This window comes from Salvelinus alpinus, chromosome 15, assembly GCF_045679555.1.
Source record: "Salvelinus alpinus chromosome 15, SLU_Salpinus.1, whole genome shotgun sequence".
In the NCBI taxonomy this organism is placed as follows: domain Eukaryota; kingdom Metazoa; phylum Chordata; class Actinopteri; order Salmoniformes; family Salmonidae; genus Salvelinus; species Salvelinus alpinus.
Genome location: NC_092100.1, coordinates 1253597 through 1325685, shown reverse-complemented (window position 1 = coordinate 1325685; position 72089 = coordinate 1253597). Strand labels below are relative to the sequence as shown.

Below are 72089 nucleotides of genomic sequence, written 5' to 3'. Positions count from 1 at the left end.
CCCCCTGTATATAGTCTCCACATTGACTCTGTACCGGTACCCCCTGTATATAGCCTCCACATTGACTCTGTATCGGTACCTCCTGTATATAGCCTCCACATTGACTCTGTACCGGTACCCCCTGTATATAGCCTCCACATTGACTCTGTACCGGTACCCCCTGTATATATCCTCCACATTGACTCTGTACCGGTACCCCCTGTATATAGCCTCCACATTGACTCTGTATCGGTACCCCCTGTATATAGCCTCCACATTGACTCTGTACCGGTACCCCCTGTATATAGCCTCCACATTGACTCTGTACCGGTACCCCCTGTATATAGCCTCCACATTGACTCTGTACCGGTACCCCCTGTATATAGTCTCCACATTGACTCTGTACCGGTACCCCCTGTATATAGCCTCCACATTGACTCTGTATCGGTACCCCCTGTACAGTGAGGGAAAAAAGTATTTGATCCCCTGCTGATTTTGTTCGTTTGCCCACTGACATTGAAATGATCAGTCTGTAATTTTAATGGTAGGTTTATTTGAACAGTGAGAGACAGAATATCAACAAAAAAATCCAGAAAAACGCATGTCAAAAATTTTATAAATTGATTTGCATTTTAATGAGGGAAATAAGTATTTGACCCCTCTGCAAAACATGACTTAGTACTTGGTGGCAAAACCCTTGTTGGCAATCACAGAGGTCAGATGTTTCTTGTAGTTGGCCACCAGGTTTGCACACATCTCAGGAGGGATTTTGTCCCACTCCTCTTTGCAGATCTTCTTCAAGTCATTAAGGTTTCGAGGCTGACGTTTGGCAACTCGAACCTTCAGCTCCCTCCACAGATTTTCTATGGGATTAAGGTCTGGAGACTGGCTAGGCCACTCCAGGACCTTAATGTGCTTTTTCTTGAGCCACTCCTTTGCTGCCTTGGCCGTGTGTTTTGGGTCATTGTCATGCTGGAATACCCATCCACGACCCATTTTCAATACCCTGGCTGAGGGAAGGAGGTTTTCACCCAAGATTTGACGGTACATGGCCCCGTCCATCGTCCCTTTGATGCGGTGAAGTTGTACCTGTACCCCTTAGCAGAAAAACACCGCCAAAGCATAATGTTTCCACCTCCATGTTTGACGGTGGGGATGGTTTCTTGGGGTCATAGGCAGCATTCCTCCTCCTCCAAACACGACAAGTTGAGTTGATGCCAAAGAACTCCATTTTGGTCTCGTCTGACCACAACACGTTCACCCAGTTGTCCTCTGAATCATTCAGATGTTCATTAGCAAACTTCAGACGGGCATGTATATGTGCTTTCTTGAGCAGGGGGACCTTGCGGGCGCTGCAGGATTTCAGTCCTTCACGGCGTAGTGTGTTACCAATTGTTTTCTTGGTGACTATGGTCCCAGCTGCCTTGATATCATTGACAAGATCCTCCTGTGTAGTTCTGGGCTGATTCCTCACCATTCTCATGATCATTGCAACTCCACGAGGTGAGATCTTGCATGGAGCCCTAGGCCAAGGGAGATTGACAGTTATTTTGTGTTTCTTCCATTTGCGAATAATCGCACCAACTGTTGTCACCTTCTCACCAAGCTGCTTGGCAGTGGTCTTGTAGCCCATTCCAGCCTTGTGTAGATCTACAATCTTGTCCCTGACATCCTTGGAGAGCTCTTTGGTCTTGGCCATGGTGGAGAGTTTGGAATCTGATTGATTGATTGCTTCTGTGGACAGGTGTCTTTTATACAGGTAAGAAACTGAGATTAGGAGCACTCCCTTTAAGAGTGTGCTCCTAATCTCAGCTCGTTACCTGTATGAAAGACACCTGGGAGCCAGAAATCTTTCTGATTGAGAGGGGGTCAAATACTTATTTCCCTCATTAAAATGCAAATCAATTTATAACATTTTTGACATGCGTTTTTCTGGATATTTTTGTTGTTATTCTGTCTCTCACTGTTCAAATAAACCTACCATTAAAATTATAGACTGATCATTTCTTTGTCAGTGGGCAAACGTACAAAATCAGCAGGGGATCAAATACTTTTTTCCCTCACTGTATATAGCCTCCACATTGACTCTGTACCGGTACCCCCTGTATATAGTCTCCACATTGACTCTGTACCGGTACACCCTGTATATAGCCTCCACATTGACTCTGTACCGGTACCCCCTGTATATAGCCTACACATTGACTCTGTACCCCCTGTATATAGCCTACACATTGACTCTGTACCGGTACCCCCTGTATATAGCCTACACATTGACTCTGTACCCCCTGTATATAGCCTACACATTGACAATACAGGGGGTTTCTTCCGGGATGGCTACAAGGCCCTCCCCCACCCTCCCTTGGGCAAATCAGATCACACATCCATTCTGCTCCTCCACACCTACAGGCAGAAACTTAAAACAGGAACACACCATGATTTACTATCTATACACACCCACCATGATATACTGTCCATACACACCATGATATACTGTCTATACACACCATGATATACTGTTTATACACACTAGAGGTCGACCGATTTAATCGGAATGGCCGATTAATTATGGCCGATTTCAAGTTTTCATAACAATCGGAAATCATTATTTTTGGACGCCGATTTAGATTTTTTTTTTTTACACCTTTATTTAATTAACTTGGCAAGTCAGTTAAGAACACATTCTTATTTTCAATGACGGCCTAGGAACGGTGGGTTAACTGCCTTGTTCAGGGGCAGAACGACAGATTTTGACCTTGTCAGCTCAGGGATTCAATCTTGCAACCTTACAGTTAACTAGTCCAACGCTCTAACCACCTGATTACATTGCACTCCACGAGGAGCCTGCCTGTTACGCGAATGCAGTAAGAAGCCAAGGTAAGTTGCTAGCTAGCATTAAACTTATCTTATAAAAAACAATCAATCAATCATAATCACTAGTTATAACTACACATGGTTGATGATATTACTAGTTTATCTAGCGTGTCCTGCATTGCATATAATCGATGCAGTGGCATTCACGAAAAAGGACTGTCGTTGCTCCAACCTGTACCTAACCATAAACATCAATGCCTTTATTAAAATCAATACACACAAGTATATATTTTTAAACCTGCATATTTAGCTAAAAGAAATCCAGGTTAGCGGGCAATATTAACCAGGTGAAATTGTGTGACTTCTCTTGCGTTCATTGCACGCAGAGTCAGGGTATATGCAACAGTTTGGGCCGCCTGGCTCGTTGTGAACTAATTTGCCAGAATTTTACATAATTATGACATAACATTGAAGGTTGTACAATGTAACAGGAATATTTAGACTGATGGATGCCACCTGTTAGATAAAATACGGAACGGTTCCATATTTCACTGAAAGAATAAACTTCTTGTTTTCGAGATGATAGTTTCCGGATTTGACCATATTAATGACCTAAAGCTCGTATTTCTGTGTGTTATTATGTTATAATTAAGTGATTTGATAGAGCAGTCTGACTGAGCGATGGTAGGCAGCAGCAGGCTCGTAAGCATTCATTCAAACAGCACTTTCGTGCGTTTTTCCAGCAGCTCTTCACTGTGCTTCAAGCATTGAGCTGTTTATGACTTCAAGCCTATCAACTCCCGAGATTAGGCTGGTGTAACCGATGTGAAATGGCTAGCTAGTTAGCAGGGTGCGCGCTAATAGCGTTTCAAACGTCACTCGCTCTGAGACTTGGAGTAGTTGTTCCCCTTGCTCTGCATGAGGTAACGCTGCTTCGAGGGTGGCTGTTGTCGATGTGTTCCTGGTTTGAACCCAGGTAGCGGCGAGAAGAGGGACGGAAGCTATACTGTTACACTGGCAATACTATAGTGCCTATAAGAACATCCAATAGTCAAAGGTATATGAAATACAAATCGTATAGAGAGAAATAGTCCTATAATTCCTATAATAACTACAACCTAAAACTTCTTACCTGGGAATATTGAAGACTCGTGTTAAAAGGAACCACCAGCTTTCATATGTTCTCATGTTCTGAGCAAGGAACTTAAACGTTAGCTTTCTTACATGGCACATATTGCACTTTTACTTTCTTCTCCAACACTTTGTTTTTGCATTATTTAAACCAAATTGAACAGGTTTCATTATTTATTTGAGGCTAAATTGATTTTATTGATGTATTATATTAAGTTAAAATAAGTGTTCATTCAGTATTGTTGTAATTGTCATTATTACAAATAAAATTAAATAAAATCGGTCGATTAATCGGTATCGGCTTTTTTTTGGTTCTCCAATAATCGGTATCGGCGTTGAAAAATCATAATCGGTCGACCTCTAATACACACCATGATATACTGTCCATACACACCATTATATATTGTCCATACACACCATGATATACTGTCCATACTGTCTATACACACCATGATATACTGTCCATAAACACCATTATATATACTGTCTGTACACACCATGATATATCCTGTCCACACACACCATGATATACTGTCTATACAAACCATGATATACTGTCTATACACACTATTATATACTGACCATACTGCCTATACACACCATTATATACTGTCCATACACACCATTATATACTGTCTATACACACCATTATACAGTGGGGCAAAAATGTATTTAGTCAGCCACCAATTGTGCAAGTTCTCCCACTTAAAAAGATGAGAGGCCTGTAATTTTCATCATAGGTACACTTCAACTATGACAGACAAAATGAGAAAAAAAATCCAGAAAATCACATTGTAGGATTTTTTATGAATTTATTTGCAAATTATGGTGGAAAATAAGTATTTGGTCACCTACAAACAAGCAAGATTTCTGGCTCTCACAGACCTGTAACTTCTTCTTTAAGAGGCTCCTCTGTCCTCCACTCGTTGCCTGTATTACTGGCACCTGTTTGAACTTGTTATCAGTATAAAAGACACCTGTCCACAACCTCAAACAGTCACACTCCAAACTCCACTATGGCCAAGACCAAAGAGCTGTCAAAGGACACCAGAAACAATATTGTAGACCTGCACCAGGCTGGGAAGACTGAATCTGCAATAGGTAAGCAGCTTGGTTTGAAGAAATCAACTGTGGGAGCAATTATTAGGAAATGGAAGACATACAAGACCACTGATAATCTCCCTCGATCTGGGGCTCCACGCAAGATCTCACCCCGTGGGATCAAAATGATCACAAGAACGGTGAGCAAAAATCCCAGAACCACACAGGGGGACCTAGTGAATGACCTGCAGAGAGCTGGGACCAAAGTAACAAAGCCTACCATCAGTAACACACTACGCCGCCAGGGACTCAAATCCTGCAGTGCCAGACGTGTCCCCCTGCTTAAGCCAGTACATGTCCAGGCCCGTCTGAAGTTTGCTAGAGAGCATTTGGATGATCCAGAAGAAGATTGGGAGAATGTCATACGGTCAGATGAAACCAAAATATAACTTTTTGGTAAAAACTCAACTCGTCGTGTTTGGAGGACAAAGAATGCTGAGTTGCATCCAAAGAACACCATACCTACTGTGAAGCATGGGGGTGGAAACATCATGCTTTGGGGCTGTTTTTCTGCAAAGGGACCAGGACGACTGATCCGTGTAAAGGAAAGAATGAATGGGGCCATGTATCGTGAGATTTTGAGTGAAAACCTCCTTCCATCAGCAAGGGCATTGAAGATGAAACGTGGCTGGGTCTTTCAGCATGACAATGATCCCAAACACACCGCCCAGGCAATGAAGGAGTGGCTTCGTAAGAAGCATTTCAAGGTCCTGGAGTGGCCTAGCCAGTCTCCAGATCTCAACCCCATAGAAAATCTTTGGAGGGAGTTGAAAGTCCGTGTTGCCCAGCAACAGCCCCAAAACATCACTGCTCTAGAGGAGATCTGCATGGAGGAATGGGCCAAAATACCAGCAACAGTGTGTGAAAACCTTGTGAAGACTTACAGAAACAGTTTGACCTCTGTCATTGCCAACAAAGGGTATATAACATAGTATTGAGATAAACTTTTGTTATTGACCAAATACTTATTTTCCACCATAATTTGCAAATAAATTCATTAAAAATCCTACAATGTGATTTTCTGGATTTTTTTTTCTCATTTTGTCTGTCATAGTTGAAGTGTACCTATGATGAAAATTACAGGCCTCTCTCATCTTTTTAAGTGGGAGAACTTGCACAATTGGTGGCTGACTAAATACTTGTTTGCCCCACTGTATACTGTCCATACACACCATTATATACTGTCTATACACACCATTATATACTGTCTATACACACCATTATATACTGTCTATACACACCATTATATACTGTCCATACTGTCTATACACACTGGGTGAATCTAGTTGCCTACCCCTGGTTGGCCACCAGAAAGTAGTTCTGTGTTTTCACTGTATGCCATCAACGACTACTGTTGACCAGAGCCCTATTCCCTATATAGTGCACTACTTTAGACCAGAGCCCTATTCCCTATATAGTGCACTACTTTAGAATAGCATCTTATGGGCCCTGGTCAAAAAGTAGTGTGGGAATAGGCTGCTGTCCCCAGATATGAGAGGTTACTAATCTGTCTACATTTTACATCAAACTAAAACACAGCCTTTGCCCGTTCACATTTCTACTAGGAACCTTGTTGCACAACTGTTTGCCTTGTCAAGTGTGGTGATGAACAACATGAGTCCTCTATTGTCCAAATGGCTTCCTATGTAGTGCACTAAATTGACCAAAGCCCTGTGGAGATTGGAAGTCATTTGGATGAAGTCTCCATGATCAATGAGGGAGGGATCGTAAATCTCAGTTTGAGTAAGACTATTCGCATGCGTCATGGATTTTCTTACTGGAGCCGGGCAAGGTTGCTGTTTCGGGATAAAACTGGTGACTAACGCAAGTCAGTTAGGTTTGAATCAGCTGCTTTCATGCTGCCGGTCAATACACCCTGAGGCAGCAGTAACCCCTGGATTAACTCTTCCCATAGTCCTAATTCATATAGGGCACTGCATGTGACCAGGGCCTGCTAGTAGTGCAGTATATATGGAATAGGGCACTGCATGTGACCAGGGCCTGCTAGTAGTGCAGTATATATGGAATAGGGCACTGCATTTGACCAGGGCCTGCTAGTAGTGCAGTATATATGGAATAGGGCACTGCATGTGACCAGGGCCTGCTAGTAGTGCAGTATATATGGAATAGGGCACTACATTTGACCAGGGCCTGCTAGTAGTGCAGTATATATGGAATAGGGCACTACATTTGACCAGGGCCTGGTAGTAGTGCAGTATATATGGAATAGGGCACTACATTTGACCAGGGCCTGCTAGTAGTGCAGTATATATGGAATAGGGTGCCATTTGGGATGCAGGCAAGGACCCAAGTGTTGAGAAATAGAAGCGTCACAATTCCACCTCAAGACACTTGCCCTCAGCTCAGATCAGAAAGAACTAGGTAGATGTAAGCCATACGAAGATGGTTCCACCTAGCCCTGCCACAGGCAAACTGCAGCTTCCCACAGATTACTTTCACCTGTACACTATTTTCAGACTCGAGCTCTGCAGGTAAGTCAACCCATTACATTTAGCCTTGGAAAAGGGGAACTAGTGAGGTGGAATACAATAATTCAAAAATATTCCCTGCTTTGAGTGCTTTCTCACAGCTCTTTAAAAAATAAAGCTTTGTCTATTATATAGAGTAGGCCTAAATGTTCCCTCTGCCAATGGGCCCAATATTTTCATGACCTTGTTAAAAGCTTTTATCACTGAGAATAAAGGAACTAGGTGACAGACTATGTAAAGCCATAGGGGTCAGAGGCTATAAACGGGTGAGGTATATCTACCTCAGCCTACAATCTGAGAGACAAGGCAAGGAGGGCCTTCTACGCCATCAAAAAGAACATCAAAATTTGACATCCCAATTAGGATCTGGCTCAAAAATACTTGAATCAGTTATAGAACCCATGTCCCCTTTATGGTTGTGAGTTCTGGGGTGCGTTCACCAACCAAGAAACTCACAAAATAGGACAAACACCAAATTGCAGAATTCTGCAACATCCTCTGTGTAAAACACCAAATAATGCATGCAGAGCTGAATTGGGATGATACCCGCTAATTATAAAATCCAGAAAATAGTCGTTATATTCTACAACCACCTAAAAGGAAGTGATTCCCAAACCTTCCATAACAAAGCCATAACCTACAGAAAGATGAACCTGGAGAAGAGTCCCCTCAGCCAGCTGATTCTGGGGTTCTGTTCACAGGATCAGAAAACCAGTCAGTATCTGGTGTGACCACCATTTGCCTCGTACAGCGTGACACATCTCCTTCACATAGAGTTGATCAGGCTGTTAATTGTGGCCTGTGGAATGTTGTCCCACTCCTCTTCAATGGCTGTGCGAAGTTTCTGGATATTGGCGGGAACTGGAACACACTGTCGTACATGTCGATCCAGAGCATCCCAAACATGCTCAATGGGTGACATGTCTGGTGAGTGTGCACGGCTCCATGTCACAAGGATTTGTACACATAACCTGTTTTTGCTTTGTCTTTATGGGGTATTGTGTGTAGATTGATCAGGAAAAAAACTATTTAATCAATTTTAGAATAAAGCCAAAATGTGGATAAAGTCAAGAGGTCTGAATACGTTTCAAATGCATGTTGAACCTAATACTCCAGGTTCTGTTTTAGGACCACTATTGTTTTCACTCTACATTCTACCTCTTGGTGATGTCATTCGTAAACACAATGTCAACTTTCACTGCTATGCGGATGACATACAGCTGTACACTTCGACGAAACATGGTGAAGCCCCGAAATTGCCCTCCCTGGAAGCCTGTGTTTCAGACATAAGGAAGTGGATGGCGGCAAAGGTTTTCTTTTAAACTCGGACAAAACAGATATGCTAGTTCTAGGTCCGAAGAAAATAAGAGATTAAACTTTTTTACCCCTTTTTTCTCCCCAATTTCGTGGTATCCAATTGGTAGTAGTTATAGTCTTGTCTCATCGCTGCAACTTCGGTATGGACTCGGGAGAGGCGAAGGTCGAGAGCCATGCTTTCTCCGAAACACGACCCAACCAAGCCGCATTGCTTCTTGACACAACGCACATCAAACCAGGAAGCCAGCCGCACCAATGTGTCGGAGGAAACACCATACACCTGGCGTGCACTGCGCCCGGCCCGCCACAGGAGTCGCTAGTGCGCAATGAGACAAGGGTATCCCTGCCGGCCAAACCCTCCCTAACCCGGACGACGCTGGGCCAATTGTGCGTCGCCCCATGGACCCCATCGCCCCATGGACCTCCCCGTCGCGGCCCTGCGACAGAGCCTGGACTCGAACCCAGCGGCTGCTAGAATCTTGACGAAACTCCCAAAATGTATATTTCTCCAGTGCTAGCCTCTCTACACTGGCTTCCTGCTAGGGCTGATTTCAAGGTTCTACTGCTAACCTATAAAGCATTACACTTGCTCCTACCTACACTCCATGACCAAAAGTATGGACACCTGCCCCTAGAACAGCTCATTCCAAACTATGCTGCAATAGTCCATGTGCCAGAGTCAGTCTGTCCTATGTTGTGAAAGTCTTATCTGGTGTCCTGTGTGAACTTCTCTCTCAGCCCTAGGACCATGCCTCAGGACTACCTGGCCTGATGACTCCTGGCTGTCCCCGTCCCCGTCCCCAGTCCACCTGGTCGTGCTACTGATACAGTTTCTGCTGTTCTGCCTGCGGCTTTTGAACCCTGACCTGTTGACCAGACATGCTACCTTGTACCAGACACTCTGTCTCTCTCCCACCCCTCCTCCCAGACACACTTTCTAATTGATATTGACTTGGTATAGTTTAGAATTTACATGGTATAGTTTATATCGACTTGGTATAGTTAACTTGCTACAGTTGATATGGACTTGGTCTAGATGATATGGACTATGTTCCAGACTCAATTAGAAAAGGGGGCCGTCTTAAACAGCTAAACCAAAGGGAACGTTTTGGGATTTACAAACTACAGGCCACTAAGTACCCTGGTTTAAATGAAGATATGGATTTACAAACTACAGGCCACTAAGTACCCTGGTTTAAATGGAGATATGGATTTACAAACTACAGGCCACTAAGTACCCTGGTTTAAATGAAGATATGGATTTACAAACTACAGGCCACTAAATACCCTGGTTTAAATGGAGATATGGATTTACAAACTACAGGCCACTAAGTACCCTGGTTTAAATGAAGATATGGATTTACAAACTACAGGCCACTAAATACCCTGGTTTAAATGGAGATATGGATTTACAAACTACAGGCCACTAAGTACCCTGGTTTAAATGGAGATATGGATTTACAAACTACAGGCCACTAAGTACCCTGGTTTAAATGAAGATATGGATTTACAAACTACAGGCCACTAAGTACCCTGGTTTAAATGGAGATATGGATTTACAAACTACAGGCCACTAAGTACCCTGGTTTAAATGGAGATATGGATTTACAAACTACAGGCCACTAAGAACCCTGGTTTAAATGGAGATATGGATTTACAAACTACAGGCCACTAAGTACCCTGGTTTAAATGAAGATATGGATTTACAAACTACAGGCCACTAAATACCCTGGTTTAAATGGAGATATGGATTTACAAACTACAGGCCACTAAATACCCTGGTTTAAATGGAGATATGGATTTACAAACTACAGGCCACTAAGTACCCTGGTTTAAATGGAGATATGGATTTACAAACTACAGGCCACTAAATACCCTGGTTTAAATGGAGATATGGATTTACAAACTACAGGCCACTAAATACCCTGGTTTAAATGGAGATATGGATTTACAAACTACAGGCCACTAAGTACCCTGGTTTAAATGGAGATATGGATTTACAAACTACAGGCCACTAAATACCCTGGTTTAAATGGAGATATGGATTTACAAACTACAGGCCACTAAGTACCCTGGTTTAAATGGAGATATGGATTTACAAACTACAGGCCACTAAATACCCTGGTTTAAATGGAGATATGGATTTACAAACTACAGGCCACTAAATACCCTGGTTTAAATGGAGATATGGATCTCTCTCCTTTACTGTAGGAGAGGTCCCTTTGCTGTCATCTAGTGGACATTTTTCTCTATTGCCCTCAGCTATGTTTAGACCTTTGTCCTTGTTTGCTGTGTTCAAGTGTACTATGGAATAGAGGTCGACCGATTAATCGGAATGGCCGATTAATTAGGGCCGATTTCAAGTTTTCCATACACAATCGGTAATCTGCATTTTTGGACACCGATCATGGCCGATTACATTGCACTTCACGAGGAGACTGCGTGGCAGACTGAACAGCTGTTATGCGAGTGCAGCAAGGAGCCAAGGTAAGGTGCTAGCTAGCATTAAACGTATCTTATAAAAGAAACAATCAATCTTAACATAATCACTAGTTAACTACACATGGTTGATGATATTACTAGTTTATCTAGCTTGTCCTGCGTTGCATATAATTGATGCGGAGCCTTATAATTTATCATTGAATCACAGCCTATTTCGACAAACAGGTGGTGATTTAACAAGCACATTCACAAAAAAAAGCACTGTCGTTGAACCAATGTGTACCTAACCATAAACATCAACGCCTTTCTTTAAAATCAATACACAAGTATATATTTTTAAACCTGCATATTTAGTTAATATTGCCTGCTAACATGAATTTCTTTTAACTAGGGAAATTGTGTAACTTCTCTTGCGTTTTGTGCAAAAGAGTCAGGGTATATGCAGCAGTTTGGGCCGCCTGGCTCGTTGCGAACACTATATATTCCTAACAAAAACAGCCAACTTCGTCAAACAGGTGATGATTTAACAAAAGCGCATATGCGAAAAAAGCAAAATCGTTGCACAAATATACCTAACCATAAACACCAATGCCTTTCTTAAAATCAATACACAGAAGTATATATTTTTAAACCTGCATATTTAGTTAAAAGAAATTCATGTTAGCAGGCAATATTAGACTAGGGAAATTGTGTCACTTCTCTTGCGTTCATTGCACGCAGAGTCAGGGTATATGCAACAGTTTGGGCCGCCTGGCTCGTTGCGAACTAATTTGCCGGAATTTTACGTAATTATGACATAACATTGAAGGTTGTACAATGTAACAAGAATATTTAGACTTATGGATGCCACCTGTTAGATAAAATACGGAACGGTTCCATATTTTACTGAAGGAATAAACGTCTTGTTTTCGAGATGATAGTTTCCGGATTTGACCATATTAATGACCTAAGGCTCATATTTCTGTGTGTTATTATGTTATAATTAAGTCTAGGATTTGATAGAGCAGTCTGACTGAGCGATGGTAGGCACCAGCATGCTCGTAAGCATTCATTCAAACAGCACTTTCCTGCGTTTTGCCAGCAGCTCTTCGCAAGCACAGCGCTGTTTATGACTTCAAGCCTATCAACTCCCGAGATTAGGCTGGTGTAACCGATGTGAAATGGCTAGCTAGTTAGCGGGGTGCGCGCTAATAGCGTTTCAAACGTCACTCGCTCTGAGACTTGGAGTAGTTGTTCCCCTTGCTCTGCAAGGGCTGCGGCTTTTGTGGAGCGATGGATAACGCTGCTTCGAGGGTGGCTGTTGTCGATGAGTTCCTGGTTCGAGCCCAGGTAGCGGCGAGAAGAGGGATGGAAGCTATACTGTTACACTGGCAATACTAAAGTGCCTATTAGAACATCCAATAGTCAAAAGGTATATGAAATACAAATGGTATAGAGAGAAATAGTCCTAGGAATTATACAACTACTACAACCTAAAACTTCTTACCTGGGAATATTGAAGACTCGTGTTAAAAGGAACCACCAGCTTTCATATGTTCTGAGCAAGGAACTTAAACATGAGCTTTTTTACATGGCACATATTGCACTTTTACTTTCTCCAACACTTTGTTTTTGCATTATTTAAACCAAATTGAACATGTTTCATTATTTATTCTAGGCTAAATTGATTTTATTTATGTATTATATTAAGTTAAAATAAGTGTTCATTCAGTATTGTTGTAATTGTCATTATTACAAATAAAAAATAAATCAAATTATTATTATTGTTAATTTCGATTTATTTATTTATATATATTTTTAAAATCGGCCGATTAATCGGTATCAGCTTTTTTTGGGTCCTCCAATAATCGGTATCGGTGTTGAAAAATCATAATCGGTCGACCTCTACTATGGAATGGAGGTCGGCCTCTACTATGGAATGGAGGTCGGCCTCTACTATGGAATGGAGGTCGACCTCTACTATGGAATGGAGGTCGACCTCTACTATGGGAATGGAGGTCGACCTCTACTATGGAATGGAGGTCGACCTCTACTATGGAATGGAGGTCGGCCTCTACTATGGAATGGAGGTCTGCCTCTACTATGGAATGGAGGTCGACCTCTACTATGGAATGGAGGTCGACCTCTACTATGGAATGGAGGTCGACCTCTACTATGGAATGGAGGTCGACCTCTACTATGGAATGGAGGTCGACCTCTACTATGGAATGGAGGTCGACCTCTACTATGGAATGGAGGTCGGCCTCTACTATGGAATGGAGGTCTGCCTCTACTATGGAATGGAGGTCTGCCTCTACTATGGAATGGAGGTCTGCCTCTACTATGGAATGGAGGTCTGCCTCTACTATGGAATGGAGGTCTGCCTCTACTATGGAATGGAGGTCTGCCTCTACTATGGAATGGAGGTCTGCCTCTACTATGGAATGGAGGTCTGCCTCTACTATGGAATGGAGGTCTGCCTCTACTATGGAATGGAGGTCGGCCTCTACTATGGAATAGATGTCTCTCCTAGTCTTAGCTCTTTGCCCTGTCATATTCAAGGTTAGAACTTCCTTTCTAGTGATTCTGATGCTTCTAGCTTTGAGATGAGTTTTTGATGACATATCTACAGTATTTAATGTGTATAGTATTGCTTACTAGGTGTAAAACCCATATCTACAGTATTTAATGTGTATAGTATTGCTTACTAGGTGTTGTCCAAAGAATTCTGTAACCACTCCCTCTTCAAATCAGGGCTGATTGGAAAAAGCTGTTCAAAAGAGGACATTGTATTATCATATCTTTGTACTCCCTGACGAAGGCCATGCAGCCGAAACGAGTCAGAGGTTGTAAACTTTGTTTCCATTGAACATACCATACAAATAAAGGCATTTTAATTAATTATATTAAGAGTACCTTGGTCCTCCTTTTTGATGGTCTGGTTTCTGTTGACATGTGTGGCGGTAATTCAGGACAGGACATGTGTGGCGGTAATTCAGGACAGGACATGTGTGGCGGTAATTCAGGACAGGACATGTGTGGCGGTAGTTCAGGACAGGACATGTGTGGCGGTAATTCAGGACAGGACATGTGTGGCGGTAGTTCAGGACAGGACATGTGTGGCGGTAATTCAGGACAGGACATGTGTGGCGGTAATTCAGGACAGGACATGTGTGGCGGTAATTCAGGACAGGACATGTGTGGCGGTAATTCAGGACAGGACATGTGTGGTGGTAATTCAACCAAAAGGACAGAGACTATTCTTCAAAACAACTTTATTATAAGATTTGCAAAAATGAAGCACTCGATAACAAGCACTGAATCGGTGCATCGTTAGGAAAGCCCAACGAACAGAGTTGTCTCTCTCCACTTACAGAAAAGTACAACCTATTAGCAGATGGTTGGAAACAGGGACGGAACATGTAAAAGCTGATTTAGCTGGTCACCCCTACCTACATGTACAACTTACCTCTAACCTATACCGCCATACACTGACTCGGTACCCATATATATATGACCAGCTAAATCAGCTTTTACATGTTCCGTCCCTGTTTCCAACCATCTGCTAAACAGTGGAACCATCTGCTAAACTGTGGAATATATATATATATATATAGCACCGTTATTGTGTTAATATTTACCAAATAACATAAGTAAAAAGTTTCTTAACTCTTCTTGAACTGCACTGTTGGTTCAGGGCTTGTAAGTAAGCATTTCACAGTAAGGTCTACACTTGTTGTATTCAGCGCATGTGACTAATAAAGTTTGATTTGTTCATATTAAGGTAGCAGACGTTGCCACCATTGTCTGTTCCTTTCTGCATGTTTCCACATATCTAAGTTCCTGTCGATTGTGAAAACAGGATTTCACATACTGCGGTCGCACCCAAACAGCTCTTAAACAGCTCTCATCTGACTTATGACTGTGTCACACAAGACAAGCCTGTATCAGTGAAATCAGTCAAATAGGTCTAGGTCAACAGCAGAGTAACAACAGGACTATGTCAACAGCAGAGTGACAACAGGACTAGGTCAACAACAGAGTGACAACAGCATAGTGGGTCTAATTAAACACTACAGTATGCAATGAATATTTCATTACCACCACACGTTATAGTTTACACCGACCTGGTGGTCTAGTTTACACCGACCTGGTGGTCTAGTTTACACCGACCTGGTCTAGTTTACACTGTTGGAACCGTCCGTCTTTCTGTTGGAAAGTTCATCTGAACTTCTCTTTGCGTCCCTGGAGTCTTTCGGGGTTAGAATGGACACTTCAGAGTCCCATTCAGAAATGTTCTTATAGAATAGATGTTTCGGCGGTTGTCGGTCTTCGCATTCAGTCAACATAAATTCTAGCTGCAGACTAGTAATTAGTATCGAAGATTTGCTCTTGTTCTGTCGGTATCGATAGTCTCAGAGTTGAACCATTTCCACCAGTGTAGCCAATGCTCCACGTGGTTTGGTTAGTAATTCAACAACCGAGGAATACATGGTCTCTACTCAAACCTTAGTCCTCTCGGTAATCGAGGTACGCTTGGTCTGAAGTGGGCTTCTCCAGGCAGGGTTTGTATTCGGACAGCAGAAAAGGCTGTCCAATGATGCCAGATCAATGTCTGTGCTCATGGGGGCGGGCCAATGACTTAGTGAAACTTTTAACAGAAATACAATTCTCACATTAACGGTTTAAAATCACATTACACAATTTCACAAATAGTTTCATCTTTACTCATTCATTTTATACAATAATTAGATGCAAGCCTCAGAATGGAGGCTCCTGTATAAATGTCTCTCATGAGGTCACAAACATTAGACAAAATGGACCGGTCGTAGCTGGATTCTCCACCGACCGTTTCCACATTCTCTAAAACATGAACATTGTTCAGTTCTCAAGTTCTGTGATGTAGAAGACGTTCCTTTGTTCTACTGTGAACGCTCTCTATACTGCATGAGGGAGAGTCTCCTCCAGGAATTTACGACCTGAGATTTCAGAGCCTGGGTGTAGGGGGAAGAGAGAAGTGGTGAGAGAGAAAGTTGGTGCTTGCTATATCCAAAGAGGGCCACGTCATGACAACGTTATCCAAACAGGCTGTTGCATGGAAACCTTTAGCCTATCGTATGTACTTCACACAAAGTTGCCATAAATTCAAAGCACATGCATAATTGGCACTGCTTGACTGCACACAAGACCCGAGTGCAGTTTAGAGTTCTCATCAGAAATGAAAATTAGATCTCGGTACGAAACCAGCCCGGTGACCTGAAGCCCGGTGACCTGAAGCCCGGTGACCTGAAGCCCGGTGACCTGAAGCCCGGTGACCTGAAGCCCTGGTCCGACATGAAATGACCCCGAACTGAAAAAAAGAGATTGAGAACAACGCGGCGGTGGCGAGCAGCAGCGGAGTGAGGAGACGAGGAAACAACCATTGGTCCCAGCAGCAGCGGAGTGAGGAGACGAGGAAACAACCATTGGTCCCAGCAGCAGAGGAGTGAGGAGACGAGGAAACAGTCATTGGTCCCAGCAGCAGAGGAGTGAGGAGACGAGGAAACAGCCATTGGTCCCAGCAGCAGAGGAGTGAGGAGACGAGGAAACAGCCATTGGTCCCAGCAGCAGCGGAGTGAGGAGACGAGGAAACAGCCATTGGTCCCAGCAGCAGCGGAGTGAGGAGACGAGGAAACAGCCATTGGTCCCAGCAGCAGAGGAGTGAGGAGACGAGGAAACAGCTATCGGTCATAGAAAAAGCGCAGAGAGAAAAACTCACCTTAGTTCTGATCAACTGAAGGATGAACATATTGGAATAAAGTAGGCTAATGCAAATGAAGGCATGTCTCAAATTCTTGCTTAAACTGAAACTCTCAAAGTCATATCCAACCGTTATACTAATTTAGAGCAGTAGTAGTGTGTGGTCACCTAGGTGATAATTCCAGCACCTTGATTGGGACAGCGCCATAGCGCTGCTTTCAGACAAGCCTGGGGGATTCGTCTAGATACATTTTCAGTGAATCTCCGTTTCGATATTTGGTAACAATTAAGATAGGGAAAGATTAGCTGCTGGGAAATCTGCTGATGTAAAAAGGGCTTTATAAATCGATTTGGTGATTGATAGCTAAACTGAAACCCAAAAATCCTGACTCGCATGACAATTCCTAACTTTATTCAAAGTACGTCTTTGTCCAAATACCTCCAGTAGGAAGGAGGACTGGGCTGTGACTGGTTATAGTGGAGGCCAGTAGGAAGGAGGAGGACTGGGCTGTGACTGGTTATAGTGGAGGCCAGTAGGAAGGAGGAGGACTGGGCTGTGACTGGTTATAGTGGAGGCCAGTAGGAAGGAGGAGGACTGGGCTGTGACTGGTTATAGTGGAGGCCAGTAGGAAGGAGGACGACTGGGCTGTGACTGGTTATTTCTCTCTATATGAGATGAACACCAGGTCAGGACCACCTGGCAGTACTCCCGGAAGGACAGACAGTAGAGATCAGTCTTGTACAGTCCTTTACAATCTGAAAACCATGTGAAGTACCGTATATTTAGTTGGGCTAAATTGGGACGCATTTCATCTCATGTTTGAATTGTTCCACAGGGGTGCAGCAGAACAGGCTATTTTAATATTACTGAAAACAGACATCAGTGATCTGAAACTCATCAGAATAACAAATAGGATAGATTATTATCTATCAGATAGTGGACTCCACCCCCCCAGTCAGACCAACCCCCACCAGTCAGACCGTCCCCCACCAGTCAGACCGTCCCCCACCAGTCAGACCGTCCCCCACCAGTCAGACCGTCCCCCACCAGTCAGACCGTCCCCCACCAGTCAGACCGTCCCCCACCAGTCAGACCATCCCCCACCAGTCAGACCACCCCTCAGACCACCCCTCACCAGTCAGACACCCCTACCAGTCAGACACCCCTACCAGTCAGACACCCCTCACCAGTCAGACACCCCTCACCAGTCAGACACCCCTACCAGTCAGACACCCCTACCAGTCAGACACCCCTACCAGTCAGACACCCCTCACCAGTCAGACACCCCTACCAGTCAGACAGCCCTACCAGTCAGACACCCCTCACCAGTCAGACCATCCCTCACCAGTCAGACCATCCCTTACCAGTCAGACACCCCTACCAGTCAGACACCCCTCACCAGTCACACCATCCCCTACCAGTCAAACCATCCCTCACCAGTCAGACACCCCTACCAGTCAGACACCCCTACCAGTCAGACACCCCTCACCAGTCAGACCATCCCCCAACCCCACCAGTCAAACCATCCCTCACCAGTCAGACCATCCCCCACCCCCACCAGTCCATCCCCACCAGTCAAACCATCCCTCACCAGTCAGACACCCCTACCAGTCAGACACCCCTCACCAGTCAGACCATCCCCCACCCCCACCAGTCAGACCATCCCTCACCAGTCAAACCGTCCCCCACCAGTCAGACCGTCCCCCACCAGTCAGACCATCCCCCACCAGTCAGACCATCCCCCACCAGTCAAACCATCCCCCACCAGTCAAACCATCCCCCACCAGTCAAACCATCCCCCACCAGTCAGACACCCCCCACCAGTCAGACACCCCTCACCAGTCAGACACCCCTCACCAGTCAGACACCCCTCACCAGTCAGACACCCCTCACCAGTCAGACACCCCTACCAGTCAGACACCCCTCACCAGTCAGACACCCCTCACCAGTCAGACACCCCTCACCAGTCAGACACCCCTCACCAGTCAGACACCCCTACCAGTCAGACACCCCTACCAGTCAGACCATCCCCCTCACCAGTCAGACACCCCTACCAGTCAGACACCCCTCACCAGTCAGACACCCCTCACCAGTCAGACACCCCTACCAGTCAGACACCCCTACCAGTCAGACACCCCTCACCAGTCAGACACCCCTCACCAGTCAGACCATCCCCCACCCCCACCAGTCAAACCATCCCTCACCAGTCAGACACCCCTCACCAGTCAGACACCCCTCACCAGTCAGACCATCCCCCACCCTCACCAGTCAGACCATCCCCCACCAGTCAAACCATCCCTCACCAGTCAGACACCCCTACCAGTCAGACACCCCTACCAGTCAGACACCCCTCACCAGTCAGACCATCCCCCAACCCCACCAGTCAAACCATCCCTCACCAGTCAGACACCCCTACCAGTCAGACACCCCTCACCAGTCAGACACCCCTCACCAGTCAGACCATCCCCCACCCCCACCAGTCAGACCATCCCTCACCCCCACCAGTCAGACCATCCCTCACCCCCACCAGTCCATCCCCACCAGTCAAACCATCCCTCACCAGTCAGACACCCCTACCAGTCAGACACCCCTCACCAGTCAGACCATCCCCCACCCCCACCAGTCAGACCATCCCTCACCAGTCAGACCGTCCCCCACCAGTCAGACCGTCCCCCACCAGTCAGACCGTCCCCCACCAGTCAGACCGTCCCCCACCAGTCAGACCGTCCCCCACCAGTCAGACCATCCCCCACCAGTCAGACCATCCCCCACCAGTCAAACCATCCCCCACCAGTCAAACCATCCCCCACCAGTCAAACCATCCCCCACCAGTCAAACCATCCCCCACCAGTCAAACCATCCCCCACCAGTCAAACCATCCCCCACCAGTCAAACCATCCCCCACCAGTCAAACCATCCCCCACCAGTCAGACACCCCCACCAGTCAGACACCCCTCACCAGTCAGACACCCCTCACCAGTCAGACACCCCTCACCAGTCAGACACCCCTCACCAGTCAGACACCCCTACCAGTCAGACACCCCTACCAGTCAGACACCCCTCACCAGTCAGACACCCCTCACCAGTCAGACACCCCTACCAGTCAGACCATCCCCCTCACCAGTCAGACACCCCTCACCAGTCAGACACCCCTCACCAGTCAGACACCCCTACCAGTCAGACACCCCTACCAGTCAGACACCCCTCACCAGTCAGACCATCCCTCACCAGTCAGACCATCCCTCACCAGTCAGACCATCCCTCACCAGTCAGACCATCCCTCACCAGTCAGACCATCCCTCACCAGTCAGACACCCCTACCAGTCAGACACCCCTCACCAGTCAGACCATCCCCCACCCCCACCAGTCAAACCATCCCTCACCAGTCAGACACCCCTCACCAGTCAGACACCCCTCACCAGTCAGACCATCCCCCACCCTCACCAGTCAGACCATCCCCCACCCCCACCAGTCAGACCATCCCTCACCAGTCAAACCATCCCTCACCAGTCAGACACCCCCATCAGTCAGACCATCCCCCACCAGTCAGACCATCCCTCACCAGTCAGACCATCCCTCACCAGTCAGACCATCCCTCACCAGTCAGACCATCCCTCACCAGTCAGACACCCCTACCAGTCAGACACCCCTACCAGTCAGACACCCCTCACCAGTCAGACACCCCTCACCAGTCAGACACCCCTCACCAGTCAGACACCCCTCACCAGTCAGACACCCCTCACCAGTCAGACCATCCCCCACCCCCACCAGTCAGACCATCCCTCACCAGTCAAACCATCCCTCACCAGTCAGACACCCCCACCAGTCAGACCATCCCTCACCAGTCAGACCATCCCCCACCCCCACCAGTCAAACCATCCCTCACCAGTCAGACACCCCTACCAGTCAGACACCCCTCACCAGTCAGACACCCCTCACCAGTCAGACACCCCTACCAGTCAGACACCCCCACCAGTCAGACACCAGAGCACCAGGTTCCATAACCCTGCTGCTCTTCTGTTCCAGGGGTAAAAAATGTCACCAAATTTCCAGTTTGATTAAATATACTATTTATTCCCTAGTAAAAAGGATACAAAATCATACCAATACACAGTCAGTGAATTCCATACATATCAAAAACATGGTGAATGATTCTCTTAAAGAGACACTCCCTCTGTCCAACTCTGGAAATAGAGACGAAGGGAAGAACTGGCTGTTCAACGACAGTTTCCTCATCTGAAATGATGTGAAAGGACAGGTAGCAGCTCAAGAGATCGCAAGAAATGGAGAGGGAGTGTGAGTAGATTCACCTATTATGTAGATGTTAACCTAGATAGGGATGCTGAGTAGAGAGCGACCGATAGGATGAAAAATCGACATTTGAAGCATATTTATTGGACAATTGGTATTTTGGATGGCAATTTACGAGACTTCAGAGTGGAAAAATGACACTTGAATTTCTCCGCTGTAAAACAAACCCCCATCATTCAGGCTCTAATCATTTCTAGCCAGAGCAGAGAAGATAAAAAGACACGTAGTTTAATCAGAAGACAGTCCGAGGGCGTTCCGTTCACACCGAGCATGGAGGGAGAACAAAAATCCATTAAAGACATGTGGCTTAGAGTCCCACTGAGGTGATGATCTAGGTCAGGACGCCTGTCATGCATCAGTCCTGTGCTCCTGTCCCAGGGTCCCTGTGTACAATAGTTAGACGGCCCAGCCATTGTAGAGGCTCTGCCCCGTGACCAGAGAGCTGCTCGCTCTGACAGAGCCGGGGGCAAAGGTCATGGCTGTCACCTCTGTACTGAGGTCCTACTGGACCCCCCCAGACTCTGCTTTACCCTACCCTGCCTCGACCTCTGACCTTTAGCCTCTGGCTCTGAGTCACTGAGTTCCAGGTCAGGACAGTATCCGTCCGTCTCCTGGTAGGGTGGTGATCTGGTACCACAGAGTCCCTGGGGGATTCTGGGAGCTGGTTTGGCCCAGGGTCGGTCCTGGGCTGATCTGGGGCCTTCACCCCCCTGGGACACCTTGTCCCCCCGCAGGTCCTCCGTGGTCCGCACCAAGCTGACCGTCGCCTCCTTGAACGACCGGCTGAAGTGCTCCATGGTGGAATCACTGAAGCTGACTGATTGGCTGGCCTTGACCCCTGAACCCTCGCTGGTTTCCTGTTCGCTGGGGGTCTGACAAGAGCTGTCCTTCTGGGCCACGCCGTTGGATCTAGGAACGGGCCCTGTCCGCTCTTGGTCCAGTTTTCCGTTTCCATTGGAAGGGTGGGCATGTAGGGCGGCGTGGAGCGCCAACGGTTTAGCCATCAGAGGCTTGCCGGTCTGGGCCGAGCCCCTGGCCGCACGGTTAGTCAGTGTTGGCCCAGTGGCATTAGTCTCCTCCCTACGTGACTGACCTGAAGCAGACAGCAGACTGCCATTGGAGCGCTCCTCTCTCCTGCCTCGCCCATGGAGCTGAGGCTTCCCTCCCCCCTTACCCCCTCCCTTCCCTAGCCCTTTCCCTCCCCCACTGCGTTGGTGAACATTCCCGCTGTTATCTGGACAGAGGGGGCCGTTGCCTGACTTGGAGCCGGTCTTCCCGTTACCCAGCGACACTTTGGGCATCTTCAGCTTCAGGGTGATTCTGGGAGGCGGCCGGAACAACATGCTGTCCACCGGCAGACCTGGGGAGACAAACACCATGAGGGCCAATCAGAAGTATGGGTTAGTCCCCATCTCCTCCCACACCACCATGAGGGCCAATCAGAAGTATGGGTTAGTCCCCATCTCCTCCCACACCACCATGAGGGCCAATCAGAATGATGGGTTAGTCCCCTTCTCCTCCCACACCACCATGAGGGCCAATCAGAATGATGGGTTAGTCCCTATCTCCTCCCACACCACCATGAGGGCCAATCAGAAGTATGGGTTAGTCCCCATCTCCTCCCACACCACCATGAGGGCCAATCAGAAGTATGGGTTAGTCCCCATCTCCTCCCACACCACCATGAGGGCCAATCAGAATGATGGGTTAGTCCCCATCTCCTCCCACACCACCATGAGGGCCAATCAGAATGATGGGTTAGTCCCCATCTCCTCCCACACCACCATGAGGGCCAATCAGAATGATGGGTTAGTCCCCATCTCCTCCCATAGAAACGTTTAAAGGGGGGCTGAACTTCTGATTTGGCCTCGTTTTGTGGCTTGGTCATTAAGAAATGCAGTGGCCATGACTGACGCCATACAAGAGTCGCTTTGAGTAGCCTAGCTCTGGGGCTAGTTAGGGGCCGTCAATAAATTACACAATGGGAAGATATTTTCATGTTGCACATCTTTTAGTTGTCTCGTTAATATGATATTTTACAATTTATAGTTGGTTTGAGGTTAAGTCATTGAAATTTGGAGCTGTTGACATTTTATAATATTGTCCCATGTACTTTAAATTTACTGATGGTCCCTAACTAACCCTATAGGGATATCGCTCCCGAGTGGCGCAGTGGTCTAAAGGCACTGCATATCAGTGAAAGAGGCGTCCCTACAGTCCCTGGTTCGAATCCAGGCTGTATCACATCCGGCCGTGATTGGGTGTCCCATAGGGTGGCTCTCAATTGGCCCAGCGTCGTCCAGGTTTGACCGGGGTAGGCCGTCATTGTAAATTAGAATTTGTTCTTAACTGACTTGCCTAGTTAAAAAAATATAATTTCTAAATGCATAAATGAGTATGAAATCCTGGCATTTAAAGCATACCAATTTCACATACTATAAAACGTTATTTTTTCACATATCCAAAATGCCTATTATTTAGAATGCAAGTACGGGTATTCGGATACGGCCACACACAAATCTTACCGTCGGAGATCTCCTGGCTGAGCAGTTTGACGTGGAGGTTGAAGATCTGCTCCTGGGCTTTGCTCTGAGACAGTTTCAGCTTCTCCCTCCGACTCACCATGTAACACAGGTTCCTCACCTGTAGGGGACACAACACGCCCGTCAGGTGAGCTAACAAACACTCACCCTAAGCCACCCAGCAATTTGTCTCCATCTGGTGGCTGTTCTATAGTTTCCATCTCCCCTGGGATATATGAATTGATTTAGAGGTCAAGCTACCAATCTATTTTACTTGTCATGAATATTTTTTTTGGAGGGTTGGATCCTTGTAGAATAATTTTTTACATTTGACTACTTGTGTGGATTTAGTAAAACTTGTGATGGAAACAATTCTTCATACGCATATTTTAGCTTAAATTTGAGCGAATATCGTTTTCTCCCCTCAAGAGATTTGAGCTCTTCTGATTTGCACTCATTCCCCACCCCCAATATTCCCGCTTTTTGAAGCACTTTTATATACCCTAACCTCTTTGGCCCCCAGGCCTGACCCCTAACCTCTTTGGACCCCCCAAGCCTGACCCCTAACCTCTTTGGCCCCCAGGCCTGACCCCTAACCTCTTTGGACCCCCCAAGCCTGACCCCTAACCTCTTTGGCCCCCAGGCCTGACCCCTAACCTCTTTGGACCCCCCAAGCCTGACCCCTAACCTCTTTGGCCCCCAGGCCTGACCCCTAACCTCTTTGGACCCCCCAAGCCTGACCCCTAACCTCTTTGGCCCCCAGGCCTGACCCCTAACCTCTTTGGACCCCCCAAGCCTGACCCCTAACCTCTTTGGCCCCCAGGCCTGACCCCTAACCTCTTTGGCCCCCAAGCCTGACCCCTAACCTCTTTGGCCCCCAAGCCTGACCCCTAACCTCTTTGGCCCCCAGGCCTGACCCCTAACCTCTTTGGCCCCCAGGCCTGACCCCTAACCTCTTTGGCCCCCAGGCCTGACCCCTAACCTCTTTGGCCCCCAAGCCTGACCTCTAACCTCTTTGGCCCCCAAGCCTGACCCCTAACCTCTTTGGCCCCCAGGCCTGACCCCTAACCTCTTTGGCCCCCAAGCCTGACCCCTAAACTCTTTGGACCCCCCAAGCCTGACCCCTAAACTCTTCGGCCCCCAGGCCTGACCCCTAACCATTCCAGAGACCTGAGCCTCTGTCACCCTCCCCCCCACTGACAACCCCCCTCCCTACTGTAACCCTCCCTCCCCGTTACGGCGGCAGGTAGCCCACTCTCATCCCTTGCTTAACTTATTACATTCTGAAGGGATGGTTATGATGTGTATGGGTCCATAACCCAGGGACAACAAGGTGGCAGATTCGTCCTGTAAGACCCTGGGTTAGAACTGGCAACCCCTGGCTACCTGCCATCTCATATAAGCACCCAACTCAGATCATGATATGACAGAGCTCAGAGAACTAGACTGAACAAAAAGAGAAACATGCAACAATCGTACAGTTCATACAGTGCATTGGGAAAGTATTCAGACCCCTTTTCTTTTTACACATTTTGTTACATAACAGCCTTATTCTAAAATCGATTAAACACAATGTTTTCCCCTTGTTTTTGTTTTTTCAGACCCTTTACTCACTACTTTTTTTAAGGACCTTTGGCAGCGATTACAGACCCGAGTCTTCAAAAACAGGTCTTCTTGGTTATGACGCTACAAGCTTGGCACACCTGTATTTGGGAAGATCCTCTCGAGCTCTGTCAGGTAGGATGGGGAGTGTTGCTGCACAGTGATTTTCAGGTCTCACCAGAGATGTTCGATAGGGTTCAAGTCTGGGCTCTGACTGGGCAACTCAAGGATATTCAGAGACTTGCCCCGAAGTTACTCCTGCGTTGTCTTGGCTGTGTGCTTAGGGTCGTTGCCCTGTTGGAAGGTGAACCTTCGCCCCAGTCTGAGGTCCTGAGCGCTCTGGAGCAGGTTTTCATCAAGGATCTCTCTGTACTTTGCTCCGTTCATCTTTCCCTCGATCCTGACTAGTCTCCCAGTCCCTGCCGCTGAAAAACATCCCCACAGCATGATGCTGCCACCACCACGTTTCACAGTAGGGAAGGTGCCAGGTTTCCTCCAGACGTGACACTTGGCATTCAGGCCAAATAGTTCAATCTTGGTTTCAAACCAGAGAATCTTGTTTCTCATGGTCAGAGTCCTTTAGGTCCCTTTTGGCAAACTCCAAGTTGGCTGTCGTGCCTTTTACTGAACAGTGGCTTCCGTCTGACCAGTCTACCATAGAGGCCTGATTAGTTGAGACAACTAGAGATGGTTGTCCTTCTGGAAGGTTCTCTCATCTCCACAGAGGAACTCTAGAGCTCTGTCAGAGAGTATGTTGGGGTTCTAGCTCACCTCCCTGACCAAGGCTCTTCTCCCCCAATTTCTCAGTTTGGCCAGAAGAGAGTCTTGGTGCTTCCAAACGTCTATTTAAGAATGGAGGTCACTGTGTTCTTGGGAACCTTCAATGCTGCAGAAATGTTTTGGTACCCTTACCCAGATCTGTGCCTCGACACAACCCTGTCTCGGAGCTCTACAGACAATTCCTTCCACCTCATGGCTTGGTTTTTGCTCTGACATTCACTGTCAACTGTAGGACCTTATATAGACAGGTTTGTGACTTTCCAAATCATGTCCAATCAAGTGAATTTACCACAGGTGGAGTCCAATCAAGTTGTAGAAACATCTCAAGGATGATTAATGGAAACAGGATGCACCTGAGCTCAATTTTGAGTCTCATAGCAAAGGGTCTGAATACTTATTTAAATATCGTTTCTGTTTAAAAAAAAAAAAAATGTACACAAATTTCTAAAAACCTGTTTTCGCGTTGTCATTATGGGGTATTGAGTGTAGATGGATGAGGATAAAAAAAAAAAAAGAAATTGAATAAAGTCTGTAACGTAACAAAATGTGGAAAAGGGGGAAGGGGTCTGAATACTTTAGAATGCCCTGTATGTGGATATCAGTCAACTGAAATAAGGCTCTGATCTATGGATCTCACATGACTGGGTAGGGGGGGCGCAGCCATGGGTGGGCCTGGGAAGGCATAGGCCCACCCACTGGGGAGCCAGGCCCAGGCCCAGCCAATCAGAATTAGTTTTTCCATCACAAAAGGGCTTTATTACAGACAGAAACATCAGCCTCAACAGTGAAGAGGCGACTCAGGGATGCTGGCCTTCTAGGCAGAGTTGCAAAGAAAAAGCCATATCTCAGAAATTCAAAAATTAAAGATTAAGATGTGCAAAAGAACAGATACACTGGACAGAGGAACTCTGCCTAGAAGCCAGTATCCCAGAGTCACTGTTCACTGTTAACGTTGAGACTGGTGTTTTGCGGGTACTATTTAACGAAGCTGTCAGTTGAGGACTTGTGAGGCATCTGTTTCTCAAACTAGACACTAATGTACTTGTCCTCTTGCTCAGTTGTGCACCGGGGCCTCCCACTCCTCTTTCTATTCTGGTTAGAGCCAGTTTGCGCTGTTCTGTGAAGGGAGTAGTACACAGCATTGTACGAGATTTCAGGTTCTTGGCAATTTCTCGCATGGAATAGCCTTAATTTCTCAGAACAAGAATAGACTGACGAGTTTCAGGAGAAAGTTCTTTGTTTCTGGCCATTTTGAGTCTGTAATCGAACCCACAAATGCTGATGCTCCAGATACTCAACTAGTCTAAAGAAGGCCAGTTTTATTGCTTCTTTAAATCAGAACAACAGTTTTCAGCTGTGCTAACACAATTGCAAAAGGGTTTTCTAATGATCAATTAGCCTTTTTATAATGATTAACTTGGATTAGCTAACACAACGTGCCATTGGAACACAGGAGTGATGGTTGCTGATAATGGGCCTCTGTACACCTATGTAGATATTCCATTAAAAAAATCAGCCGTTTCCAGTTACAATAGTCATTTACAACATTAACAATGTCTACACTGTATTTCTGATCAATTTGATGTTATTTAAATGGACAAACAATTTGCTTTTCTTTCAAAAACAAGGACATTTCTAAGTGACCCCAAACTTTAGAACGGTAGTGTACACAATCCATGTCTCAATTGTCTCAAGGTTTATAAATCCTTCTTTAACCCGTCTCCTCCCCTTCATCTACACTGATTGAAGTGGATTTAAACAGGTGACATCATTAAGGGATCACAGCTTTCACCTGGATTCACCTGGTCAGTCTATGTCATGGAAAGAGCAGGTGTTCTTTATGCTTTGTATAATCAGTGTATATCTATATTAAATAGAATATAAGTAACACTAACCCTCTCTAAGTCCTGTCGGAGGTGCATGAACATCCTCATTCGTGTGTGGATGCTGTCTTCATGAGGCAACAGCAGCAGGTTCTCCTCCTCCTCACCAGGGGGCAGCAGAGCACGGTTGAAGTTGCTCTTCCTCTTCAGTTTCCAGTACTGGTAGATGAAGTCCAGCAGGCTGGGAGGGAGGCCCAGGTTCAGGGCCAGCTCCTCCGGGTGAATCAGAGTGGAAAACTCCTCCTCCAGTTCTAGTAACCTCTGGGCCCTCAGGCCCCCCCTCTCTGGGTCTACGGGGGGTTTGGGCCGGGCCGGACTGAGACCGGAGCCTGGCTCCCCTGCCTTGGGCTGCTTGCTGTGGGCTGGCTGACAGGGGCTGAGGCCGGGGGCTGGTGGGTCGGAGGAGGCCTGGTTCTTGGGCTTGCTGTGCTTCAGGCAGTAGGACCTGAACTTCACCTCGTCTCCTTCATCCAGGATGGTCTTCATCTCAAGGCTGTGCTCGAAGGCACACGTCACATGGAACGGGATGGTGCAGTTCTTCACTGAGCACTGAGAGGGAGGGAGGACATGGTATGGGTTCGTTAACTCAGGGGTTGTCAAAGTAAGGTCCGCGGAGGTACTGCAGGAGGTCCAGATTTCAAAATTAAACTTTTTATTTTTATTTTTTACATGTAATAAAAAAAAAATGAATATTACTAACAAATGAAACTCATTTTGGCCGAGGTAACCGGTTAGAGGTTGTGATACAATGTCATTATTCAACTATAATGTCTGTTCTTACTCCAGAGCAACATGGGCCTGGGAGGCTCACGCAGATATTGATATCCACCCCACCAATTATACATTGTTCAACTCAATACTTCTCGTATTACACCCCCCCCCTCCAAAAAACATAAATGCACTGTAATTTAAGCTTTAAACTGCAAAGGTCTCTCTGCCTCATGGCAAAATGTGTAGAATTGCAGGAAACGTGCTTGAAAAAGGCTAAATGTCCTCTCTGACGCGAGGAGACGGGTCTATCAAACGTTCCTTCCCAGGGCCCGAGCCTTGGTTCGGACGGCCATGCACAGTCATACTGACACTCCTGATGTTAATTCTATCTCACTGCAGTTGTGTTCTCATTATGAGGGGGGTCCCTGATTCATTTACTATCACAGAAGGGGTCTCTAAACGTTTGAGAACCCCTGAGTTAATACACACTTCACAAGCCAATACAAAAGATAAACCACACTATACTACAAACTAAGACACTACGAATGTGAACAACAAACCAAGAGACTTGTGATATCTAGTCACCTAAATTTGTTCAGAAACCCACAGTCCAATCACCATGCTCACCTGTATGCAGGCTCCAGTCTTCAGTTTACAGAGGCTGCAGATGAGAGACCAGCGGGAGGGGGGGATGTGAGACACCTTGGTGATGGGCTCCATCCTCTCTGGACACGCTATGCTCACCTAGAGATATACAGGACCGTAGCGTCAGTCAGCTAGAGATACACAGGACCGTACCGTCAGTCAGCTAGAGATACACCGTACCGTCAGTCAGCTAGAGATACACAGGACCGGACCGTCAGTCAGCTAGAGATACACAGGACCGTACCGTCAGTCAGCTAGAGATACACAGGACCGTACCGTCAGTCAGCTAGAGATACACAGGACCGTCAGTCAGCTAGAGATACACAGGACCGTACCGTCAGTCAGCTAGAGATACACCGTACCGTCAGTCAGCTAGAGATACACCGTACCGTCAGTCAGCTAGAGATACACAGGACCGTCAGTCAGCTAGAGATACACAGGACCGTACCGTCAGTCAGCTAGAGATACACAGGACCGTACCGTCAGTCACCTAGAGATACACAGGACCGTACCGTCAGTCAGCTAGAGATACACAGGACCGTACCGTCAGTCACCTAGAGATACACAGGACCGGACCGTCAGTCAGCTAGAGATACACAGGACCGTACCGTCAGTCAGCTAGAGATACACAGGACCGTACCGTCAGTCAGCTAGAGATACACAGGACCGTCAGTCAGCTAGAGATACACAGGACCGTACCGTCAGTCAGCTAGAGATACACCGTACCGTCAGTCAGCTAGAGATACACCGTACCGTCAGTCAGCTAGAGATACACAGGACCGTCAGTCAGCTAGAGATACACAGGACCGTACCGTCAGTCACCTAGAGATACACCGTACCGTCAGTCAGCTAGAGATACACCGTACCGTCAGTCAGCTAGAGATACACCGTACCGTCAGTCAGCTAGAGATACACAGGACCGTCAGTCAGCTAGAGATACACAGGACCGTACCGTCAGTCAGCTAGAGATACACAGGACCGTACCGTCAGTCAGCTAGAGATACACAGGACCGTACCGTCAGTCAGCTAGAGATACACAGGACCGTACCGTCAGTCAGCTAGAGATACACCGGACCGTACCGTCAGTCACCTAGAGATACACAGGACCGGACCGTCAGTCAGCTAGAGATACACAGGACCGTACCGTCAGTCAGCTAGAGATACACAGGACCGTACCGTCAGTCAGCTAGAGATACACAGGACCGTCAGTCAGCTAGAGATACACAGGACCGTACCGTCAGTCAGCTAGAGATACACCGTACCGTCAGTCAGCTAGAGATACACCGTACCGTCAGTCAGCTAGAGATACACAGGACCGTCAGTCAGCTAGAGATACACAGGACCGTACCGTCAGTCACCTAGAGATACACCGTACCGTCAGTCAGCTAGAGATACACCGTACCGTCAGTCAGCTAGAGATACACCGTACCGTCAGTCAGCTAGAGATACACAGGACCGTCAGTCAGCTAGAGATACACAGGACCGTACCGTCAGTCAGCTAGAGATACACAGGACCGTACCGTCAGTCAGCTAGAGATACACAGGACCGTACCGTCAGTCAGCTAGAGATACACAGGACCGTACCGTCAGTCAGCTAGAGATACACAGGACCGTACCGTCAGTCAGCTAGAGATACACCGGACCGTACCGTCAGTCAGCTAGAGATACACAGGACCGGACCGTCAGTCAGCTAGAGATACACAGGACCGTACCGTCAGTCAGCTAGAGATACACAGGACCGGACCGTCAGTCAGCTAGAGATACACAGGACCGTACCGTCAGTCAGCTAGAGATACACAGGACCGTACCGTCAGTCAGCTAGAGATACACAGGACCGTACCGTCAGTCAGCTAGAGATACACAGGACCGTCAGTCAGCTAGAGATACACAGGACCGTACCGTCAGTCAGCTAGAGATACACCGTACCGTCAGTCAGCTAGAGATACACCGTACCGTCAGTCAGCTAGAGATACACAGGACCGTACCGTCAGTCAGCTAGAGATACACCGTACCGTCAGTCAGCTAGAGATACACCGTACCGTCAGTCAGCTAGAGATACACCGTACCGTCAGTCAGCTAGAGATACACAGGACCGGACCGTCAGTCAGCTAGAGATACACAGGACCGTACCGTCAGTCAGCTAGAGATACACAGGACCGTACCGTCAGTCAGCTAGAGATACACAGGACCGTCCGTCAGTCAGCTAGAGATCACGGACCGTACCGTCAGTCAGCTAGAGATACACCGTACCGTCAGTCAGCTAGAGATACACCGTACCGTCAGTCAGCTAGAGATACACAGGACCGTCAGTCAGCTAGAGATACACAGGACCGTCAGTCAGCTAGAGATACACAGGACCGTACCGTCAGTCAGCTAGAGATACACCGGACCGTACCGTCAGTCAGCTAGAGATACACCGGACCGTACCGTCAGTCAGCTAGAGATACACCGGACCGTACCGTCAGTCAGCTAGAGATACACCGTACCGTCAGTCAGCTAGAGATACACAGGACCGGACCGTCAGTCAGCTAGAGATACACAGGACCGTACCGTCAGTCAGCTAGAGATACACAGGACCGTACCGTCAGTCAGCTAGAGATACACCGGACCGTACCGTCAGTCAGCTAGAGATACACCGGACCGTACCGTCAGTCAGCTAGAGATACACAGGACCGTCAGTCAGCTAGAGATATACAGGACCGTCAGTCAGCTTTACTGTTTAACACCACATTCTGACAGACAGATGAATGCATAAAAAGGTGTTGATTTTTTACCTCAGGGATCCACAGGGCACAGCTGACGTGTGCCCACTTGGTGCCCGCCCTCGTAGCCTTCATCGCCCCTCCCTTGATGGGGCACAGCTGGCACTGGGGGTCGATGCCCAGGACACACGTCCTGCACAGCCAGTTACCATCTGGTACCTTCACTATACCATAACACGCCTGGGCAGGAGAGACAGTAGGTTAACAGGCAGACAGGGAGAGGAGACCTGAGGATGGGGAATCACTAAAACAATACAGATATACACTACGGGTGGGGAGGAACAGCACGTCAGAAATCAGCTCAAAGTCATTGAAGAATCCATAGACTTCCAATTTTCCCAGAAGTGGTAAACACTAAAACACGAAGAGTTATCTATCCAAAACCGAGATGTAAGTGTCATGGCGCTGGGTAGGTTTATGACAGTCATAAATACCTCTGCCCCCTTTTTTCCTCTCTCTACTGATGTGACTATTGAAAATCCCTTGGTTAACAGAGATTCTGGGAACATCAGAGGGTGGGGGGAAATTAACCATATTTTGGTAATCCAACCAGTTGAACATATGCATTGGTACTTAATGAATATGATGTCAGTTCGGTTGTCATCTGAGACATTCGCATCAATGATAGGATGACAAACTGTACAGTGGAAAGTCTACACATTATAGTTATCAGATTCACATGGAATTGTTGTGCAAATGTTTGAATATGAAATTATTTGTGAGGGGATGAAATGTGATTTTAGCTTCTAAAAATGTGAGAATTGGGTTTTCATGAGTGAATTAGGCCCGACTCAGTGGCCCGCCCACGTGAAGAGACATTGGTTATAAACTATGAAACACGCCCTCCTCTCCCTTCCTATATAAAGCCTTGACGACAATGTAACTTCCTGTTCCGGGTACATTAGGATGACGATCCGATGTCAGAAGGATTCAGATAATAACTACAGAACGAAGCCAACCTCAGCGTGAGCTTTGGTTGCGAATGGTATGAACTTTGAACTCTTATTCGCTACAGAAGTGATACCTCCTAGCCGTTGAGTTAGCAATAGCAGCTGCAAACGTGGGCTAGGAAAGGACGGACAGAGTATCCCGTCTACCACACAACGGCGTTACTACAACGTATCCAATTTACCACCAGAGACATTCTGAAGACAAGCAGACTAAGGACATGGATTACTTCCGGGTTGGAGCGAGCGGTCGCATTCGAAATGGATTACTTCCGGTACTTCCGGGTTGGAGCGAGCGGTCGCATTCGCACTTTGGTCCGCAGGTAGTATAACTTTTCATTACATTTCATTATAGTACAACGGTTTGATTTGTCTAATCTTAGCAATTTCTTCTTAGCTAGCTACATAGCCGTCTTTGTATCAAAGATAATTGCGTAATTATCGTATTCCGTCGTCCTAACGTAGTCTACACTGCTATCTGCCCAGCAGCTAGCCAGCTAGCAAACGTCTACCGAATAGCAGCACTGTAGAAACTATTACACTCAACTGAACGACTTGATTAGTGTAGTGTTAGCTAGCTACATAGTTGTCTTTGCTGTCTTCGTATCCAAGATAATTGTGTAGTTTAGAGTGTGTAGTTTTAGAGTGATTATCTTAATTTACCGAGGTTAGCTAGCCAGCTATTTGTCGTCCTTAACGTAGGAGACACTGCTAGCTAGCCAACAGCTAGCCAACGTCTACCGAATAGAACTTCCGCACTCAACAACCCGGTCGCATTCCGCTTCGCTCCACAGGTAGTATCACATTTTCATTTCATTTCATTACAGTACAACGGTTTGATTTGTTTGATCGTAGCTAGCTACATAGCTAGCTACATAGCCGTCTTTGTATCAAAGATAATTGTGTAGTCTAGAGCGATTTTCTAGGTTAGCTAGCCAGCTATTGTCGTTCTTTTAACGCAACGTAACGTAATCAACACTGCTAGCTAGCCAGCTAGCCCCCGAATAGTGTAGTGTTAGCTAGCTACATAGTTGTCTTTGCTGTCTTCGTATCCAAGATAATTGTGTAGTTTAGAGTGTGTAGTTTTAGAGTGATTATCTTAATTTACCGAGGTTAGCTAGCCAGCTATTTGTCGTCCTTAACGTAGGAGACACTGCTAGCTAGCCAACAGCTAGCCAACGTCTACCGAATAGAACTTCCGCACTCAACAACCCGGTCGCATTCCGCTTCGCTCCACAGGTAGTATCACATTTATTTCATTACAGTACAACGGTTTGATTTGTTTGATCGTAGCTAGCTACATAGCTAGCTACATAGCCGTCTTTGTATCAAAGATAATTGTGTAGTCTAGAGCGATTTTCTAGGTTAGCTAGCCAGCTATTGTCGTTCTTTTAACGCAACGTAACGTAATCAACACTGCTAGCTAGCCAGCTAGCCCCCGAATAGCAGCACTGTAGAAACTATTACACTCAACGGAACGACTTGATTAGTGTAGTGTCAACAACGCAGCCACTGCCAGCTAGCCTACAAAGTCAACAACGCAGCCACTGCCAGCTAGCCTACTTCAACAGTACTGTATCATTTTAATCATTTTAGTCAATAAGATTCTTGCTACGTAAGCTTAACTTTCTGAACATTCGAGACGTGTTGTCCACTTGTCATTCCAATCTCCTTTGCATTAGCGTAGCCTCTTCTGTAGCCTGTCAACTATGTGTCTGTCTATCCCTGTTCTCTCCTCTCTGCACAGACCATACAAACGCTCCACACCGCGTGGCCGCGGCCACCCTAATCTGGTGGTCCCAGCGCGCACGACCCACGTGGAGTTCCAGGTCTCCGGTAGCCTCTGGAACTGCCGATCTGCGGCCAACAAGGCAGAGTTCATCTCAGCCTATGCCTCCCTCCAGTCCCTCGACTTCTTGGCACTGACGGAAACATGGATCACCACAGATAACACTGCTACTCCTACTGCTCTCTCTTCGTCCGCCCACGTGTTCTCGCACACCCCGAGAGCAGCTGGTCAGCGGGGTGGTGGCACCGGGATCCTCATCTCTCCCAAGTGGTCATTCTCTCTTTCTCCCCTTACCCATCTGTCTATCGCCTCCTTTGAATTCCATGCTGTCACAGTTACCAGCCCTTTCAAGCTTAACATCCTTATCATTTATCGCCCTCCAGGTTCCTTCGGAGAGTTCATCAATGAGCTTGATGCCTTGATAAGCTCCTTTCCTGAGGACGGCTCACCTCTCACAGTTCTGGGCGACTTTAACCTCCCCACGTCTACCTTTGACTCATTCCTCTCTGCCTCCTTCTTTCCACTCCTCTCCTCTTTTGACCTCACCCTCTCACCTCCCCCCCTACTCACAAGGCAGGCAATACGCTTGACCTCATCTTTACTAGATGCTGTTCTTCCACTAACCTCATTGCAACTCCCCTCCAAGTCTCCGACCACTACCTTGTATCCTTTTCCCTCTCGCTCTCATCCAACACTTCCCACACTGCCCCTACTCGGATGGTATCGCGCCGTCCCAACCTTCGCTCTCTCTCCCCCGCTACTCTCTCCTCTTCCATCCTATCATCTCTTCCCTCTGCTCAAACCTTCTCCAACCTATCTCCTGATTCTGCCTCCTCAACCCTCCTCTCCTCCCTTTCTGCATCCTTTGACTCTCTCTGTCCCCTATCCTCCAGGCCGGCTCGGCCCTCCCCTCCCGCTCCGTGGCTCGACGACTCATTGCGAGCTCACAGAACAGGGCTCCGGGCAGCCGAGCGGAAATGGAGGAAAACTCGCCTCCCTGCGGACCTGGCATCCTTTCACTCCCTCCTCTCTACATTTTCCTCTTCTGTCTCTGCTGCTAAAGCCACTTTCTACCACTCTAAATTCCAAGCATCTGCCTCTAACCCTAGGAAGCTCTTTGCCACCTTCTCCTCCCTCCTGAATCCTCCTCCCCCTCCTCCCTCTCTGCAGATGACTTCGTCAACCATTTTGAAAAGAAGGTCGACGACATCCGATCCTCGTTTGCTAAGTCAAACGACACCGCTGGTTCTGCTCACACTGCCCTACCCTGTGCTTTGACCTCTTTCTCCCCTCTCTCTCCAGATGAAATCTCGCGTCTTGTGACGGCCGGCCGCCCAACAACCTGCCCGCTTGACCCTATCCCCTCCTCTCTTCTCCAGACCATTTCCGGAGACCTTCTCCCTTACCTCACCTCGCTCATCAACTCATCCCTGACCGCTGGCTACGTCCCTTCCGTCTTCAAGAGAGCGAGAGTTGCACCCCTTCTGAAAAAACCTACACTCGATCCCTCCGATGTCAACAACTACAGACCAGTATCCCTTCTTTCTTTTCTCTCCAAAACTCTTGAACGTGCCGTCCTTGGCCAGCTCTCCCGCTATCTCTCTCAGAATGACCTTCTTGATCCAAATCAGTCAGGTTTCAAGACTAGTCATTCAACTGAGACTGCTCTTCTCTGTATCACGGAGGCGCTCCGCACTGCTAAAGCTAACTCTCTCTCCTCTGCTCTCATCCTTCTAGACCTATCGGCTGCCTTCGATACTGTGAACCATCAGATCCTCCTCTCCACCCTCTCCGAGTTGGGCATCTCCGGCGCGGCCCACGCTTGGATTGCGTCCTACCTGACAGGTCGCTCCTACCAGGTGGCGTGGAGAGAATCTGTCTCCTCACCACGTGCTCTCACCACTGGTGTCCCCCAGGGCTCTGTTCTAGGCCCTCTCCTATTCTCGCTATACACCAAGTCACTTGGCTCTGTCATAACCTCACATGGTCTCTCCTATCATTGCTATGCAGATGACACACAACTAATCTTCTCCTTTCCCCCTTCTGATGACCAGGTGGCGAATCGCATCTCTGCATGTCTGGCAGACATATCAGTGTGGATGACGGATCACCACCTCAAGCTGAACCTCGGCAAGACGGAGCTGCTCTTCCTCCCGGGGAAGGACTGCCCGTTCCATGATCTCGCCATCACGGTTGACAACTCCATTGTGTCCTCCTCCCAGAGCGCTAAGAACCTTGGCGTGATCCTGGACAACACCCTGTCGTTCTCAACTAACATCAAGGCGGTGGCCCGTTCCTGTAGGTTCATGCTCTACAACATCCGCAGAGTACGACCCTGCCTCACACAGGAAGCGGCGCAGGTCCTAATCCAGGCACTTGTCATCTCCCGTCTGGATTACTGCAACTCGCTGTTGGCTGGGCTCCCTGCCTGTGCCATTAAACCCCTACAACTCATCCAGAACGCCGCAGCCCGTCTGGTGTTCAACCTTCCCAAGTTCTCTCACGTCACCCCGCTCCTCCGCTCTCTCCACTGGCTTCCAGTTGAAGCTCGCATCCGCTACAAGACCATGGTGCTTGCCTACGGAGCTGTGAGGGGAACGGCACCTCAGTACCTCCAGGCTCTGATCAGGCCCTACACCCAAACAAGGGCACTGCGTTCATCCACCTCTGGCCTGCTCGCCTCCCTACCACTGAGGAAGTACAGTTCCCGCTCAGCCCAGTCAAAACTGTTCGCTGCTCTGGCCCCCCAATGGTGGAACAAACTCCCTCACGACGCCAGGACAGCGGAGTCAATCACCACCTTCCGGAGACACCTGAAACCCCACCTCTTTAAGGAATACCTAGGATAGGATAAAGTAATCCTTCTAACCCCCCCCCCCCTTAAAAGATTTAGATGCACTATTGTAAAGTGGCTGTTCCACTGGATGTCATAAGGTGAATGCACCAATTTGTAAGTCGCTCTGGATAAGAGCGTCTGCTAAATGACTTAAATGTAAATGTAAAATGATTACTGGAACCATGTCCTGTGGTCTGATGAGACCAAGATAAACGTATTTGGTTCAGATGGTGTCAAGCGTGTGTGGCGGCAACCAGGTGAGGAGTACAAAGACAAGTGTGTCTTGCCTACAGTCAAGCATGGTGGTGGGAGTGTCATGGTCTGGGGCTGCATGAGTGCTGCCGGCACTGGGGAGCTACAGTTCATTGAGGGAACCATGAATGCCAACATGTACTGTGACATACTGAAGCAGAGCATGATCCCCTCCCTCCGGAGACTGGGCCACAGGGCAGTATTCCAACATGATAACGACCCCAAACACACCTCCAAGACGACCACTGCCTTGCTAAGGAAGCTGAGGGTAAAGGTGATGGACTGGCCAAGCATCTGTGGGGCATCCTCAAACGGAAGGTGGAGGAGTGCAAGGTCTCTAACATCCACCAGCTCCGTGATGTCGTCATGGAGGAGTGGAAGAGGACTCCAGTGGAAACCTGTGAAGCTCTGGTGAACTCCATGCCCAAGAGGGTTAAGGCAGTGCTGGAAAATGATGGCGGCCACACAAAATATTGACACTTAGGGCCCAATTTGGAAATTTTCACTTAGGGGTGTACTCACTTTTGTTGCCAGCGGTTTAGACATTAATGGCTGTGTGTTGAGTTATTTTGAGGGGACAGCGAATTTACACTGTTATACAAGCTGTACACGCACTACTTTACATTGTAGCAAAGTGTCATTTCTTCAGTGTTGTCACATGAAAAGATATACTCAAATATTTACAAAAATGTGAGGGGTGTACTCACTTTTGTGATATACTGTATATATATATTTTTAAACATGATTAGCTCAATCAGGAAGTATTAATTAGAGAAAGGATTTTATAGAATAGCATGTCATATCATTTAATCCGGCACTGCCAAAGACACGACATAAGGAAAAAACACTTCTCCAATTTTTTTGGCCCTATAACAAAGAACAAACAGCAAAAACATAGACATGATCAAATACAAATCTTAGAAGAATCAACTATTAAAGGCCTGTGGTGTTGATGGTATCCTTAATGAAATGATCAAATATACAGACCACAAATTCCAATTGGCTTAAATACTAAAACTCTTTAACATCATCCTCAGCTCTGGCATCGTCCCCAATATTTGGAACCAAGGACTGATCACCCCAATCCACAAAAGTGGAGACAAATTTGACCCCAATAACTACCGTGGGATATGCGTCAACAGGAACCTTGGGAAAATCCTCTGCATTATCATTAACAGCAGACTAGTTCATGTCCTCAGTGAAAACAATGTACTGAGCAAATGTCAAATCAAAGAAACAAACCAAAACAAAGGCAAAGTCTTCTCATGCATTGCTGATCTCAAAAAAGCTTTTGACTCAATTTGGCCTGAGGGTCTGCTAAACAAATTGATGAAAAGTGGTGTTGTGGGGAAAAACTTACGACATTATAAAATCTATGTACAAACAAGTGTGCGGTTAAAATTGGGAAAACTCAAATTTCTTTCCACAGGGCTGTGGGGTGAGACAGATGCAGCTCAAGCCCCACCCTCTTCAACATATATCAACGATTTTGGCGAGGGCACCCGACCTGCAGCCCCCGGCCTCACCCGACTCTAACTGCAGCCCCCGGCCTCACCCGACCCGACCCGCAGCCCCCGGCCTCACCCGACCCGCAGCCCCCGGCCTCACCCGACCCGACCCGCAGCCCCCGGCCTCACCCGACCCGACCCGCAGCCCCCGGCCTCACCCGACCCGCAGCCCCCGGCCTCACCCGGCCCGCAGCCCCCGGCCTCACCCGACCCGCAGCCCCCTGCCCCACCCGACCCGCAGCCCCCGGCCTCACCCGACCCGCAGCCCCCGGCCTCACCCGACCCGACCCGCAGCCCCCGGCCTCACCCGACCCGCAGCCCCCGGCCTCACCCGACCCGCAGCCCCCGGCCTCACCCGACCTGCAGCCCCCGGCCTCACCCGACCCGACCTGCAGCCCCCGGCCTCACCCGACCCGACCTGCAGCCCCCGGCCTCACCCGACCTGCAGCCCCCGGCCTCACCCGACTCTAACTGCAGCCCCCGGCCTCACCCGACCCGACCTGCAGCCCCCGGCCTCACCCGACCTGCAGCCCCCGGCCTCACCCGACCTGCAGCCCCCGGCCTCACCCGACCTGCAGCCCCCGGCCTCACCCGACCTGCAGCCCCCGGCCTCACCCTACTAGAATCTGAAGTCAAATGTCTACTGTTTGCTGATGATCTGGTGCTTCTGTCCCCAACCAAGGAGGGCCTACAGCAGCACCTAGATCTTCTGCACAGATTCTGTCAGACCTGGGACCTGACAGTAAATCCTAGTAAGACACAAATAATGGTGTTCCAAAAAAGGGTAGCTGCCAAGACAACAAATACAAATTCCATCTCGTCACCGTTGCCCTAGAGCACACAAAAAAATAATACCTACCTCGGCCTAAACATCAGCGCCCACAGGTAACTTCCACAAAGCTGTGAACGATCTGAGAGACAAGGCAAGAAGGGCCTACTATGCCATAAAAAGGAACAAAATTTCGACATACCAATTAGGATCTGGCTAAAAAAATACTTGAATCAGTTATAGAACCCATTGCCTTTATGTTTGTGAAGTCTGGGGTCCGCTCACCAACCAAAATTGAGATTCTGCAAAAATATCCTCTGTGTACAACGTAAAACACAAAATAATGCATGCAGAGCAGAATTAGGCCGATACCCGCTAGAGCTGTTAAATTCTACAACCACCTAAAAAGGAAGCGACTCCCAACCCTTCCATAAAGCCAACACCAACAGAGAGATGAACCTGGAGAAGAGTCCCCTAAGCAAGCTGGTCCTGGGGCTCTGAACACAAACAGACCCCCAGGACAGAAACACAATTAGACCCAATCAAATCATGAGAAAACAAAAGATAATTACTTGACATATTGGAAATAATCAACAAAAAAACAGAGCAAACCAGAATGCTATTTGGCCCTAAACAGAGAGTACAGTGGCAGAATACCTGACCACTGAATGACCCAAACTTAAGGAAAGCTTTGACTATGTACAGACTCAGTGAGCATAGCCTTGCTATTAAGAAAGGTCACCATAGCCTGTCTTCTCTTGAGAGCCAGATCTGCCAATGTGCCCACTGCCCACAAGATGAGGTGGAAACTGAGCACACTTCCTAACCTCCTGCCACATGTATGACCATAGAGACACATATTTCCCTCTGATTACACAGACCCACAAAGAATTTGAAAACAAACCGAATTTGATAAACTCCCATATCTACTGGGTGAAATACCACAGTGTGACATCACAGCAGCAAGATGTGTGACCTGTTGCCACAAGAAAAGGTCAACCAGTGAAGAACAAACACCATTGTAAATACAACCCATATTTATGTTTCCTTTTGTACTTTAACTATTTGCACATCGTTACAACACTGTATATACAAATATGACATTTATAATGTCTCTTATTTTGGATCTTGTGTGAGTGTAATGTCTACTGTTAATTTTTTTATAGTTTATTATCTATTTCACTTGCTGTGGCAATGTAAACATAAGTTTCCCATGCCAATAAAGCCCTTGAATTGACAGTGGGTTAACACAGTGGGTTAACACAGTGGGTTAACACAGTGGGTTAACACAGTGGGTTAACAGTGGGTTAACAGTGGGTTAACAGTGGGTTAGATAGAAGGGTTCAACTGAGGGATGAGAGATTGTCATCATTCTAAAGCCAGAGAACTGGGTACGTGTGGAAAAAAGTATTTCCATTTAATTAGCACGTATCAAGAGCGCTTTATAACCAGTGCATTTAACTAACGTATCTAAAACAACCACATTGCTCTCATTGCACGTAAAGCCTTCTTCAAAATAGCCGCTATGCGACAAAATCAGTGCTTGTAGGTTCCTACCTGGTGAACACAGATGTTACATTTGTCACAGAAGACCATGTCGTTGCCCTCCTCGCTGTCGGGGGAGCGACACACGTCACAGATGACGTCCTCGTCGTACTCGATGCCCAGCCCTTCTACCGTGCCGATGGCGTGGTTCATGTTGTCATGGCACTGACGCTCCAATGCCTCCATGGTGCGCTCCAGCGTCAACTCGTCTACAGGCCCCTCCCCTGGGAGACAGAATAATACACCAATCAAAACACAGCTCCTCTACAGGCCCCCCCCCTGGGAGACAGAATAATACACCAATCAAAACACAGCTCCTCTACAGGTCCCTCCCTTGGGAATACACCCAGTCAGATCACTGTTGCTAGAGCTCCAAACCTCCCTCTTTTCTCTAAGGCCATACAGTGCATTCGGAAAGTATTCAGACCACTTGACTTTTTCCACATTTTGTTACATTACAGCCTTATATAGACAGGCCTTATTCTAAATGTATTAACTGTTTTCAGTCAATCTACACACAATAGCCCATAATGACATCACAATAGCCCATAATGACATCACAATAGCCCATAATCACAAAGCCAAAACAGATTATTAGAAAGTTTTACAAATGTATTAAAAATAAAAAAACAAATGACTTATTTACATAAGTATTCAGACCATTTGATGAGACTCAAAACAGAGCTCAGGTGCATCCTGTTTCCATTGATCATCCTTGAGATGTTTCTACAACTTGGTGTCCACCTGTGGTAAATGCAATTAAATGGACATGATTGGTGACCTAAAAACTGGGACATGCTTAAACCACCTGACCAGGTCCTAAAGCAATGGGACTCCCTAACTCTTTCTCAGATTATCACCAATCCCACAAGGTATGACTCCAAACACCCAGAAAAGGCTACTCTCCTCAACGTTATCCTTACAAATAATCCTGATAGGTATCAGTCTGGTGTTTTCTGTAATGACCTTAGTGATCACTGTGTTACAGCCTGTGTTTGTAATGGCTGCTCAGTGAAATGACCTGTCCTGATTTGTCATAGATGCTTGCTAAAAAACTAACGAGAAAGCCTTCCTTCATGAACTGGTCTGTGTAAAATGGTATAGAATCAGCGTGATCCCCTCTGTTGAAGACGCTTGGACCTTCTTTTTTGATATTTTCAGTGGTTTTGTGAACAAACACGCCCTCAAAGAAAATGAGAATTATAAACCGGTTCAGCCCCTGGTTCGACCGTGATCTTGCAGAGTTACTCCACCTCAAGAATTGCATACTCAGGCTGACTGGCTCTCGTTCAGGCAAATGAGAAATAGGTGCACTCAGGCTATCTGGAAGGCCAAAGGAAGTTACTTTAAGGAGCAGTTCTCTCTCTGTGGGTCTAACCCCAAGAAGTTCTGGAAAACGGTTAATTAAAAACCTGGAGAATAAACCCTCCTCCTCACAGCTGCCCAAGTCCCTTAATGATGATGTGGTTGTTACTGACAAGAAGCACATGACTGAGCTCTTTAATCACCACTTCATTAAGTCAGGATTTCCTATTTGACTCAGCCATGCCTCCTTGCCCGTCCAACATTTCCTAGTCTCCCACCTTCTTTAAGGTTCATCGCCAAGCCTTTCTCCAACCTTTTTAACCTGTCTCTCCTTTCTGGGGAGGTTCCCATTGCTTGGAAGGCAGCCACAGTTCGTCCTTTATTTAAAGGGGGAGATCAAGCTGATCCTAACTGTTATAGGCCTATTTATATCATCTTGCCCTGTTTATCAAAAGTGTTGGAAAAACTTGTCAATAATCAACCGGCTGGTTTTCTGGATGTCTATAGTATTCTCTCTGGTATGTATCTGGTTCCCGCTCAGGTTATTGATGTGTCACTGCAACCTTAAAGGTCCTCAATGATGTCACCATTGCCCTTGATTCTAAGCAATGTTGTCCTGCTATTTTTATTGACTTGGCCAAAGCTTTTGCTATGGTAGACCATTCCATTCTTGTGGGCCGGCTAAGGAGTATTGGTGTCTCTGAGGGGTCTTTGGCCTGGTTTGCTAACTACCTCTCTCAAAGAGTGTAGTGTATAAAGTCAGAACATCTGCTGTCTCAGCCACTCCCTGTCACCAAGGGAGTACCCCAAGGCTCGATCCTCGGCCCCTCGCTCTTCTCAATTTACATCAACAACATAGCTCAGGCAGTAGGAAGCTCTCTCATCCATTTATATACAGATGATACAGTCTTGTGATACAGCTGGTCCCTCCCCGGATTTTGTGTTAAATGCTCTACAACAAAGCTTTCTTAGTGACCAACAAGCTTTCTCTACCCTTAACCTTGTTCTGAACACCTCTAAAACAAAGGACATGTGGTTTGGTAAGAAGAATGCCCCTCTCCCCACCGGTGTGATTACTGTCTCTGAGGGTTTAGAGCTTGAGGTAGTCACCTCATACAAGTACTTGAGAGTATGGCTAGATGGTACACTGTCCTTCTCTCAGCACATGTCAAAGCTGCAGGCTAAAGTTAAATCTAGACTTGGTTTCCTCTATCGTAATCGCTCCTCTTTCACCCCAGCTGCCAAACTAACCCTGATTCAGATGACCATCCTACCCATGCTAGATTACGTAGACGTAATTTATAGATCAGCAGGTAAGGGTGCTCTCGAGTAGCTAGATGTTCTTTACCATTCGACCATCAGATTTGCCACCAATGCTCTTTATAGGACACATCACTGCACTCTATACGCCTCTGTAAACTGGTCCCCAAAGCAAACACATCCCTGGGTCGCTCGTCTTTTCAGTTCGCTGCAGCTAACAACTGGAACGAGCTGCAGCAAACACTCAAACTGGACAGTTTTATCTCCATCTCTTCATTCAAAGACGGACACAACAGTTGTGGCTGCTTTGCGTGATGTATTAATGTCTCTACCTTCTTGCCCTTTGCGCTGTTGTCTGTGCCCAATGTTTTTACCTTTGTGCTGCTACCATGTTGTTGTCTTAGGTCTCTCTTCATGTAGTGTTGTCGCTTGTCGTGATGTGTGTTTTGTCACGTATTTTTATTTAATTTATTTGAAATCCAAGAGGCCTTTTGGTAGTGCGTCATTGTAAAAAATAATTTGTTCTTAACTGACTTGCCTAGTTAAATAAAGGTAAAATAAAAATACAACATTTGGAAAGGCACACACCTGTCTATATAAAATGTCCCACAGTGTCAGAGCCAAAATCCATGAGGTCAAAGGAGTTGTCCGTAGAGCTCCGAGACGGCCAAACTGAGCAATCGGAATAGGGCCTTGCTCACTGACCAAGAACCCGATGGTCACTCTGACAGAGCTCCTCTGTGGAGATGGGAGAACCTTCCAGAAGGACAACCATCTCTGCAGCACTCCACCAATCAGGCCTTCATGGTAGAGTGGCCAGATGGAAGACACTCCTCAGTAAACAGGCACACGACAGATCGCTTGGAGTTTGTCAAAAGGCACCTAAAGACTCTCAGACCATGAGAAACAAGATTCTCTGGTCTGATTAAACCAGATTGAACTCTCCGGCCTAAAAGCCAAGCGTCTCGTCTGGAGCAAACATGGCACCATCCCTACAGTGAAGCCTGATGGCAACATCATGCTGTGGGGATGTTTTTCAGCGGCAGGGACTTGGAGACTAGTCAGGAACAGACGAACAGAACAAAGTACAGAGAGATCTTTGAAGAAAACCTGCTCAGGACCTCAGCCTGGGAGACTAAGGTTCACCTTCCAACAGGACAACGACCCTAAGCACACAGCCAAGACAACGCAGGAGTGGCTTCGGGGCAAGTCTCTGTATGTCCTTGAGTAGCCCAGCCAGAGCCCGGACTTGAACCCGATCTAACATCTCTGGAGACCTGAAAATAGCTGTGTAGTGACGCTCCCCATCCAACCTGACAGAACTTGAGAGGATCTGCAGAGAAGAACGGGAGAAACTCTCCAAATACAGGTATACCAAGCTTGTAGTCATACCCAAGAAGACCTGCTTTTGCTTTGTCATTATAGTGTAAAGTCTATCCTTGGTCGCCTCCTGCTTCCTTGGCAACACATCAGAGAGAAGTGAGGAAATGTAAAGATTTGAGGAGAACTAGGAGAGGCTTTAGATTAACAGGTTAAAACAATGTCCCCCACACACACGTCCTAGCTAATGTTCCTCCCACCCACACACGTCCTAGCTAATGTTCCCCCCCCCACACGTCCTAGCTAATGTTCCTCTCCCCCCCCCCCCACACACACGTCCTAGCTAATGTTCCTCTCCCCCACACACACACGTCCTAGCTAATGTTCCTCTCCCCCCCCCCCCACACACGTCCTAGCTAATGTTCCTCCCCCCCCCCACACACGTCCTAGCTAATGTTCCTCTCCCCCCACACACCATTACCCATGTGTCCTAGCTAATGTTCCTCACCCCCACACCATTACCCATGTGTCCTAGCTAATGTTCCTCCCCCCCCCCACACACGTCCTAGCTAATGTTCCTCACCCCCACACACCATTACCCATGTGTCTTAGCTAATGTTCCTCTCCCCCCACACACCATTACCCATGTGTCTTAGCTAATGTTCCTCTCCCCCACACCATTACCCATGTGTCCTAGCTAATGTTCCTCTCCCCCACACACCATTACCCATGTGTCTTAGCTAATGTTCCTCTCCCCCACACCATTACCCATGTGTCTTAGCTAATGTTCCTCTCCCCCACACCATTACCCATGTGTCTTAGCTAATGTTCCTCTCCCCCACACCATTACCCATGTGTCTTAGCTAATGTCCCTCTCCCCCACACCATTACCCATGTGTCCTAGCTAATGTTCCTCTCCCCCACACACCATTACCCATGTGTCCTAGCTAATGTTCCTCCTCCCCCCACACACCATTACCCATGTGTCCTAGCTAATGTTCCTCACCCCCACACACCATTACCCATGTGTCTTAGCTAATGTTCCTCTCCCCCCACACAACATTACCCATGTGTCTTAGCTAATGTTCCTCTCCCCCCCACACACCATTACCCATGTGTCTTAGCTAATGTTCCTCTCCCCCACACCATTACCCATGTGTCCTAGCGAATGTTCCTCTCCCCCACACACCATTACCCATGTGTCCTAGCTAATGTTCCTCCTCCCCCCACACACCATTACCCATGTGTCCTAGCTAATGTTCCTCTCCCCCACACACCATTACCCATGTGTCTTAGCTAATGTTCCTCTCCCCCACACACCATTACCCATGTGTCTTAGCTAATGTTCCTCTCCCCCCACACACCATTACCCATGTGTCTTAGCTAATGTTCCTCTCCCCCCACACACCATTACCCATGTGTCTTAGCTAATGTTCCTCTCCCCCCACACACCATTACCCATGTGTCTTAGCTAATGTTCCTCTCCCCCCACACACCATTACCCATGTGTCTTAGCTAATGTTCCTCTCCCCCCACACACCATTACCCATGTGTCTTAGCTAATGTTCCTCTCCCCCCACACACCATTACCCATGTGTCTTGGCTAATGTTCCTCTCCCCCACACCATTACCCATGTGTCTTAGCTAATGTCCCTCTCCCCCACACACCATTACCCATGTGTCTTAGCTAATGTTCCTCTCCCCCACACCATTACCCATGTGTCCTAGCTAATGTTCCTCTCCCCCACACACCATTACCCATGTGTCTTAGCTAATGTTCCTCTCCCCCACACACCATTACCCATGTGTCTTAGCTAATGTTCCTCTCCCCCACACACCATTACCCATGTGTCTTAGCTAATGTCCCTCTCCCCCACACACCATTACCCATGTGTCTTAGCTAATGTTCCTCTCCCCCACACACCATTACCCATGTGTCTTAGCTAATGTTCCTCTCCCCCACACACCATTACCCATGTGTCTTAGCTAATGTTCCTCTCCCCCACACCATTACCCATGTGTCCTAGCTAATGTTCCTCTCCCCCCACACACCATTACCCATGTGTCTTAGCTAATGTTCCTCTCCCCCACACACCATTACCCATGTGTCTTAGCTAATGTTCCTCTCCCCCCACACACCATTACCCATGTGTCTTAGCTAATGTTCCTCTCCCCCACACACCATTACCCATGTGTCTTAGCTAATGTTCCTCTCCCCCCACACACCATTACCCATGTGTCCCAGCTCAGCGTTGAGTCCTTACCCATGTGTCCCAGCTCAGCGTTGAGTCCTTACCCATGTGTCCCAGCTCAGCGTTGAGTCCTTACCCATGTGTCCCAGCTCAGCGTTGAGTCCTTACCCATGTGTCCCAGCTCAGCGTTGAGTCCTTACCCATGTGTCCCAGCTCAGCGTTGAGTGCCTGCAGCCAGTAGAGGTCCATGTTATCCAGGTCATAAGAGCACATGGCCTCAGCCAGCTCCTTGATGTTAACGTATCCCGTCTCCGTAGAGGTCCAGCACTGGATATACCTCTTCTGTAGGGTGAACAACGCCTCCTTGGGCTTCTCCGCTACGTTCCTACAGACACACGCAATAAGAGATGGCTAGCGGTGTCTATTACTCAGAGAAATCAGTTCCTGAGCTACAGAGACGAGAAGAGGTGCGACTACCTGATGGAGGCATGTGGAATGGTTTCGGGGAAGGCCGGCACCTGCACCCCCTTCTCCCACTCCTGTCTCCAGGTGTCCCCCAGCAGGTAATAGTCTTCAGGGGAGACATGGTGAGAGTCTGGCAGCTTCATGGCGCTGATCAGGTCTTTCCTGAACACCTAGAGAGAGAGGAGACAGACTTATTACATTGTGTCCCAAATGATAACCTATTCCCTACATAGTCCACTACTTTTGACCGGAGCACTCAGGAAGCTGACGTGTGTGTGTGTGTGTGTGTGTAAAGAACACTCAGTGAGGTGTGTGTGTGTGTGTGTGTGTGTGTGTAAAGAACACTCGGTGAGGTGAGGTGTGTGTGTGTGTGTGTGTGTGTGTAAAGAACAGTCAGTGAGGTGAGGTTTGTGTGTGTGTGTGTGTGTAAAGAACACTCGGTGAGGTGAGGTGTGTGTGTGTGTGTGTGTGTGTGTAAAGAACACTCGGTGAGGTGAGGTGTGTGTGTGTGTGTGTGTGTGTGTAAAGAACACTCAGTGAGGTGAGGAGTGCAGGACAGGAACGTCAGCGTACCTCTGCTGGTTTCTTGGGCACGGAGGCAGGGGTTCCAGGTTTACTTCCATACTTGTTAGACGAGCAGAAGGAGGTGGAAGGACCTGAGGAGTACAAGGTAGAGGGAGGGGGGTTAGAGAGAGGTAGGGGGGGGGTTAGAGAGAGGTAGAGGGAGGGGGGGTAGAGAGAGGTAGAGGGAGGGGGGGGTAGAGAGAGGTAGGGGGGGGGGTAGAGAGAGGTAGGGGGGGGGGGTAGAGAGAGGTAGGGGGAGGGGGGTTAGAGAGAGGTAGGGGGGGGGGGTTAGAGAGAGGTAGGGGGGGGTAGAAGGGTTAGAGAGCGGTAGGGGGGGGGGTTAGAGAGAGGTAGGGAGGGGGGGTTAGAGAGAGGTAGAGGGAGGGGGGGTAGAGAGAGAGGTAGGGGGGGGGGTTAGAGAGAGGTAGAGGGGGGGGGGGTTAGAGGTAGAGGGAGGGGGGGTAGAGAGAGGTAGAGGGAGGGGGGTTAGAGAGAGGTAGAGGGGGGGGGGTTAGAGGTAGAGGGAGGGGGAGGGGGGGTAGAGGGAGGGGGAGGGGGGGTAGAGGTAGAGGGAGGGGGGGTAGAGAGGTAGAGGGGGTGGGGGGTAGAGAGAGGTAGAGGGAGGGGGGTTAGAGAGAGGTAGAGGGGGGGGGGTTAGAGGTAGAGGGAGGGGGAGGGGGGGTAGAGAGAGGTAGAGGGAGGGGGGTTAGAGAGAGGTAGGGGGAGGGGGGTTAGAGAGAGGTAGGGGGGGGGGTGAGAGAGAGGTAGGGGGGGGGTAGAGAGAGGTAGGGGGGGGCAGAAGGGTTAGAGGTAGAGGGGGGGGGGTAGAGAGAGGTAGAGGGGGTAGAGAGAGGTAGAGGGGGGGCAGAAGGGTTAGAGGTAGAGGGAGGGGGGGGTAGAGAGAGGTAGGGGGGGGGGTTAGAGAGAGGTAGGGGGGGGGCAGAAGGGTTAGAGGTAGAGGGGGGGGGGGGTAGAGAGAGGTAGAGGGAGGGGGGGTAGAGAGAGGTAGAGGGGGGGCAGAAGGGTTAGAGGTAGAGGGAGGGGGGTTAGAGAGAGGTAGAGGGAGGGGGGTTAGAGAGAGGTAGAGGGGGGAAAACCGGTTAATGATGAAAAACAACATTTAAAGCCTTTCTGTTTACAGACAGCATGTTATTCTCAATGAATGTCGTTTCATCATGTAAAGACAGTTGGAACTCACTCTCGTTGTCAGAGCTGTCACTGCTGCTTGAAGACCTGAGCCGTTTCATCCTGACGGATCCTACAGGAAGGAGAGGAGACAGAGGTGGAAGACATGACAGAGCTAAGACCTGAGCCGTTTCATCCTGACGTATCCTACAGGGAGGAGAGGAGACAGGGGTGGAAGACATGACAGAGCTAAGAGCCAGAATAGCTAGCAGAATGGGGCCTTTGTACTAGCGTCTACTTAGAAACATTCAGAGGAGCATTACGCCTCGATCAGATCCACAGCGATCTTGCATCAATGTAAAATTCTGCAGTTAAACTTTCTTCATTATGTAACCCAACATAATGGATATGTGCAACAGAAGTTCAACATTCACCTTCTAATTCTATTTCTGTCAAGTCTACAGTTTGATGCATAGGTTGGATTTATGCAACGTAGGCACCACACAGAACACACTGCAACTGCCTCAGCGAGGCAAACGCTACAGGGCAAACCCTACAGGGCAAACCCTACAGGGCAAACGCTACAGGGCAAACCCTACAGGGCAAACGCTACAGGGCAAACGCTACAGGGCAAACGCTACAGGGCAAACGCTACAGGGCAAACGCTACAGGGCAAACGCTACAGGGCAAACCCTACAGGGCAAACCCTACAGGGCAAACCCTACAGGGCAAACCCTACAGGGCAAACGCTACAGGGCAAACCCTACAGGGCAAACGCTACAGGGCAAACGCTACAGGGCAAACGCAGCGAGACAAACGCTACAGGGCAAACGCTACAGGGCAAACGCTACAGGGCAAACGCTACAGGGCAAACGCTACAGGGCAAACGCTACAGGGCAAACGCTACAGGGCAAACGCTACGAGGCAAACGCTACGAGGCAAACGCAGCGAGACAAACGCTACAGGGCAAACGCTACAGGGCAAACGCTACAGGGCAAACGCTACAGGGCAAACGCTACGAGGCAAACGCAGCGAGACAAACGCTACAGGGCAAACGCTACAGGGCAAACGCTACGAGGCAAACGCAGCGAGGCAAACGCTACAGGGCAAACGCAGCGAGGCAAACGCTACAGGGCAAACGCTACAGGGCAAACGCTACAGGGCAAACGCTACGAGGCAAACGCTACGAGGCAAACGCTACAGGGCAAACGCTACAGGGCAAACCCTACAGGGCAAACGCTACAGGGCAAACGCAGCGAGGCAAACACAGCGAGACAAACGCTACGAGGCAAACGCTACGAGGCAAACGCAGCGAGGCAAACGCAGCATTCCATTGGAAATGTATTTACTTCAGGTGTACCAAAATGCAGTGACTGTCGTTGTCAGAGGCGTTTGCCTACATAACGTATATCTGCATTAGATTCAGTCCCTTCAGAAAGTAGTCACACACCTCGACTTAACACATTTTGTTGTTACAAGGTGGAATTAAAATGGATTTAATTGTACATTTTTGTCAACGATCTACACAAAATACTCTGTCAGAGTGGAAGAAAAATTCTAAAATATTACAAATAACCAGACGAGGCGTATGTGGCAGGGTCTACAGACAATCACGGATTATAAAAGGAAAAGCAGCCCCGACGTCTTGCTTCCAGGCAGGCTGAACACCTTCTCCCGCTTTGAGGATAAGTGCCACTGACGCGGCCCGCTACCAAGGACTGTGGGCCTCCTTCTCCGTGGCCGACGTGAGTAAGACGTTTAAACGTGTTAACTCTCAGAAGACTGCCGGCCCAGACGGCATCCCTAGCCGCGTCCTCAGAGCATGCGCAGACCAGCTGGCTGGTGTGTTTACGGACATATTCAATCAATCCTTATCCCAGTCTGCTGTCCCCACATGCTTCAAGATGGCCACCATTGTTCCTGTACCTAAGAAAGCTAAGGTAACTGAGCTAAATGACTATCGCCCCGTAGCACTCACTTCTGTCATCATGAAGTGCTTTGAGAGACTAGTCAAGGATCATATCACCTCCACCTTACCTGCCACCCTAGACCCACTAACAGTTTGCATACCGCCCCAATACGTCCACAGACAATGCTGTACACCATCACTCTGCCCTATCCCATCTGGACAAGAGGAATACCTCTGTCAGAACGCTGTTCATTGACTAGAGCTCAGCCTTTAACGCCATAGTACCCTCCAAGCTCATCATTAAGCTCATGGTCCTGGGTCTGAACCACACCCTGTGCAACTGGGTCCTGGACTTCCTGTTGGGCCGCCCCCAGGTGGTGAAGGTAGGAAACAACACCTCCACTTCGCTGAGCTCCGCCCGCAACCGCAAGGCTCTCCAGAGGGTAATGTGTCTGACCAACACATTACCAGGGGCAAACTTCCCACCCTCCTGAACATCTACAGCACCCGATGCCATAGGAAGGTCCAAAAATATCAATGACAACAACCACCCGAGCCACTGCCTGTTCACCCGCTATCATCCAGAAGGAGAGGTCAGTACAGGTGCATCAAAGCAGGGACCGAGAGACTGAAAAACAGCTATCAAGGCCATCAGATTGCTAAACAGCCATCCACAGCACATCAGAGGCTGCTGCCTATAGACATATATATAGGAATCACGGGCCACTTTAATGATGTCTCCATATCTTGCATTACTCATCTCATATGTTTAAACTTTACTCTATACTACCTTAAATCACCAATTGTTTGTAAATAGTGCATCTCCCATCTCATATGTACAGTTGAAGTCAGAAGTTTAAATAAACTAGTTTTAATGAGTCCAGCCTTAGTGTTTCAACCACTCCACAAATGTCTTGTTAACAAACTATAGTTTTGGCAAGTTGGTTAGGACATCTACTTTGTGCATGACACAAGTAATGTTTCCAACAACTGCTTACAGACAGATGATTTCACTGTATCACAATTCCAGTGGGTCAGAAGTTTACATACACTAAGTTGACTGTGCCTTTAAACAGCTTGGAAAATTCCAGAAAATTATATCATGGCTTTAGAAGTTTGATAGGCTAATTGACATCATTTGAGTCAATTGGAGGTGTACCTGTGGATGTATTTCAAGGCCTACCTTCAAACTCAGTGCCTCTTTGCTTGACATCATGGGAAAATCAAAAGAAATCAGCCAAGATCTCAGAAAAAAAATTGTAGACCTCCACAAGTCTGGTTCATCCTTGGGAGCAATTTCCAAATGCCTGAAGGTACCACGTTATTCTGTTCAAACACTAGTAGGCAAGTATAAACACCATGGGACCACGCAGCCGTCATACCGCTCAGGAAGGAGACGCGTTCTGTCTCCTAGAGATGAACGTACTTTGGTGCGAAAAGTGCAAATCAATCCCAGAACAACCGCAAAGAACCTTGTGAAGATGCTGGAGGAAACAGGTGCAAAAGTATCTATATCCACAGTAAAACGAGTCCTATATTGACGTAACCTGAAAGGCCTCTCAGCAAGGAAGCAGCCACTGCTCCAAAACCGCCATAAAAAAAGCCAGACTATGGTTTGCAACTGCACATGGGGACAAAGATCGTACTTTTTGGAGAAATGTCCTGATAAGGGAATTTATATGTTTAAGCTTATGACTAAATAATTCCACCCGGAAACATATTTATTAGATTGTCTAATTATTCATAATGCATGTTACATAAACGTAACTATTAGATTATGTAACATATATAATGAATAATTAAAGTGATAAACTTAAGTCCAATAAGGTTTGGTCGAGACCAGTAAAATGTGTGTGGAGGACAATTAAACTACTCGTTGGAACTTTAAGAAACTTACGACAGGAAAGGTCCCTCTAATCTCGGGAAGATAGAACTGCCAGGTAGTGATAGACGAGGAATGCAAACTGTGGGGAAAGATACATCCCCCTTACTGTTTGTGTGTCTGTATGTGCGTGTAAGGTGGTGGGGGCAATAAGAGTTATAAAATGTCTTTGCATTCTTGATTTTAGAACATTCTCTGAATAAACTGTACGGACCTTTTGCATAAGCAAAAATAAGTCTTTACCTAATTATTATTAAACCCAGGGTCTTACAAACCTCGGGGATTGGTCAAAGCTTAAATAATTGTTAGTTATCATCATTGGGATTGAAAATTCTCGTGACATGTCCTCTGGTCTGATGAAACAAAAATAGAACTGTTTGGTCATAATGACCATCGTTATGTTTGGAGGAAAAAGGGCGAGGCTTGCAAGCCGAAGAACACCATCCCAAACGTGAAGCACGGGGGTGGCAGCATCATGTTGTGGGGGTGCTTTGCTGCATGAGGGACTGGTGCACAGCATAGATGGCATCATGAGGTAGGAAAATTAGGTGGATATATTTAAGCAACATCTCAAGACATCAGTCAGGAAGTTAAAGCTTGGTCGCAAATGGGTCTTCCAAATGGACAATGACCCAAAGCATACTTCCAAAGTTGTGGCAAAATGGCTTAAGGACAACAAAGTCAAGGTATTGGAGTGGCCATCACAAAGCCCTGACCTCAATCCTTTGGAACATTTGTGGGCAGAACTGAAAAAGCGTGTGCGAGCAAGGAGGCCTACAAACCTGACTCAGTTACACCAGCTCTGTCAGGCGGAATGGGCCAAAATTCACCCAACTTATTGTGGGAAGCTTGTGGAAGGCTACCCGAAACGTTTGACCCAAGTTAAACAATTTAAAGGCAATGCTACCAAATACTAAATTAGGGGAACAGTGAAGAGGCGACTCTGGGATACTGGCTTCTAGGCAGAGTTCCTCTGTCCAGTGTCTCTGTTCTTTTGCCCATCTCAATCTTTTATTTTTATTGGCCAGTCTGAGATATGGCTTTTTCTTTGGAACTCTGCCTAGAAGGCCAGCATCCCGGAGTCACCTCTTCACTGTTGACGTTGAGACTGGTGTTTTGCGGGTACTATTTAATGAAGCTGCGAGTTGAGGACTTGTGAGGCGTCTGTTTCTCAAAACTAGACATGCTAATGTACTTGTCCTCTTGCTCAGTTGTGCACCGGGGCCTCCCATTATTTATATTCTGGTTAGAGCCAGTTTGCGCTGTTCTGTGACGGGAGTAGTATACAGCATTGTACGAGATTTCAGGTTCTTGGCAATTTCTCGCATGGAATAGCCTTAATTTCTCAGAACAAGAACAGACTGACGAGTTTCAGAAGAAAGGTCTTTAAACTATTTCAAAATGGACAAAAAAAAAGGGTGTTTTTCTTTCAAATACAAGGACATTTATTTTTTTATTTTTTATTTGACACCCTTTTTCTCCCCAATTTCGTGGTATCCAATTGTTAGTAATTACTATCTTGTCTCATCGCTACAACTCCCGTACGGGCTCGGGAGAGACGAAGGTCGAAAGCCATGCGTCCTCCGAAACACAACCCAACCAAACTGATATATTACTGCAGTTTCGGAGCTAGACGCACAAGCATTTCGCTACACCCGCAATAATATCTACTAAACACGTGTATGTGACAAATAAAAATTGATTTGAAATTCACTGCTGGAACTGAAGGATCTTACAGATAATTGTATGTGTGGGATACAGAGATGAGGTAGTTATTCAAAAATCATGGTAAACACTTATTACACACCATGCAAATTATTAAGCAAATGTTTACTCAAACTTATTTAGGCTTGACATATCAAAAAGGGGTTGAATACTTATTGATTCAAGACATTTCAGCTTTTCATTAAATTTGTAATAATTTCAACAACAAAAAAATACATAATTCTACTTCGACATTATGGGGTATTGTGTGTAGGCCAGTGACCCAAAACATATCTAAATTTAAATCAATTTTAAATCCAGGCTGTAATACAAAATGTGGAAAAAGTCAAGGTGTGAATACTTCCTGAAGATACTGTATTTTATGGTGCTATACTTAATCACATTCAGAGAAGGTTCCAAAGACCGTCAAGTATGTCACTCACCATAAATGTCAAGTCAAAAAGCATGCTAGAGTTTCTCTGGTGACCTTTAAAAGCTCTTCTCATCCCTGCCTAGAACGGTAATAACAGAAAGAGGACAGGGTTACAGCTGCGTAGCACACACTGACTGGACCCGAGAACAGAACCTTAATCTAGACACGACTTCTTATCAGAGGATCCTGATGAGTCACTGACTTGTTGTCTGGCTGGTTGGTAGATTCATATTCTCTCTGGCTGGTTGGTAGATTCATATTCTCTCTGGCTGGTTGGTAGATTCATATTCTCTCTGGCTGGTTGGTAGATTCATATTCTCTCTGGCTGGTTGGTAGATTCATATTCTCTCTGGCTGGTTGGTAGATTCATATTCTCTCTGGCTGGTTGGTAGATTCATATTCTCTCTGGCTGGTTGGTAGATTCATATTCTCTCTGGCTGGTTGGTAGATTCATATTCTCTCTGGCTGGTTGGTAGATTCATATTCTCTCTGGCTGGCTGGTAGATTCATATTCTCTCTGGCTGGTTGGTAGATTCATATTCTCTCTGGCTGGTTGGTAGATTCATATTCTCTCTGGCTGGTTGGTAGATTCATATTCTCTCTGGCTGGCTGGTAGATTCATATTCTCTCTGGCTGGCTGGTAGATTAATATTCTCTCTGGCTGGTTGGTAGATTCATATTTGCTCTGGCTGGTTGGTAGATTCATATTCTCTCTGGCTGGTTGGTAGATTCATATTCTCTCTGGCTGGTTGGTAGATTCATATTCTCTCTGGCTGGTTGGTAGATTCATATTCTCTCTGGCTGGCTGGTAGATTCATATTCTCTCTGGCTGGCTGGTAGATTCATATTCTCTCTGGCTGGTTGGTAGATTCATATTCTCTCTGGCTGGTTGGTAGATTCATATTCTCTCTGGCTGGCTGGTAGATTCATATTCTCTCTGGCTGGCTGGTAGATTCATATTCTCTCTGGCTGGTTGGTAGATTCATATTCTCTCTGGCTGCTAGAAGCTCCCTGGAGGAAACAGCAGCAACACACAGGCAGTCTACAGTAGCTGTGATACTGATGATCAGTCAGGTCCACACACAGCAGAGGTACTGTGCTGCTACTGCTAGTACTACTACTACTATTACTGCTGCTAGTACTATTACTGCTGCTAGTACTATTACTGCTGCTAATACTATTACTGCTGCTAATACTATTACTGCTGCTAATACTATTACTGCTGCTAGTACTATTACTGCTGCTAGTACTATTACTGCTGCTAATACTATTACTGCTGCTAATACTATTACTGCTGCTAGTACTATTACTGCTGCTAATACTATTACTGCTGCTAATACTATTACTGCTGCTGCTAGTACTATTACTGCTGCTAGTACTATTACTGCTGCTAGTACTATTACTGCTGCTAGTACTATTACTGCTGCTAGTACTATTACTGCTGCTAATACTATTACTGCTGCTAATACTATTACTGCTGCTAATACTATTACTGCTGCTAATACTATTACTGCTGCTAGTACTATTACTGCTGCTAGTACTATTACTGCTGCTAGTACTATTACTGCTGCTAGTACTGTTTCTAGTACTATTACTGCTGCTGGTACTATTATTATTACTACTACTACTACTGCTGCTGCTGCTGCTGGTACTATTACGGCTGCTAGTACTATTACTGCTACTAGTGCTGCTGCTCTGCTACTACTTGTGCTGCTACTACTACTAGTACTACTGCTACTACTAGTGCTGCTGCTCTGCTACTACTAGTGCTGCTAATCCTACTACTACTGCTACTTCTAGTGATGCTGCTGCTACTAGTACTACTACAAGTACTGCTACTACTAGTGCTGTTACTAGTACTACTACTAGTGCTGCTACTACTACAAGTACTGCTACAAGTACTACTAGTGCTGCTACTACTACTAGTGCTACTAGTGCTGCTACTACTAGTGCTGCTACTACTAGTGCTGCTACTACTACTAGTGCTGCTACTACTAGTGCTGCTACTACTAGTGCTGCTCCTACTACTAGTGCTACTAGTGCTACTACTACTAGTGCTGCTACTACTACTACTACTACTACTAGTGCTGCTGCTACTAGTGCTGCTGCTACTACTAGTGCTGCTACTACTACTAGTGCTGCTACTACTACTAGTACTGCTACTACTACTACTAGTGCTGCTACTACTACTAGTGCTGCTACTACTAGTGCTGCTACTACTAGTGCTGCTACTACTACTAGTGCTGCTACTACTACTAGTGCTGCTACTACTAGTGCTACTACTACTAGTGCTACTACTACTAGTGCTGCTACTAGTGCTGCTACTACTACTAGTGCTGCTACTACTACTAGTGCTGCTACTACTACTAGTGCTACTACTACTACTACTACTACTAGTGCTACTAGTGCTACTACTACTAGTGCTGCTACTACTACTAGTGCTGCTACTACTAGTGCTGCTACTACTACTAGTGCTGCTACTACTACTAGTGCTGCTACTACTACTGCTGCTACTACTACTGCTGCTACTACTACTAGTGCTGCTACTACTACTACTACTAGTGCTGCTACTACTACTAGTGCTGCTACTACTACTAGTGCTGCTACTACTACTAGTGCTGCTACTACTAGTGCTACTACTACTAGTGCTACTACTACTAGTGCTGCTACTAGTGCTGCTACTACTAGTGCTGCTACTAGTGCTGCTACTACTACTAGTGCTGCTACTACTAGTGCTGCTACTACTAGTGCTGCTACTACTACTAGTGCTGCTACTACTAGTGCTGCTACTACTAGTGCTGCTACTACTAGTGCTGCTACTACTAGTGCTGCTACTACTAGTGCTGCTACTACTAGTGCTGCTACTACTACTAGTGCTGCTACTACTACTAGTGCTACTACTACTAGTGCTGCTACTACTACTAGTGCTACTACTACTAGTGCTGCTACTACTAGTGCTGCTACTACTACTAGTGCTGCTACTACTACTAGTGCTGCTACTACTACTAGTGCTACTAGTGCTGCTACTACTACTAGTGCTGCTACTACTAGTGCTACTACTACTACTAGTGCTGCTACTACTACTAGTGCTGCTACTACTACTAGTGCTACTACTACTACTAGTGCTGCTACTACTACTAGTGCTGCTACTACTACTAGTGCTGCTACTACTACTAGTGCTGCTACTACTACTAGTGCTACTACTACTACTAGTGCTACTACTACTACTAGTGCTACTACTACTAGTGCTACTACTACTAGTGCTGCTACTACTACTAGTGCTGCTACTACTAGTGCTACTACTACTACTAGTGCTGCTACTACTACTAGTGCTGCTACTACTACTAGTGCTGCTACTACTACTAGTGCTGCTACTACTACTAGTGCTGCTACTACTACTAGTGCTGCTACTACTAGTGCTGCTACTACTAGTGCTGCTACTACTAGTGCTGCTACTACTAGTGCTGCTACTACTAGTGCTGCTACTACTACTAGTGCTACTACTACTAGTGCTGCTACTACTACTAGTGCTACTACTACTAGTGCTGCTACTACTAGTGCTGCTACTACTAGTGCTGCTACTACTACTAGTGCTGCTACTACTAGTGCTGCTACTACTACTAGTGCTGCTACTACTACTAGTGCTGCTACTACTACTAGTGCTACTACTACTTGTGCTGCTACTACTACTAGTGCTGCTACTACTACTAGTGCTGCTACTACTACTAGTGCTGCTACTACTACTAGTGCTGCTACTACTACTAGTGCTGCTACTACTACTAGTGCTACTACTACTACTAGTGCTACTACTACTACTAGTGCTGCTACTACTACTAGTGCTGCTACTACTAGTGCTGCTACTACTACTAGTGCTGCTACTACTAGTGCTACTACTACTACTAGTGCTGCTACTACTAGTGCTGCTACTACTACTAGTGCTGCTACTACTACTAGTGCTGCTACTACTACTAGTGCTGCTACTACTACTAGTGCTGCTACTACTACTAGTGCTGCTACTACTAGTGCTACTACTACTACTAGTGCTACTACTACTACTAGTGCTACTAGTGCTACTAGTGCTACTAGTGCTACTACTACTAGTGCTACTACTACTAGTGCTACTACTACTACTAGTGCTACTACTACTAGTGCTACTACTACTAGTGCTACTAGTGCTGCTACTACTAGTGCTACTACTACTACTAGTGCTGCTACTACTACTAGTGCTGCTACTACTACTAGTGCTGCTACTACTACTAGTGCTGCTACTACTACTAGTGCTACTACTACTACTAGTGCTACTACAAGTACTACTACAAGTACTACTAGCTGCTACTACTACTAGTGCTGCTACTACTAGTGCTGCTACTACTACTAGTGCTGCTACTACTACTAGTGCTGCTACTACTAGTGCTGCTACTACTAGTGCTGCTACTACTACTACTGCTGCTACTACTAGTGCTGCTACTACTAGTGCTGCTACTACTACTAGTGCTGCTACTACTAGTGCTACTACTACTAGTGCTACTAGCTACTACGTACTACTAGTGCTACTACTACTAGTGCTGCTACTACTACTAGTGCTGCTACTACTAGCTGTACTACTAGTGCTGCTACTACTACTAGTGCTGCTACTACTAGTGCTGCTACTACTACTAGTGCTGCTACTACTAGTGCTGCTACTACTACTAGTGCTGCTACTACTAGTGCTACTACTACTAGTGCTGCTACTACTAGTGCTGCTACTACTAGTGCTACTACTACTACTAGTGCTGCTACTACTAGTGCTGCTACTACTAGTGCTGCTACTACTAGTGCTGCTACTACTAGTGCTGCTACTACTACAAGTACTGCTACAAGTGCTACTAGTGCTGCTACTACTACTAGTGCTGCTACTACTACTAGTGCTGCTACTACTACTAGTGCTGCTACTACTACTAGTGCTGCTACTACTACTAGTGCTGCTACTACTACAAGTACTGCTACAAGTACTACTAGTGCTGCTAATCCTACTAGTGCTGCTACTTCTAGTGATGCTGCTGCTACTACTAGTGCTGCTACTAGTACTGCTACTACTAGTGCTGTTACTAGTACTGCTACTACTACAAGTACTGCTACAAGTACTACTAGTGCTGCTACTACTACTAGTGCTGCTACTACTAGTGCTGCTACTACTACTAGTGCTGCTACTACTACTAGTGCTGCTACTACTACTAGTGCTGCTACTACTACTAGTGCTGCTACTACTACTAGTGCTGCTACTACTACTAGTGCTGCTACTACTAGTGCTGCTACTACTAGTGCTACTACTACTACTAGTGCTACTAGTGCTGCTACTACTAGTGCTACTACTACTAGTGCTGCTACTACTAGTGCTGCTACTACTAGTGCTGCTACTACTAGTGCTGCTACTACTACTAGTGCTGCTACTACTACTAGTGCTGCTACTACTACTAGTGCTGCTACTACTACTAGTGCTGCTACTACTACTAGTGCTGCTACTACTACTAGTGCTGCTACTACTACTAGTGCTGCTACTACTACTAGTGCTGCTACTACTAGTGCTACTACTACTAGTGCTGCTACTACTACTAGTGCTGCTACTACTACTAGTGCTGCTACTACTAGTGCTGCTACTACTAGTGCTGCTACTACTAGTGCTGCTACTACTAGCTGCTACTACTGCTAGTGCTGCTACTACTACTAGTGCTGCTACTACTACTAGTGCTGCTACTACTACTAGTGCTGCTACTACTACTAGTGCTGCTACTACTACTAGTGCTGCTACTACTACTAGTGCTGCTACTACTACTAGTGCTGCTACTACTACTAGTGCTGCTACTACTACTAGTGCTGCTGCTACTACTAGTGCTGCTACTACTACTAGTGCTGCTACTACTACTAGTGCTGCTACTACTACTAGTGCTGCTACTACTACTAGTGCTGCTGCTACTACTAGTGCTGCTACTACTAGTGCTGCTACTACTAGTGCTGCTACTACTAGTGCTGCTACTACTACTAGTGCTGCTACTACTACTAGTGCTGCTACTACTACTAGTGCTACTACTACTAGTGCTACTACTACTAGTGCTGCTACTACTAGTGCTGCTACTACTACTAGTGCTGCTACTACTACTAGTGCTGCTACTACTACTAGTGCTGCTACTACTACTAGTGCTACTAGTGCTGCTACTACTAGTGCTGCTACTACTACTAGTGCTGCTACTACTACTAGTGCTGCTACTACTAGTGCTACTACTACTAGTGCTACTACTACTTGTGCTGCTACTACTACTAGTGCTGCTACTACTACTAGTGCTACTACTACTACTACTACTACTAGTGCTACTACTACTAGTGCTGCTACTACTACTAGTGCTGCTACTACTAGTGCTGCTACTACTACTAGTGCTGCTACTACTACTAGTGCTGCTACTACTAGTGCTACTACTACTAGTGCTGCTACTACTACTAGTGCTGCTACTACTACTAGTGCTGCTACTACTACTAGTGCTGCTACTACTACTAGTGCTGCTACTACTACTAGTGCTGCTACTACTACTAGTGCTGCTACTACTACTAGTGCTGCTACTACTACTAGTGCTGCTACTACTACTAGTGCTGCTACTACTACTAGTGCTGCTACTACTACTAGTGCTGCTACTACTACTAGTGCTACTACTACTAGTGCTGCTACTACTACTAGCACTACTAGTGCTGCTACTACTACTAGTGCTGCTACTACTACTAGTGCTGCTACTACTACTAGTGCTGCTACTACTACTAGTGCTACTACTACTAGTGCTACTACTACTAGTGCTGCTACTACTACTAGTGCTGCTACTACTACTAGTGCTGCTACTACTACTAGTGCTACTAGTGCTACTACTACTAGTGCTACTACTACTAGTGCTGCTACTACTACTAGTGCTACTAGTGCTACTACTACTAGTGCTACTACTACTTGTGCTGCTACTACTAGTGCTACTACTACTACTAGTGCTGCTACTACTACTAGTGCTGCTACTACTACTAGTGCTACTACTACTAGTGCTGCTACTACTAGTGCTGCTACTACTAGTGCTACTACTACTAGTGCTACTAGTGCTGCTACTACTACTAGTGCTGCTACTACTACTAGTGCTGCTACTACTACTAGTGCTGCTACTACTACTAGTGCTGCTACTACTACTAGTGCTGCTACTACTAGTGCTACTACTACTAGTGCTGCTACTACTAGTGCTGCTACTACTAGTGCTGCTACTACTAGTGCTGCTACTACTAGTGCTACTAGTGCTGCTACTACTAGTGCTGCTACTACTACTAGTGCTACTAGTGCTGCTACTACTACTGGTGCTGCTACTACTAGTGCTGCTACTACTACTAGTGCTACTAGTGCTGCTACTACTACTGGTGCTGCTACTACTACTAGTGCTGCTACTACTAGTGCTGCTACTACTAGTGCTACTAGTGCTGCTACTACTAGTGCTACTAGTGCTGCTACTACTACTGGTGCTGCTACTACTAGTGCTGCTACTACTACTAGTGCTACTAGTGCTGCTACTACTACTGGTGCTGCTACTACTACTAGTGCTGCTACTACTAGTGCTGCTACTACTAGTGCTACTAGTGCTACTACTACTAGTGCTACTAGTGCTGCTACTACTACTGGTGCTGCTACTACTAGTGCTGCTACTACTACTAGTGCTACTAGTGCTGCTACTACTACTGGTGCTGCTACTACTACTAGTGCTGCTACTACTAGTGCTGCTACTACTAGTGCTACTACTAGTGCTACTACTACTAGTGCTACTAGTGCTGCTACTACTACTAGTGCTGCTACTACTACTAGTGCTGCTACTACTACTAGTGCTGCTACTACTACTAGTGCTACTACTACTAGTGCTGCTACAAGTACTACTAGTGCTGCTACAAGTACTACTAGTGCTACTACTACTACTAGTGCTGCTACTACTACTAGTGCTGCTACTACTACTAGTGCTGCTACTACTAGTGCTGCTACTACTACTAGTGCTGCTACTACTAGTGCTACTACTACTAGTGCTACTACTACTAGTGCTGCTACTACTAGTGCTGCTACTACTAGTGCTGCTACTACTACTAGTGCTGCTACTACTAGTGCTGCTACTACTACTAGTGCTGCTACTACTAGTGCTGCTACTACTAGTGCTGCTACTACTACTAGTGCTGCTACTACTAGTGCTGCTACTACTACTAGTGCTGCTACTACTAGTGCTACTACTACTAGTGCTGCTACTACTAGTGCTGCTACTACTACTAGTGCTGCTACTACTACTAGTGCTGCTACTACTACTAGTGCTGCTACTACTAGTGCTACTACTACTAGTGCTACTACTACTACTACTGCTACAAGTACTACTAGTGCTGCTACTACTACTAGTGCTGCTACTACTAGTGCTACTACTACTAGTGCTGCTACTACTACTAGTGCTGCTACTACTACTAGTGCTGCTACTACTACTAGTGCTACTACTACTAGTGCTGCTACTACTAGTGCTACTACTACTAGTGCTACTACTACTAGTGCTACTACTACTAGTGCTACTACTACTAGTGCTACTACTACTAGTGCTGCTACTACTAGTGCTGCTACTACTAGTGCTGCTACTACTACTAGTGCTGCTACTACTACTAGTGCTACTACTACTAGTGCTGCTACTACTAGTGCTGCTACTACTACTAGTGCTGCTACTACTAGTGCTGCTACTACTGCTGACTACTAGTGCTACTACTACTAGTGCTGCTACTACTAGTGCTGCTACTACTTACAAGTACTGCTACAAGTACTACTAGTGCTGCTACTACTACTAGTGCTACTAGTGCTGCTACTACTACTAGTGCTGCTACTACTACTAGTGCTGCTACTACTACTAGTGCTGCTACTACTACTAGTGCTGCTACTACTACTAGTGCTGCTACTACTAGTGCTACTACTACTAGTGCTGCTACTACTACAAGTACTGCTACAAGTACTACTAGTGCTGCTACTACTACTAGTGCTGCTACTACTACTAGTGCTACTAGTGCTGCTACTACTACTAGTGCTACTAGTGCTGCTACTACTACTAGTGCTGCTACTACTACTAGTGCTGCTACTACTAGTGCTGCTACTACTAGTGCTGCTACTACTACAAGTACTGCTACAAGTACTACTAGTGCTGCTACTACTACTAGTGCTGCTACTACTACTAGTGCTACTAGTGCTGCTACTACTACTAGTGCTGCTACTACTACTACTAGTGCTGCTACTACTACTAGTGCTACTAGTGCTGCTACTACTACTAGTGCTGCTACTACTACTAGTGCTGCTACTACTACTAGTGCTGCTACTACTACTACTAGTGCTGCTACTACTACTACTAGTGCTGCTACTACTACTACTAGTGCTGCTACTACTACTACTAGTGCTACTAGTGCTGCTACTACTACTAGTGCTGCTACTACTACTAGTGCTGCTACTACTACTAGTGCTGCTACTACTAGTGCTGCTACTACTAGTGCTGCTACTACTAGTGCTGCTACTACTAGTGCTGCTACTACTACTAGTGCTGCTACTACTAGTGCTACTACTACTAGTGCTACTACTACTAGTGCTACTACTACTAGTGCTGCTACTACTAGTGCTGCTACTACTACTAGTGCTGCTACTACTAGTGCTGCTACTACTACTAGTGCTGCTACTACTAGTGCTACTACTACTAGTGCTGCTACTACTAGTGCTGCTACTACTACTAGTGCTGCTACTACTAGTGCTGCTACTACTACAAGTACTGCTACAAGTACTACTAGTGCTGCTACTACTACTAGTGCTACTAGTGCTGCTACTACTACTAGTGCTGCTACTACTAGTGCTACTACTACTAGTGCTGCTACTACTAGTGCTGCTACTACTAGTGCTGCTACTACTAGTGCTGCTACTACTACAAGTACTGCTACAAGTACTACTAGTGCTGCTACTACTACTAGTGCTACTAGTGCTGCTACTACTACTAGTGCTGCTACTACTACTAGTGCTGCTACTACTACTAGTGCTGCTACTACTACTAGTGCTGCTACTACTAGTGCTGCCACTACTACAAGTACTGCTACAAGTACTACTAGTGCTGCTACTACTACTAGTGCTGCTACTACTAGTGCTACTACTACTAGTGCTGCTACTACTACTAGTGCTGCTACTACTACTAGTGCTGCTACTACTAGTGCTGCTACTACTACAAGTACTGCTACAAGTACTACTAGTGCTGCTACTACTACTAGTGCTGCTACTACTAGTGCTACTACTACTAGTGCTGCTACTACTACAAGTACTGCTACAAGTACTACTAGTGCTGCTACTACTACTAGTGCTGCTACTACTACTAGTGCTACTAGTGCTGCTACTACTACTAGTGCTGCTACTACTACTAGTGCTGCTACTACTAGTGCTGCTACTACTAGTGCTGCTACTACTACAAGTACTGCTACAAGTACTACTAGTGCTGCTACTACTACTAGTGCTGCTACTACTACTAGTGCTACTAGTGCTGCTACTACTACTAGTGCTGCTACTACTACTACTAGTGCTGCTACTACTACTAGTGCTACTAGTGCTGCTACTACTACTAGTGCTGCTACTACTACTAGTGCTGCTACTACTACTAGTGCTGCTACTACTACTAGTGCTGCTACTACTACTAGTGCTGCTACTACTACTAGTGCTGCTAGTGCTACTAGTGCTGCTACTACTACTAGTGCTGCTACTACTACTAGTGCTGCTACTACTACTACTAGTGCTGCTACTACTACTAGTGCTACTAGTGCTGCTACTACTACTAGTGCTGCTACTACTACTAGTGCTGCTACTACTACTAGTGCTGCTGCTACTACTAGTGCTGCTACTACTAGTGCTGCTACTACTACTAGTGCTGCTACTACTAGTGCTGCTACTACTAGTGCTGCTACTACTAGTGCTGCTACTACTAGTGCTGCTACTACTAGTGCTGCTACTACAAGTACTGCTACAAGTACTACTAGTGCTGCTACTACTAGTGCTACTACTAGTGCTGCTACTACTAGTGCTGCTGCTACTACTACTACTACTACTAGTGCTGCTACTACTACTAGTGCTGCTACTACTACTAGTGCTGCTACTACTACTAGTGCTGCTACTACTACTAGTGCTGCTACTACTAGTGCTACTACTAGTGCTGCTACTACTACTAGTGCTGCTACTACTAGTGCTACTACTACTAGTGCTGCTACTACTAGTGCTGCTACTACTACTACTACTACTAGTGCTGCTACTACTACTAGTGCTGCTACTACTACTAGTGCTACTAGTGCTGCTACTACTACTAGTGCTGCTACTACTACTACTAGTGCTGCTACTACTACTAGTGCTACTAGTGCTGCTACTACTACTAGTGCTGCTACTACTACTAGTGCTGCTACTACTACTAGTGCTGCTACTACTACTACTAGTGCTGCTACTACTACTAGTGCTACTAGTGCTGCTACTACTACTAGTGCTGCTACTACTACTACTAGTGCTGCTACTACTACTAGTGCTGCTACTACTACTAGTGCTGCTACTACTAGTGCTGCTACTACTAGTGCTGCTACTACTAGTGCTGCTACTACTAGTACTGCTACAAGTACTACTAGTGCTGCTACTACTAGTGCTACTACTACTACTACTACTACTAGTGCTACTACTACTACTACTACTAGTGCTACTACTGTTGCTGCTGCTACTACCCGCACTCTTCATATTTTACAGAAGTCAGGGGTAGTTCCATAAGGATCAATGGAACATTTAAGGGCCATTTGCCATATCAATATCCTTAAAATTCCACAGTAAAAATGTCTGATGCTGTTGTAAGTTATATACACACACTGGACCCACTCCTGTTTGTATACTGCTCCAACAGCTCCACAGATGCAGAGGGAGGTGTTCAGTGTACAAGGTCGGCAAACAGAGATTCAGTATTACATTAAGAGCAAAAAAGTTATGTTACACATTCAGTATACTTATTAGGCTACATTATTGGAAAATGATTACATTATACATGCGAAAGTTTACATTAGTAGCTACTATTACATTTAGTGATGGGAGGAATTGGATAGTTACATATCGGGATATTAGTTGATATATCGTATGCTTTGACAATCACAATATTATTTTTACTCTACATTTCCAATGTTGAACTACCGTAGCCAATTAAACTCAACGATTTACGCTGGAGTTGAACCGTGACTAGTGTGGGCGACCTGGACTTCCAACGTCATGGGTTTTTTACTTATTAAAAACTACTGGTGTCTTCAGCACCCAAACAATAGCCCACAATTACACACAATTGTGGGGTTATTATTTGGGTGCTTAAACCTGTAGATAAAATGTTTTTATTTATAAAAACGTTAATTTTATGTGACATTGTTAATCCCAGTCAGCTCACACCAGTCGCTCACACTAGTCGCGTAAATCGTTGAATTGGCTATAACTACCCCAACCTCTCACTCAATAATAGTCATGATATAAAAACATGCATATTGCCTCATGGTGGCGTTTCCTCTGAGGGTCATATGTGCAACAATGGTCCACCATTACAAAACACACATGTAGACTGGGACCAAATCCCGACGGCCTTGGCGCCAAACTCGAGCCTCGCTGCATGCTGGGGAATACAACACTTTAGTCTGAAATCAAACAACTGCGCCTCCACCATTCTGGCTGTTTGCTATGCTAAAAATATCACTTCATTCAGTGGTCAACGCCATTTTCCCAAGGACTAAATTAATTGAGACGTGAACAGGTTCCAGTATGGATGTGACCGAGCACCACATTCGTCATTTTAGCGTCATACGAGGCTGAAGTCGTTGTGTGAGAGTGCCGGAGGAAGGTAGCAGGCCACAGTCTGGCTTGTAGGCTACATACTGGGCAAGCCTTGGCACACTGAGACCGCACAGGACACAAGCAGATTGTTCAGCGACCTTACCTTGGATCCGCGGTAAATTATGCAGTTTATTGCGATTCGTGAATGCTTTCACCAAATTCCTCACATTAAAACGGCACTCTTAGTAAAACTATTTTTTTCTGTATTATTTCTGCTTCCCACACTGAATATTTCCCAGGGCTAGCTGCAATCTCTCCTCACCAACACACAACAGCCCTATTGAATACCACCAAAGATCTGTAGAAGGAAACCAAGATACACCACAGCCCGTCGTTTCAAATGGGAACGAATGAGTCATAGTGGGCAGAGCCAAGCACGAGCTAGCTAGATCCTATTGGCGCGTTCTAACCAACATTTGCATATTTCCGTTAGGGTACGCCTACTCTGTGGAGTGCGCGTGTGTAATAATTCGCCTTTGCACTCCTAAACAATGCATTTTTTCCCGTAACTTTGGCAAAGACTAAAGTCTACAAAAAGTAGTCCACTCTGTTCGTCACATATTTTAGTTTTGGAAACAGAAAACTGTATAGAGATCAAATGTTTAATCGGTGAGAAAATTAGCAGAATATCGGCCAAAATTAATCTCGTTCCATCTTCTCCCACTGCCGGCCACTAGGCTTCCTCTCTTCACATTTATCCGTCCAGTGAAATATATATCTCATTGTTGTATCTGTGGTACCACCCTATCCAAGTATGGGTAGGCATCCAAATATGGCGACCAGAGAATGGCGGAGTGGGTTTGTCGAAACATGTGGGTGTATGGAAAGCGAATCAGATAATTGGGCAGATGTTTAGCCACTCAAGAACGTTTTGCGTGGCTGCGTTGTTCCGCCTGCCTGCGGACATGAAGCGCCTCTTACTGAATACCACCAAGGATCTGTTGAAGAAAACCAAGATAGACCACAGCCCGTCGTTTCAAATGGGAACTAGGAGTCATAGTGGGCAGAGCCAAGCACGAGCTAGCGAGATCCTATTGGCGCGTTCTAGCCAATATTTGCATATTTCAGTTAGGGAACGCCTACTGTGACGTGCACTCAATTCGCCTTTGCACACCTTCTAAACAACGCTTTAAAAAAAAAGCTTTGGCAAAGGGTAAAGTCTACAGAAAACTTAGTCCACTCTGTTCGTAACAGATTATAGTTTTGTGAACAAAAAACTGTATTGAGATCAAATGTTTCATCGATGAGAATATTAGCAGAATATCGGCCCAAATCCATCTTGCTCCACTGCCGGCCACTGGGCTTCCACTCACTACCATATTTGATAGTGGAAAACGCCAAGCGGATGCTTCACATTTATACATCCGGTAAAATACCTATCTCATTGTTCTATCTGTGGTATCACTATCGTGTCGCTAGAGGTAGCTAACTTGGCAAAAAAAATTATCTCACACGATTTTATTTCAAGTAAGATTGCAGCCTACACAAGAAATAACTAATATTGATAACCATCTAGATGTTACCTTTATACATACAATCTACTACTCAATGGGGAGGGCATGAACGGCAACACTTTGTCTACTGTTTGACAAGCACTACTGTCCGGCAACGGCGTGGAAAGTAGTAGCCAATATCAGGGTGGCAGTCACAGTAAGCACAGGCATTCAACGCATGAAGCAACAGTAAATAACAATCGTCAGATATATAAATGCAACATGTAAAGTGTTGGTCCCATGTTTCATTAGCTGAAATAAAAGATCCCAGAAATGTTCCATAAACACAAAAAGCTTATGAGCATTCCTCCTTTGCCAAGATAATCCATCCACCTGACAGGTGTGGCATATCAAGAAGCTGATTAAACAACATGATCATTACAGAGGTGCAGCTTGTACTGGGGACAATAAAAGGCCACTGTAAAATGTGCAGTTTTGTCACACAACACAATGCCACAGATGTCTCAAGTTTTGAGGGAGCGTGCAATTGGCATGCTGACTGCAGTACTGTCCACCAGAGCTGTTGCCAGATCATTTTATGTTAATTTCTCTACCAAAAGCCGTCTCCAATGTCATTTTAGAGAATTTGTCAGTACATCCAACCGGCCTCACAACCGCAGACCACGTGTATGGCGTTGTTTAGGAGAGCGTTTTATTCTGATGTCAATGTTGTGAACAGAGTGGTGGGGTTATGGAATGGACAGGTACAAGCTACAAACACAATTGCATTTTATCGATGGCAATTTGAATGCACAAAAATACAGTGACCAGATCCTGAGGCCCATTGTGAGGCCCATTTCTTTAAGGTACCTGTGACCAACAGATGCATATCTGTATTCCCAGCCGTGTAAAAATCCATAGATTAGGGCCTAATGGATGTATTTCAACTGACTCAGTTTTAAATGAACTGTAACTAAGTAAAATCAATGAAATTGTTGCATGTTGTTTTTATATTTTTATACTTTGTTTTTATACTTCATTTTGCCACAACTTTGGAAGTATGCTTGGGGTCATTGTCCATTTGGAAGACCCATTTGCGACCAAGCTTTAACTTCCTGACTGATGTCTTGAGATGTTGCTTCAATATATCCACAAAATGTTCCATCCTCATGGTGCCATCTATTTTGTTAAGTGCACCAGTCCCTCCTGCAGCAAAGCACCCCCACAACATGATGCTGCCACCCCCATGCTTCACGGTTGGGATGGTGTTCTTCGGCTTGCAAGCCTCCCCATTTTTCCTCCAAACATATCTATGGACATTATGGCCAAACAGTTCTATTTTTATTTCATCAGACCAGAGGACATTTCTTCAAAAAGTACAATCTTTGTCACCATGTGCAGTTGCAAACCGTAGTCTGGCTTTTTTATGGCGGTTTTGGAGCAGTTGCATCTTCTTTGCTGAGCTGCCTTTCAGGTTATGTCGATATAGGACTCGTTTTACTGTGGATATAGATACTTTTGTACCTGTTTCCTCCAGCATCTTCACAAGGTCCTTTGCTGTTGTTCTGTGATTGATTTGCACTTTTCACACCAAAGTACGTTCATCTCTAGGAGACAGAACGCGTCTCCTTCCTGAGCGGTATGACGGCTGCGTGGTCCCATGGTGTTTATACTTGCGTACTATTGTTTGTACAGATGAACGTGGTACCTTCAGGCGTTTGGAAATTGCTCCC

At 46.5% G+C, this 72089-nt stretch overlaps 1 protein-coding gene across 5 annotated transcripts; it reads right to left on the bottom strand.

Annotated features, from left to right (window-relative positions):
* Positions 1 to 21042: 21042 nt before the first annotated feature.
* Positions 21043 to 69244, bottom strand: LOC139539364 (protein Jade-3-like). 5 transcript variants are annotated; one of them, XM_071342176.1, is made up of 11 exons: positions 69027 to 69244; positions 50156 to 50289; positions 48967 to 49049; positions 48406 to 48563; positions 48129 to 48313; positions 41864 to 42075; positions 32218 to 32385; positions 29426 to 29542; positions 28100 to 28636; positions 23826 to 23943; positions 21043 to 22660 (listed from the first exon to the last, which is right to left on the bottom strand). In XM_071342176.1, exons 2-11 carry the CDS (start codon positions 50202 to 50204, stop codon positions 21783 to 21785), a joined length of 2505 nt encoding a protein of 834 aa, XP_071198277.1. In that variant the 5' UTR covers positions 50205 to 50289; positions 69027 to 69244; the 3' UTR covers positions 21043 to 21782. The 5 variants fall into 5 exon arrangements, with proteins under 5 accessions (XP_071198277.1, XP_071198276.1, XP_071198278.1 ...); XM_071342175.1 differs by having other exon boundaries at positions 50156 to 50215; XM_071342177.1 differs by lacking the exon at positions 69027 to 69244 and adding an exon at positions 56021 to 56319 and having other exon boundaries at positions 50156 to 50215.
* Positions 69245 to 72089: the final 2845 nt, after the last annotated feature.

Excerpts from the sequence above, each read along its gene's own strand:
- LOC139539364 (XM_071342176.1), bottom strand. The coding sequence starts at position 50,204 with ATGAAACGGCTCAGGTCTTCAAGCAGCAGTGACAGCTCTGACAACGAG. Across the intron at positions 48,314-48,405 it reads ATTCCACATGCCTCCATCAG|GAACGTAGCGGAGAAGCCCA; the intron begins GTAGTCGCACCT and ends GTGTGTCTGTAG. Across the intron at positions 22,661-23,825 it reads CAGCCAGGAGATCTCCGACG|GTCTGCCGGTGGACAGCATG; the intron begins GTAAGATTTGTG and ends TTGTCTCCCCAG.